This window comes from Scleropages formosus, unplaced genomic scaffold (genome assembly GCF_900964775.1).
Source record: "Scleropages formosus unplaced genomic scaffold, fSclFor1.1, whole genome shotgun sequence".
Taxonomy (NCBI): Eukaryota; Metazoa; Chordata; class Actinopteri; order Osteoglossiformes; family Osteoglossidae; genus Scleropages; species Scleropages formosus.
The window spans coordinates 1-64,806 of record NW_021641041.1 but is presented as its reverse complement, the minus strand read 5'-3'; the positions used below and the strand labels follow the sequence as shown (position 1 = coordinate 64,806).

General features: G+C 43.3%; 3 protein-coding genes and 1 pseudogene across 3 annotated transcripts; 2 read left to right on the top strand and 2 right to left on the bottom strand.

The window, feature by feature from the left end:
* Nucleotides 1-15,744: 15,744 nt before the first annotated feature.
* LOC114909721 (urokinase plasminogen activator surface receptor-like) lies at nucleotides 15,745-17,116 on the top strand. The gene is made up of 3 exons (XM_029249530.1): nucleotides 15,745-15,763; nucleotides 16,109-16,255; nucleotides 16,814-17,116. The coding sequence occupies exons 1-3, from the start codon at nucleotides 15,745-15,747 to the stop codon at nucleotides 16,957-16,959; spliced, it is 312 nt and encodes a 103-aa protein (XP_029105363.1). The 3' UTR covers nucleotides 16,960-17,116.
* An 8,135-nt stretch (nucleotides 17,117-25,251) lies between these two features.
* Nucleotides 25,252-26,075, bottom strand: LOC114909720 (T-cell-specific guanine nucleotide triphosphate-binding protein 1-like; annotated as a pseudogene).
* An 8,612-nt stretch (nucleotides 26,076-34,687) lies between these two features.
* LOC114909739 (urokinase plasminogen activator surface receptor-like) lies at nucleotides 34,688-36,460 on the top strand. Its single transcript, XM_029249544.1, has 4 exons — nucleotides 34,688-34,792; nucleotides 35,183-35,329; nucleotides 35,612-35,722; nucleotides 36,067-36,460. Exons 1-4 carry the CDS (start codon nucleotides 34,771-34,773, stop codon nucleotides 36,273-36,275), a joined length of 489 nt encoding a protein of 162 aa, XP_029105377.1. The 5' UTR covers nucleotides 34,688-34,770; the 3' UTR covers nucleotides 36,276-36,460.
* Nucleotides 36,461-42,161: 5,701 nt separating this feature from the next.
* LOC114909719 (guanylate-binding protein 1-like) lies at nucleotides 42,162-44,988 on the bottom strand. Its single transcript, XM_029249529.1, has 5 exons — nucleotides 44,781-44,988; nucleotides 44,545-44,672; nucleotides 42,872-42,981; nucleotides 42,291-42,495; nucleotides 42,162-42,194 (listed from the first exon to the last, which is right to left on the bottom strand). Exons 1-5 carry the CDS (start codon nucleotides 44,950-44,952, stop codon nucleotides 42,162-42,164), a joined length of 648 nt encoding a protein of 215 aa, XP_029105362.1. The 5' UTR covers nucleotides 44,953-44,988.
* Between the last annotated feature and the right edge of the window lie 19,818 nt (nucleotides 44,989-64,806).

Below are 64,806 nucleotides of genomic sequence, written 5' to 3'. Positions count from 1 at the left end.
TCAGTAGTGACAGTTACCGCTGTTGTCCTTTTCGGTTCAGTACTTATCACTGCACTTTATTATAGCATTGGCACAAAATTCCCCAAATGGGAAACAGTGCTTCAGCTGTGACCTCAGTGGCTGCACATCAGTTATTAACTGCCTGGGAAATGAAAACAGTTGCATCAAGACTACAGGTACACGACTACACGACTTTGAATCTTTTAAGAATCTTTTGAAAAGCAATGCAAGTTAAATGCTTACAAAATGGGGGGAAAATTATGTAGCAATATATGAAGTGTGGCTAAAATCAGACCAAGATTTCAGTTAAGAATAGATGACTCACGTGTAAAAATCACACCTCTGCCATTTTTCCGCATCCTTTCGTATGCAGAGCAAAAAGTCCACCAACTTAAGTCAAATGCTCTGTTAATCCTTTCCAGCTACTTCACAAAATGTTTTAAAGTAGGAGTAAAACTGAAGAAATGCATCTTTTACAGTACATCCAGTTATGCCATCATGTCTGGTATATAGAGTGTAAGGTTTGTAAGGTGCTGCAAACTTTTCACATGAGCAGTATTTTTTGTTAGAAACTTTGCTGCTGAGTTGTGCAAAAATAGTGCGAAGAACAAATGCGGAAAGTAAAAGCACACACACACACACACACACACACACACACACACACACACACACACACACACTTTCTGACCTGCTTGTCCCCTACGGGGTCATGGGGAACCGGAGCCTAACCCGGCAACACAGGGCGTAAGGCTGGAGGGGGAGGGGACACACCCAGGACGGGACACCAGTCCATCGCAAGGCACCCCCAGCGGGACTCAAACCCCAGACCCACCAGAGAGCAGGACCCAGTCCAACCCCCCCCCCCCCCCCCCAAAGTAAAAGCAGATCCTGAAAATCTTAGAGACTACACTGTGATTAAATCTGCTTCAGAAGCCACAGCTGAGATTTAGGCTTTTTTACATTTGAGTAACACTTCTCCCATTCCACATACATGAGGTCAGGGTGTGTAGGGGTTATAACTTTTGCCTTCCACTCGATGGACCCTGGCTATAATCCTGTCCCTACAGTAGCCATAAGCAGGGTACTTAACCTAAATTCTCCAATAAACATTACCCAGCTGTATAAATAGCTGAACAGTTGAAAGTATAGCTTAGTGTACAAATGCAACAATACAAGTTACACTTAATTAGTTGTTCATTAATTGTTGTAGGACTATGTGTCGGACTAAGTGTAGGACTTTTAAATCACTGCAAGTACAATACAATCTGCAAGTACTTGTAGTAAAAAAACTGCTAATCAGTTTAAATCATTTTAGTGTTGACTGAACCCGCTTACTCTTAGTTGCTCCAGTATAACATCACCAAGCTTTATGCCAGTAGTAAGTTGCTTAGTGCAAAGACCAATTAATGTAAGATGCCTTATGTTGATAAGACACAATAACAAAACAATCAGAATCATAACTTTGCCACAATAATGATTTACAGGGATTATAGCACCTTTTAACTGTCTTGGGGCAAAGAAAAACTTACTGACTTTATTCATATATATTCTGATTTAAGTTACCATACAGGGCATGCAGAAGACCCTGAAAGGCTGTGCTTCCTCAAATATTTGTGCTGCTGCTGGTAACGTGTCAGCTCAACGGGGTCTTGGTGGCAACATAAAGTGTTGTGATGGAAACCTGTGCAACAATGCTCAGCGCATCATGGAAAGCATCCTCCTCTTACTGCTGACTCTGGCCTCCACTGTCCTCATCTGTTAAAAATGTGGAGCTCATCTGCATTGTTCTACACCTTCTTTCTTCTCATCAAACCCTGTCCACAGGCCAGGCTGCACAGTGTTTGCATATATTCAGGATCTTGTTCTTTTACACCAACAGAATTAAATTCAGAATGTATATTTTTCAAAACATTTAAATTGTTTCAGGCATTTAACCATATACATTTTTCCACCTCCCCTATGTTAGATATTGCTTAAAATACAGATTGTATTGCTGTAAAACTGCTTCTCATTGTCTATACCTGTATTTTAAATCACTAGTACATGGGATGATTGATTGCATTTTTATCTGTTATTATGTTATTTGACTGTCTCCACAGCAAATAATTTGTACTTTCTCTGTTTTTACTGATCATAGATGTTTGTCTTGAGAATTTTGAACTTCTGGTGAGATTTTTAATTTGCATTGCTGAATATTTTGTCTGAATTTTCCTAAATTAAAATTAGTATCTTTGATGTGTCATAAACCCTGGAAAGAAATAAATTTGCAGTAAAGGCTCAACAGCTCATCTATTTTGAGATGCAATAAGGAAGGAGAAACAAGGTAAACATTGTAGCAGCAGTTACATATTTAATCAGTATATTTGTAACATGATATTCTATCTTGTCTTTAATGTTATATATTCATTCACTCACTTAGCAGACACTTGTCTCCAAAGAAACTGCATTAGCTCAACGGAAGGAGTGAATATATCCACTTGTCCAACACCCAGATATGATGTCACAGTGGCACAGTGTCATGAGCACACCCACTCCTCAGCCACAAGCACATGGCTTCAGTTAGAGCACCTGGCTATATAGAGCACCATTCTACCACTTCCCAGTTGTGGAATCTCACTTGAAACAACTGTACCCTCTGTACTCTTGAACCTACCTCGTCCCATGTCCTGTTCCTCTTCACTCCCTAGTCCAGTTTCATGTCTCCCTGGTCACGACTGCTCGCTTCATCCCTCGACTCCCGACACTGGATCGTTGCTCCAGCCCTGTTTGCCAATTTACAGAGCATCATGGACTTGGGCCTAGCCTCCTCCATGTCCTCTGCTTGCCATGATACACAGCGTATAACACTGTCACCTCGCAGTATTTGAGCATATATTTAGATCTGCTCACTCTGTGTGGAGTTTGCTTGTCTTCATTTCTGTGTGGGTTTCCTGCCACAATTTAAAGACATGCAGTTCAAGTGTTGATAAAATAGCTTGTGCTGTGGGAATGGCTGAGTGAATATGTGTGTGTGTGTGTGTGTGTGTGTGTGTGTGTGTGTGTGGCTTCCCTTCACGGGACTGGCATCTCATCCAGGGTGTACCTGCCCAGTGATTCCGTAAGAGGGTCGCAGTAGTCTGGAGAATGACTTGGACAGTTGTGATGTTTTAAGCACTGCTTAATGCTACTTGAGGAAACGTACAGAGTTTTTCTGTTTTGGGAAAGGGTTACGGTTAGTTAAGACCCTAACCACAAACAGCCACCTCAACTCAACAGCATTTCAACAAGGATCAGAAATCTACAAGCCTTAGTATATCTGAAATTAAAAACTCTTTCACTTCAATTTATTTTAAAGTTGGACTCTTCATAATGACAAGAAGGAACCTCAATAGCAGTTTGTGGTGAAAAAAAACTCCTTTGCCTCAGAACTGTTGAATCCGCCCAGCACCGAAGAAATGTGTCACTGGGCAAACCTCCTGGCAGGAAGTATGTGCCAAGTCGACTGAGGGCTTCCTTGCTGAGTTGGGCCCACGATGCCCCTGAAGCGAGGCATCCGGGCACACTTTCCTTGTTGCAGGGATGATTCTGGTGGCCCTTGATTGCTGATGACGTCAAGGACTACGTGCAGGCATGCTCGACATGTATCCAAACCTGGACACTCTCGGAGAAGCCAGCCGGCCTCCTAGAACCTCTCCCTGTGCTATCCCGACCATGGACCCACGTTGCCATGGACTTCCTGGTCAACCTGCCCACATCGGAGGGTAAGACTGTGGTGTTCACGGTGATTGACCGTTTCTTTAAGGCGTGCCAGTTGATTCCACTACCCAAACTCCCTACTGCCTTGGAGGCTGCTGAGGTCCTCTTTCAGCAGGTCTTTCGACTACGGACTCCCGGAAGACATGGTGTCGGATCGGGGACTGCAGTTCACCTCCCGGGTTTGGAGGGCCTTCTGGGGGTGACTGGGAGTCAAGGTAAGCCTGACGTCGGGAAACCACCCACAGGCTAATGGTCAAGTTAAACGGCTCTAGCAAGATGTTTTGAGATATCTCCATTTGTACTGCTCCCAGAGACAACACCAGTGGGCTAGGTACCTGCCCTGGGCAGAGTATGCACACAACCCTGCTACGCATTCTGCCACCAGACTTTCCCCGTTTCAGTGTGTCTTAGGGTACCAGCTGGTCCTGTTTCCCAGTGAGACTCCCCAGAGCCAGATCCCGGCGGTGGAGGCTTGGCACCAAGAAAGCGAGAGGGTACGGAGGACGGTGAGGAATCACCTGCACCAGAGTTGTACCCGGATAGGTACAAGACACAGGTGGATCGCCACCGTTGCACCTTCTCCTTCCTGCCGGGACGATGTAGCTCTTGACCCAGGACCTCCGCCTTCATCGAAGAAACTGGGGCCCCGATTTATTGGTCTGCCTTGGGCTTTGGTTTCCAGGCAGTAAATATGAGTCAACAGCAGTGCAAAACCTGTTTAGTGTGTTAAAACTATATGCATCACTAAAAGGAAAATTGAACATTTTTGTGTTTGAAGTCACTGAAAATGGCAATCACACACACACACTTTCAGAACCGCTTGTCCCATACGGGGTCACGGGGAACCGGAGCCAACCCGGTAACACAGGGCGTAAGGCCGGAGGGGGAGGGGACACACCCAGGACGGGACGCCAGGCCGTCGCAAGGCACCCCAAGCGGGACTCGAACCCCAGACCCACCGGACAGCAGGACTGTGGTCCAACCCACTGCGCCACTGCACCCCCCAAAATGGCAATCATTTTAGGGTTCTTTTTTCAATCTTTATTTTTCCTAAAAAGTCTGGAACTTGTTGGTGTTCCAAGAATGCCAATGGACAATGTATGTCATTAATGTCAAGATAATGTGTGTAATATGGTTTTATAATAGGGTGTATAGCAATATTTGGATGATTACTCATGGTAAATATATATTTCATTGTAAAATATGTTTGATCCCTTCTTGCTGAAGGTATGCTGCAAATGCACAAGAGTTCTCCTTTACCGTAATGAAATTAAGAACAAGTAATAAAAAAAACCTGACAAGAGCAAAGGGAGACCTTTCTATGTCATGGTTGCGCGTAGCGAGGACGGACTCAAGTGCAGAGTTCTCGTACCGATGTTTAATGAAGCCGAATCAGAATCCAAAAAGCAAAGTCGAGAGGCAGGCGTGGGCCAGGCGATCAGCAAACGTAGTACAAAGGGCCAGGCCAAGAACGTGGTCGGGAAAATACAGGCAAAGGGCCGATGTTGGAGTAGGTTCTCTGAAACACTGCTCGCAGGGAACCAAGGAGGCAAAACAAAGTTCCGCGTCTGGGCTTCCTCGGCTTCCCTCTTTATTGCCGTTCCCATTAGGAAACGGCAGGTGTCGCCGATGTGCCGGCTGCGGGGGACATGACACTATAACTCACCAAATATATAGACATGTGGATTGTTTAAGATGAAGGTCATAGTGGATGCTAAAAGGAATTAGTCAATTTTCGGATTTCTTTTTCGATTTACCTACATGTGGGATTTTGGTCCTGCATAAAGCACAGGGGAGACTGAATTCTAACTGAAATGATTTATTAGGCATTATGCCATGTTCACTTTCAGTGAAAGGAAGCTTTCATTTAGGTTTTTTATTGTGCCACATCACCAAATAGTCTTTTAGTAGACCTTTCTATAACTCACCAAATATAGACACATGGATTGTTCAAGATGAAGGTCAGAGCGGGTACTAAAAGGAATTAGTCGAGATTTATTTTTTGATTTACCGACATATATGTAGTATGTAGGATTTGGGTCCCGCATAAATCAGAGGGGAAACTGAATTCTAGCTGAAATTACTTATTACACATTACGTGTGTTCACTTTTGATTAAAAAAAGCTTTAACTTAGTCCTTTTATCATGCCACATCACCAAATAATCTTTTAGTAGGCGTTACTCAAAGAACTATTGATAAGAACAAGTTTGTAAACGCTACGGTTTCCAGTAAAACGAAACTGAAGATGTGCCGCTTCCTATCACGCCATTTCATTACTCTTCATGCTTTTATTTACATTAACATTAAACGGGATCCGATTCTCCATGTTGCATGTAAAGTTATCTATTTGGTCATTTAAATGTATGTTTGGTATACATATTGTCATGCTGGGGACAGGTAAGTAGTGGACCCAATTGCGGGTTGGTTTTAATCTTTTAATGAGGTTCGTAGGACTGGACACAATCGAAATCAGGGACAGGCAAAGGTCTTTCAAGGCGTGAATGTAGTAGCACAGGCAATCCGGAGTCAGTAGTTGAGGAGAACAGGTGAGAGTCATAAACCAGGAACAAGCAAGACAAAGACACTGAGACTGCAAAACCACGAAAGTATCTGTAAGAATCCACGTCGACGGGTGGACATGGATCTCCTTTTATTTGTGTTCTGTTAATTGGGTGCAGGTGTTGCCGCTCTGCTCGTTCCCGGTGGCGTGACAGTAGCCCGCCCCTCCACAGGTGGCATCTGCCGCCCACCGAGGCCGGGGAGGATGCCCCCTAGGCTGAGGTTCTTTGACCCTGGCCGGTAGGTCACTGTGAATCTGAACCTGGTGAAAAACAAGGCCCAGCATGCCTGCTGAGGGTTCAGACGCCACGCTTTCTGCAGATATTCTAGATTTTGATAGTCAGTTAGAATCAGGAACAGGTGCGCAGTTCCCTCCAGCCAATGTCGCCATTCCTCTAAAGCTAGTTTGATTGCCAGAAGTTCTCGATTTCCAATGTCATAATTCCGCTCAGCAGGTGTTAGTTTTCGTGAAAAGAACATGCAAGGGTGGAGCTTCAGGGGAGTGCCCTGTCTCTGGGACAGGACTGCACTGATCCCGAACTCCGAGGCATCCGCCTCTACCATGAACGGTAATGAGGGGTCGGGGTGTCTCAAGATCAGAGCCGTGGTGAACCTGTCCTTAAAGGTCTGAAACGTTGTCTGGGCCTCCTCGGTCCACTTCAACTTCTTCCCCTCACCCCGTAAGAAGCTTGTAAGCGGAGCCGCCACCGAGCTGAAACTCCTTTTGAATCTTCGGTAAAAGTTAGCAAAGCCCAGAAACCTCTGCAGGGCCTTGACTGACGTGGGCCGGGGCCAGTCTAACACTGCCTGCACCTTCTTCGGGTCCACAGCTCCCCCGTCAGCACTCAGGATGAAGCCAAGGAAGGAGACCCGTGTCTGGTGGAATAAACATTTGTGGAGTTTGCATGTACTCCCTGTGTCTGCGTGGGTTTCCTCCCACAGTCCAAAGACATGCTGTTAAGGTTCATTCATAGTGTGTGAGTGACAAAAGAGAGTGTGTTCCACTGATGTATGGATGAGTGACCCATTGTAAGCACTGTATGTACCAGCATAAGTCACCTTGGTGAATAAGGTGTGTGGGCTGATACTACATACAGTCTAAATACATCAAGGTAATGCTTTATAAACATTTACACTTGCATTTATTCATTTAACACTAGATAAGGTTCACTGGAAGTTGCTTTAGACAACAGCATCTGATAAATAAATGTAAACTAGAACTTCATGGTGCTTTTAACACCTGCGCTTAATTAGTAATACGATTCTTAAGAAGTAGCACCTGTAAAATCTGGCTGATTTTCTCGGTGGACATGTCATCCTCCCTTATTGTCACTCTCTTGCTGCTTTTGAAAAGCACCTAGTGAACCATATTACCTTAAGTATAACTTGGAGCAAAGCCAGCATGTTTGATGAAGCCACTGCTGGTTTATGCGTAGTTTCAATTACTTTACATTCCAGTAGTTCAAGAATACCACAAAACGAAATAACTCAAAGTCAAAAAAATAAGACGGCAAGAAACTATAAATGAGGCATATTTTACATTTTGAGCAAAAATTGCTTTTTAAACACAGTTAATTCATAATTTGTTTTTAATTTTTAAAACAAAAAACGAGCGAAGGGATCGTAATTATCATTTTGCGTTTCAATTTCTGTCATGGTGACCGGGCGGAACAGAGCGGTGGACTCAAGAGCGGTGCTTGTTTTCTTGATGTTTATAAATCAGATGAAAAAAGAGTGGTCAATAAACAGGCAAGGGTTAGGCGATCAGCAAACAGTGTCCAGAGGGAGAAAAAAGAATTGTCAGAACAAACAGGCGAAGGGTCCTGGAATACCAGGGAAGCAGGCACAGGGAATACAGAACATGTTTGAGGGAGGAGCGCAGAGTTTCCGCATTAAAGGTCTTCTGGGGCTACCTTTTATCTGTTGTTCGCCTAAATTAGCAGCACGTGTTGCAGATATGCCAGTCAGTAGGGGTGTGACAGTTACCCCCCCAGGGGCAGCACATGATGCCCTATGCCGAGAGGGAAGACACCACTGGGGCGCAGTGCCGGTCACTCCAGATGGTCCCTGTGGAAAGTAGCAATTAGATCTGGGTCGAGAATGTCACGAGTGTCCACCCAAGACCGTTCCTCTGGGCCGTAGCCCTTCCAATCGACCAGATACTGAAGTCTCCCACGCCGCCTGTGAGAGTCCACCAAGGACCAGAAGGTATATGCTGGACCCCGTCAATCTGTACTGGAGGTGGGGGATTGTTCAGGACGGCTGGCTGATGGAGAGAGGTCCCACAGGGCTTAAGGAGGGAGAGGTGGAAGGTAGGATGTACCTGCATGTCAGGAGGCAATTGTAGTCGGTACGTGAATGGCGTGACTCGCCGCAATACCTTGTACGGGGCGATGTAGCAGGGGCATAACTTTCTTGAGGGCAGTATCAACTGAAGGTCTCAAGCGAAGAGCCAGACGTGTTGTCCAGGTACAAAAGAAAGGGTCCATCAGTGGCAATCTGCCTCTTACTTATATCGCTCCATGTGCGCTCACAGGTGGTCTTGCATGGACTGCCATGTCTCGCGCTGTCCCGGTGCCAGTCCTCCACGGCTGGTACCTGACTGGGAGTGGTCTGCCAAGGGAACACAGCAGGCTGATATCCCAGCACGCACTGAAAAGGAGACAAACCCGGTGATGGTATGGAGTGCTGCGTTGTGTGTATACCCAGCCAGTACCTGACCCACTGATGGTGTTTTTGCGAACAATAGGAATGTAGATACCTGGCAATATCCTGCTGGAGATGTTCCACTTGACCATTGACTTGAGGATGATAGCCAAAGGTAAGGCTCACATTAACTCCCAAACGTCCCCAGAAAGCCTTCCACAACCTCTAAATGAAATGAGATCCCTGGTCTGAAACTATGTCCTCCAGCAGCCTGAACAGCTGAAACACCTGGTTGAACAGGACCTCGGCCATCTCCAAGGTGGTTGGTAGCTTGGGGAGAAGGATCAGACGGCAAGTTTTTGAAAACTGGTCTGATAACATCACAATCACCATCTTACCCTCCGAGGCGGGGGGAATCCACCAGGAAGTCGATGGGTCCAGGGACATGAAGAAGCAGGCAGTGGTTCCAGAAGACCTGCGGGCTTCAGAGCTGAGCTCCAGGCTTGGGAACACGTACCACAGAGCCACCATGTAATCCTGGACATCGTCAGACATGGACGGCCACCAGAACTGTCCCTGCAAAAGGGAGAGTCTGCCGGACGCCGGGGTGTCCTGAGGTAGGAAAATTGTGTGTCCACTGCATTAGAGTGGATCACAGGCAGGTGGGCACGTATTCCTTTCCGTTGTGTTTGTCTGGTGGCGCTGTCTCTGAGGCCTGCGCAGCCTGCAGCTCTTGGTACAACTGGCAGCGCACTGGGGCTACAAAGTTTTAATCCAGCTCTCACTGTACAGTTTGCACATTCTTCTCAGTTTTCAGTGAATTTGCTCCCACAGTGAAAAGACAGGTTTCAGATGAACTAGGGAATTTAAAATTGCCCGTTGTCTGTGTGTGCTGTATAAATGGGGGAATGATTGTAAGTACCTTAGTGTACAGTGTCAGGCACTGTAGCACTCACTGGAGCCAAGTCCAAAGGGTTCTGACATGATCTTACATAAATTCAGCATTGCATAGCTTAAGCTGATATTCACAATGGATGATATAATCATACACGGAAGATCGAAAGAACAATATAATAACAGTTTGAGAAAGGTATTAGAAACATTAATAATGGCAAACTTTCAATAATTAACAAAGGAAAATGTCAGCACGGAGCAACTAAATTGCTGGATACAACATTAGCAGTGAAGGTATTACACGCAAAAACGAGTTCAGTTGTAGAAAACATGTCCAAGCTATGGAGGAAAAAGATGTTCAAAGGTTCAATGGACTGGTGAGCTACAAGATAAAGGTCATATCTGAAAAATCTGAGAAAATAGCTCCACTCTGAAGACAGAATGAAAAGAAAGGAGAATGGAAATGAAACCATAAATATGAGACAGCATAGAATCAACTGAAAAAACAGCTGACAGAAGAACCGGCACAATTTTTTTATCCTGTAAGACCAGTCAAGGCTCCAGAACACATTCCATCAGCTCAAGCAGGCACACCTGCATCAGATCAAGGCATAAAACCAGCTTCACCACCCACATCACTTGTAGAATCTCATTGAGGCTCATGTGATTTCAGAGTTGCCTCACTGATCAAGGCAACCACCTCGGCTTCGACATGGACCTCGACAACAGCTCTTCTTCATCACCTTGCCCAAAGAACCACTGCCCTCATTCTCTTCAATAAAACCTGCCCTTGGGTCCAATCTCTCATCTTCCTGTGTCCTCAGACTATTAAAGAAGGTTTCATCATATGTGTTAGAATGGATTCCTATGCATATATCTTTTGAAGCTATATGGTGGAAACTCACACCTATGAAAGACTTCATCAGTTTGTGCTAGGATCGGAAAAGTACTATATATATATATATATATATATATATATATATATACACACACACACACACACACACACACACACACACACACACACACACACACATATATTGTGATGAAAAATAAAGGTGGACATACGAAGTATTGAAAAAAATTAAACATTTGAATCTCAGTAATGAAAATTGTAGCGACTTCTGTTGCATTGAGTTCCTACTGTGGGGCCTGTATTTAAGATAGTAAATCTAAACTGTTTTTATTTCTACATAAGAGCAAATACCTTACTTAACTTAGAAATGATTAATTCTTGTCTGGTGAACGTTCGGTGTATCAGTAATGCCTTACTTTCAGATGGGTGCAGAGAAAGGGGACAGCTTTTGACTGCTGCATTAAGCTGTAATGTCTCAAAGTCCTTTTAAAAAATTATATTCCTCTACAGTCCTTGAAATTTTTGACCCAAGAATGGAGTAATTTTATGCCAAGCTGGATAGACGGGCGTTTCTCAGTTGGCCGGTGCAATTTTGACGGACCGAGCAGACTGAAAAGTTGCAGGCCGCTACAATCAACAGACCTGCGCAAGACTTGCTGGTTTTCACACACAGCCTCTGTACTGAGAGACACAGATACACACGAGCTCTTCACAACCAAAAGTTATCCCCTGTATATATGAAAGGTATAATACTTTTTATATGATTAAAGCAAAAATTAGTTTACAGTAAACTCAACAAAAGAATATGTAAATACACTTGAGAAATAACAAAACATTTTAATGAAATAAATCACAATACTTTCTACACGAGTTATTTATCATATCAAAACTAGTTGCACAGTGGTGGGGAGAGTAACGTAAACAGTACTCAAGTAAAAGTACAGTACTGTTACGTGAAAACATAGTAAACAAGTCGTCGTTGTTAATTAGAGGAAAAAAGTCAGGTCATACATTTATTCTACGTACGTGTTGCTTTGTGCGGCGTAAATAAGAATTTTGTGCGTGTTGTCTGTAAGATATGAGCAGCAGTTTCTTTCCCCCAGACCATGACGGCACCAGCCCCCCTGCAGCGACACTGGCGCTGGAATTCGGGCGCGTGCTGTTGCGTTTATACAGGTAAAACCAGGATACTTTATCTTGTACTTTTCCAAAAGTGAACGGCCGTTCATGCCTCTCATAACCCCACACCCTACCCCACAAAGGTGGCGACACCGGGACTGGGCGCATTTGATTTAGTGCTGTGTGTGCTCGTTCCGTTGAAAGCATATCTTTTTTAGCTTTTTAGATATTACCGATTATTTGACACATGACGTCACCCAGTCCGCGAAGCTGGTTCCCCTTCAAAGAGAAAAAACAAAGAAATCCCTCATGCTTTATTAGTGCTGCGTTTGTGCTGTTTCAAAAACCCTTCTCTGTCCGGTCCCTGTTCGAGATACTTATTTTTATTATGATTTCTATACTGGTTTCACAGCTCTCTTTCTCACTTGACTAGACACTCAACTGTGTCTAATGATGATGGTCTGTACACATAATTTTTTGTCCATTCATAAACCCTGAAATTAGCTACTGGCACTTGGACCCCCAGAGCAGAGGTGTTTTTTTTTCTCCCTTTACTTAGTTTCAGTTGGGAGTTTTTTGATTCCTTTCCTCCGTCCGTGGCCGGTAGGAATACTTTAGCTTTAATAAATGCATTGGTAGTGTTTAACGCTCGTCTGTAACCGAGTTTTATTTTCCATGCATATGTATTTCTTTCTTTGCCCTTTTGCCTTTGTTCAGCGCCCTGTGTCACATTAATTGTAAGAAGTAGCCCCCCTCCGGCCTTACGCCCTATGTTGCCGGGTAGGCTCCGGTTCCCCGCGACCCCGTATGGGACAAGCGGTTCTGAAAATGTGTGTGTGTGTGTGTGTGTGTATATAGTAGCATGATAAAATTATAAATTTACGCTGACAAAACTGAAACTACCGCTGTTAAACTGATGGTATTTGCCTACAAACAGCACAAACAACAAACCTCAGCTCATGATCCCAGTCCAGATTAATTCAGTTCAATTTATAAGGCGCTCATATGCTTTATCATATATGCTACTATATATTATATGCTAATTTTATCATATATGCTTTATCATATGTCTTATATAAGTCTGTTAATTACGCTATATTAATATCAATGAAATTAACTTCTCTATATATTTTATTTTATACTATTGATTTTGGTTTAAACAATATCGCATACAATTATTTCTTTCCACTTCACAGCAAATTGGAGAGAGAGGTATGAACGTCCCACAAAATTTAAATAGTTTTTTTAAACATTAACATTTACTTTCCATTATTTTTTAACTGATCAGTTACAAGAAATTAGACCTTGATTAACTTAAGTTAGTCTGTCAGAAAACGCGCCCCTTCTGCGTCACTCCTCGGATAGGTATAAAAACGGGAAAACGACTCACTTATGCACCACACGAACAACTCAAGATGAAGCTTCTCCTCCAGCTCATCCTCACCTGTGCGACCTTCTCTAAAGGTACAGTACCATAGTACAGTTTGCTTCCGATTGTATACAAAGTAATGCGCGTTTTGTAACTAAACTTAAAGTTACACGGAAGATGCAACAAAGCAGGCTACATTAAACAGTTGCAAGTTTATTATTAATTATTATGAAAATGCTTGTTTTCACTTCACTCGGTACTTAAAATTGAATACAATTAACTGCAGTAACCCAAAAAGAAACTAAATTTAAAAACAAGGGCTCACAGCGACGACGTTTTCATGACTGTTGCCCTTTTAACTTGCTCAACCTGGATAGCTTCAGTAACAAAAATCACAAATCACTGATTTATTACCCGTATCCTGTCTTACCCCGAATGCTGTGCTCGATTTTAAATTTACATTTATTTATTTAACATATGCTTTTCTCAAAGAAACTTCCAAAAAACTCTTCTTGTGTAGTGTTACCAACCCACACACCTTATAATAAGTGATAAGGGTTATTCACCAAGGTGACTTACCCCGCTACACTACTAATGGGTCACTCATCCATAGATCAGTGGAACACACTCTCTCTGTCACTCACGCACACTATGGGGGACCTGAACAGCATTATCTTTGGATTGTGCGTTGTGGGAGGAAACTGGAGGACCCGGAGGAAACCCACGCAGATACGGGGAGACCATTCAAACTCCACACACACTGAGCAGGGATCGAACCCACATCCTTCAGGCGTTGCTGTCTCACAGCGTGTTTGCAGTGTTGTGAAAACCTGAGCCTACAGAACATCATAGATGATGTAAAAATATAAATCATGACTCTGAGTCACACTTACATCCACACGGACAAGTTTAAGAATATTTCCACACACATTTTCTGAACCGCTTGTCCCATACGGGGTCGCGGAGCCTACCCGGGAACTCAGGGGGAGGGGACACACCCAGGACAGGACACCAGTCCGCCGCAAGGCACCCCTGGCGGGACTCGAACCCCAGACCCACTACAGGAAAACCCGGTCCAACCCACTGCGCCACCGTTTTACAGAACCCTTTGACCCACAATAGAAGTACCTATTAGCGGGCGAAAGCTGAGCTCCTTGTCTCTTGTGAGGTGTATCGGCTCAGCACATACTTACCGACCAAATGCAGCAGCAACTACAAATTAATGCAGTATCTCTCCCGCATTAAATTCAAATCATAAATACTTTTCCATCTCATGCCAATATGAACTCCAGCACAACCTATGGAGCAGCTTTACCATAGCTTGGCACCCTTGACCCCCCCCACAACCCCATTATAAAATAATCGCTGACTGTTGAACGATCTACCGATCATAAGCCATATTCAAAGATTTTGGAGCCCTTAACCATGAAATGGCAAAAGGTATACCGCCGGACTGCCAGGACTGCCGCCTTCCTTAGAATAAACAATTATATTTAGTCTAGTCAGCCTTGTCTGTTAGGAAAGGCACCTTAAAACATGATTTCCATTCCAACAAACAGTCACAGTGTTTTTCATATATTTTGCTTTAATATTGATTGATTGTACTTCATTTATTAATCATTAATAAATTAATTTTGTAGCGTCAGGACGAGAGTCCGACGCGGATGCGCGTTGCTGTTAGGTCCGAACACGGACGAAAAGAAGACTGATACCACGTGCAGAGTGATATTAGAAGTGCACTGTGCAGACTGTAATTAAGCACTCGATGGAGGTGAAACAAGAAGCACAGGACAAGGAAACACAATGTGTTCGAAAAAGGTGAACAGTGAAACGCGAATCTGTGCGTATAACTTGATCCCAGAAGCGTCACGAAATACCGGACTGGAACATTGGACCAGGACTGAGGTTGACGAGACGGGCACTCGGGACTGGAACTGGAACATAAACACACACAATTTTCAGAACCGCTTGTCCCATACGGGGTCGCGGGGAACCGGAGCCAACCCAGTAACACAGGGCGTAAGGCCGGAGGGGGAGGGGACACACCCAGGAGGGGAAGCCAGTCCGTCACAAGGCACCCCAAGCAGGACTCGAACCCTAGACTCACCGAAGAGCAGGACTGTGGTCCAACCCACTGCGCCACCGCACCCCCCACTGGAACATAAACACCTATGGAACAAACTGAGGAAACGGGAGACTGCTAATCGCAAGGAAATCACAATGAAAATGCTGATTAAGAAAGAATCCGCAATCGGTCATCCACCGCTTGCTCCTTTTGTACCTCGGCAGACTATGAGATTGTGAACAGATACATGGGTCTGGGCCAGGGGCACTGAGTGGCGCCTCCTCTGGCCAGGAGCGGTATTATCACTGTGAGTCGTGACAATATAATTTCTATTAATAACAGATATTTATTTTAGGTTATCCACTGAATTGCTACCAATGCACATCTGACTCCAATGGACAATGCACACAGACTACAGTGTGTTCATCCTATGCAAACACTTGTCAAAGTTCAACAATTACTACTGTCTTCCAAGGTAGGACTGCAATGTGACACTGTCCATGAGGGTGAAACAGAGGAGTAAATAAAGGAAATACTCAAGTAAAGAAAATACAATTGGTAACTGCTTGGAAACATTATGTGACAAGTTTATAAAATATATGTTTATCTTTGTAAATATATATTTGTATGTTGCCTAGACTTTGTAAACAGTAGCTAGGAAAATCAAAGACATGTTTTTGTTTTTTCAACCTTTCAACATGGTTACTCCAAATAATAATTAATAGCATGTAGCAATTTATTGTATTCCTTCATTATTTAATGTCAGCCCTTACAGTAACTTAATATTAGTATGATTTTTTTTTCATGTAATTTAGCATTTTTAAATCTAACAAACACAATTGTAGTGATTTTCTTGGTTTCTAGGAAGTTCTGTGCTGAATGAAACATCGGTAAAGTCCTGCACAATACCTCAACGATGTATCTCTGGTTCCATTAATTTTGGAATCCTCAGGGCAACAGTGAACACCAAGTGCTGTAGCACTGATCTCTGCAACAATCAAAGCACTCCTGGTATTTGTTATTCAAATATTAATCTGCGATATACATTTATAGTGTACGTCTGACACATAAATGGCTTGATCATGTCTACAGTCAGTATTAAAATTGCAGCTGATAATTAATCCTCCCCATAGACTTAAAGCCAAGGGAACATTATTGTGTAGTAAATGTTAGGTAAAACATGTAGAGCTTGTGGAGCTTTATTACAGCGGGTGACTTCAAAGTGACAGTTTAAAGAGAACTAGTCTCATGAGATAAGCTCATATAACATTGTATTTTATAAAATCGAAAGATACGGCACAGGAAAAACAACTTTTGGTTGTCCCTGTGTTAGGTAACATGTAGGATAGTGTTCCCGCAACTTCACATGCTTTGAGGACACAAATTATAGGCAAACTGTAATAACAAATATAACCCATGAAGGACAGAAAAAAAGAATGGTAAAATTTAATGTAATCTTTGCCTTACGTTTCTGGTGTTTATGCCATGTCAGTATTTCAGTAGTGGCAGTTACTACTGTTATCTTTTTGTTTCAGTACTTGTTACTTATTATTGCACTTGCCTACTAAGCATTGGCACAAAATTCCCCAAATGGGAAACAGTGCTTCAGCTGTGACCTCAATAATGACTGCACGTCAGTTATTAACTGTCTGGGAAATGAAAACAATTGCATCACGGCTACAGGTAAGAATCTTTTGAGTAGCAAAGCAAGTTAAATGCATACAAAATAGGGGGAAATGGGGAAAAAAATGATGTAGCAATGTATGAAGTGGAACTAAAATCAGACCAAGACTTCTGTTAAGAATAGATGATTCATTGGTAAAAATCACATCTCTGCTATTTTTCCACATCTTTTCATATGCAGAGCAAAAGGTCCACCAACTTAAGTCAAATGCTCTGTTAATTCACACTAATTCTTTTCAGCTAATTCACAAAATGTTTTAAAGTAGGAGTAAAACTGAAGAAATGCATCTTCTACGGTACTTCCAGTTATGCCATTATGTCCGGTATATAGAGTGTAAGGTTTGTGCTGCAAATTTTTCACGAGTAGTGTTTTTTTGTTATAAACTTTGCTGGCGAGTTGTGCAGAAATTGTGTGAAGAACAAATGCGGAAAGTAAAAGCCGAGTCTGAATATCGTAGAGGCTAAACTGTGATTAAACCTCATTCAAAAGCCACAGCTGAGATTTAGGCTTTTTTACATCTGAGTAACACTTCTCCCATTCCACATACATGGGGTCAGGGAGTGTAGGGGTTACAACTTTTGCTTTCCACTCAACAGACCCTGACTAGAATCCTGTCCCTGTAGAGCCATAAGCAGGGTACTTAACCTGAATTCTCCAGTAAAAATTACCCAGCTGTATAAATAGCTGGACAGTTGAAAGTATAGCTTAGTGTACAAATGTAACAATGCAAGTTACATTTAATTAATTGTTTGTTAATTGTTGTAAGACTATGTGTTTCCCTTTTAAATCACTGCAAATACAGTACAATCTGCAAGTAAAAAACTGCTAATCAGTTTAAATCATTTTAGTGTTGACTGAACCCACTTGTGATTCTTGCCAAAAACTTATCGAAAGCCTTTCACATTTAAAAATTCTTTACTTGAGTAAATACACATTTTGTCCTCGGCTGCAGTGAAACTAGTTTCACTCGGTACTAGCTTATTATTATTAAGCACTCACTCATTATATTTCTGAAATATTTGCTTGACGTGCTGTGTTTAACTTATTGAAACAAGTAGTGGCATAGTGGTCACGTTTATTGTCTTGATATTGGAAAGTGCTGCTCTCACTGTAACACCCAGGAGAAAGGTACTTACTCTTAGTTGCTCCAGTATAACATGCAACAACAAGCTTTATGCCAATAGTAAGTTGCTTAGAGTACAGACCAATTAATGTAAGCTGCCTTACGTTGACAGTACACAATAAAAGAACAATCAGAATCATAACTTTGCCACAATAATGATTTACAGGCATTATAGCACCTTTTCACTGTCTCGGGGCAAACGAAATCTTCTTGTTTTTATTAATACATATTGTGATTTGTTTAAGTTGCACAGCAGACCATGAAAGGCTGCGTTTCTTCAAATATTTGTGCTGCTGCTGCTGACGCCTCAGCTCAACTTAGCCTGAATCTTGTCAACATAAGCTGCTGTTATGGAAACCTGTGCAACAATGCTCAGCGCATCATGGAAAGCATCTTCCTCCTACTGGTGCCTCTGGCCTCCGCTTTCCTCCTCTATTGAAAATGTAGAGCTAGTCCAGACTGTTCTGCACCTTCTTTCTTCTTTTCAAACCCTGTCCACAGGCCGTGCTGTGCAGTGATTTTACATACAATTCCCATTGTCTATACTTTCATTTAAAATCACTTATATATATGGGATGATTGTATTTTTATTTATTACATTCTCCAATGGTATTGAGAGAAAATATGGTGTACTTTTTTTCTTAGTGATAATAGGTTTTAGTCTTGAGTATATTGAACTTTTGGTGAGATTTTTAATTTGCATAATTTGCATTGCTGACTACTTTGTGTCTGAATTTTCTCAAATGGAAAATTGTTTTAATAAAACTGCTTCACATTGTCTGTACCTTCATTTTAAATCACATATCTGGGATGATCGTTTGTATTTTTAGCTTTTTATCATTACATTATTTGAGGGTCTTGACAAAAAATATGGTGTACTTCCAATTTTCTTACTCATCATACATGTTAGTCTTGAGTATTTTGAATTTCTGGTGAGATTTTTAATTTCCATTGCTGACCATTTTGTGTCTGAATTCTCCTAATTCTAAAATTATTTTAGAATCTGATTTGTCATGCATCCTGGAATTAAATAAATTTGCAATTAACGCTCAAAATCTCAATTATTGTGAGATGCAGTAAGGAAGGAGAGACAAAGCAAACACTGTAGCAATTATCAATTTAATCACAATATTTGTAAGATACATAACAATATTTGTAACATTTTTATCTTGTCTTTAATGTCATATATTCAGTCAGTCACTTAGCAGACACTTTTCTCCAAAGCGACATACATCTCAGAAAATACAAAAATTGCATTACATCAACAAATGTTTGGATTTGCTCACTCTGTGTGGAGTTTGCTTGTCTTCGTGTCTGTGTGAGTTTCCTGCCATGATTTAAATAGATGCAGTTCAGGTGCTGATAAAAAAAGCTTGTGGTGTGTGTATGGCTTCCCTCCACGGAACTGGCGTCTCATCCAGGGTGTACCTGCCCAGTGATTCCGTGACAGGGTGAGGGTCGCAGACTATCTGGAGAATGACTAGGACAGGCGCTTAGTTAAAAGTGATCTCTGTGATGTTTTAAGCACTGTTTGATTACTAGTTGAGGAAGCGTACAGAGCTTTTCTGTGTTGGGAAAGGGTTCGGGTAGGGGAAGGGGTTGTGACTAGTACTGATAACATCATAGCCTGACTGTGCATGGCAGTTACTTTGGGCTTTGGTTTCCAGGCAGTAAATATGAGTCAACAGCAGTGCAAAACCTGCTTAGCATGTTAAAGCTAAATGCCGCAGTAAGAGGAAAACTGAACATTTTTCTGTTTCAAGTCACTGATAATGGCAATCATATTAGGGTTCTTTTTTGAATCTTTAATTTAAAAAAAAAAAAGTCTGGAACTTGTTGGTATTCCATCCAAAATGCATGAAAGATGGTCAAGTGTGGAAAGACCTATCACATCTGTCTGTACTTCAAGCTTGCTTGCCCATGCCAGGTTGGTGGGAGCCTGGGCACCTGCTTGACACCCCCATATTACAGAGAAATGAGTCACATCCAGCTCAGGAAGCTCTGTCTCACTAAATGCCCCCAAACAACCCAAAGCTTCCAAAACCGCACGAGATGTCTTCTGTCCTATGTATACATCTTGTAATTCCAACATTAAAGTTGGCCTACTTGTTAAAAAATTCAAAAGTCAGACATTTTTACATTTCTGAAATAAGTTACATCTAGCAGGGCAGCTCAGACAATTTTGGTAGACTTTGGTGAAATGTTGTTAGTGTGGTCATCACTGTGTGCTTAGAGAACCACTGCTGCTTGCTGACATTTTCTTATAGGCAAATAACATGAGGCATGAAAGGTAAAGCACAGAGGTTCTCGGTTCTGGCTCCGTTGTGGTGGAACGACCTTCCCCTCTCATTCAGAACTGCAGAAACTGTCTACATTCCAGAAGGGTCTGAAAACTCACCTTTTTCCAGAACCATTTTGCCCAAGATCTCTCCAGCTCATGTACAGTGTAAATGTTAATGCACCGTAACTTCACGACCATCACCAGATAAAGCCTTTTATCAGCCACTACTCTGGCACTGTTTTTGCTTGCTTGCGTATCTTAATATAAAAAAAAATAAAAAAAATGGTAGGAGGGTATCAGGATTTGTCTATCCTGTGTTTTATGCACCTACTTGAACGATGAACCTCAGTTCAGCAAGCGGTAGGTAAAAAACTAGGTTTGCTTGAGTCACACATGTCTGCAGCTGCTATGTCTCTTTTTCTTAATGTAATGAATAAACTGTGCCGTTGTTGAGATGACGTACGTCGCTTTGGACAAAAAGCATCTGCTAAATGAATAAATGCGAATGTAAATGTAAACATCATGGTTGCAGTTGCCGGGATTGAGCGCAAAGAGCGCAGCGCTGACTGACTTCAAGTCAAACTACTTTGCCAGTTTGGTTTCGTTTCACGAACACGCTTCACACCCCTTCAGGAAAATAAAAAAAAAAAAAGAGAGAAAAGTTTTCAAAAAGTTAATTTATTGTACCACACGCATTGTCTCTTTCATCATGAGTATGATGAAGATCATCTAAGAAATACCATTTCTTATAGGAAACATTTAAGAGTACTAATCATAGTTTATGGTCAGACTCGCGCGGAGACTAGTAGGAGGAAAAGATGATACTATAGTTACGGATTTTCGATTTACCGGCACAATGAATGACTAGGTCCCGCATAATGATGAGACTGAATTCTAACTGAAACTATATAACCGAGCGTTCGTGTAAGGTTCACCTAGACACTTACAGATAAAGAAAATGACACTCGATACCCGTCGAGGCTGATTTCAAACATTTTCCAAGTTTTCTTACTGGAGCCAACACAAGTGAAACTTATAAGCAGACTGATGCACTCCAGTGCGCATGTACAAAATCCAGCCTGCGGCAAGCCCCGAGGGGAGAAAATATCCAGCACATTGTAATGATGACGTATCATGGTGGAGACTAAGGGGTTGCTCCTCCCCCTCGGTCCTCGCTCCCGCGCGCGCAGGCTGATATACTTGGCCGTGTACACATTTTGTGCCTCGCACGTTTTGGAGATTGCTTTAATGTTGTTTATTTTATTGTAAGGACAGCTGTGTGAAATATGTCATGCATAGTTGCCTACAAGATATTAAAAAGAAGAGCTTCCTTTTGTCCGTGTCCGTCTGGATTTATATAATTATACGCCTTTCTGGAATCCACGTGAGGATCTGGGCTAACTCATTAGCCGGATCGTTCCAACATACACACACACACACACACAGACACGTTCAGAATTAGTGTATAGTCGCCGAGTGTTATAATATTCAAACAATATCTAAAATTAAATGTTTTACAATTATTACACGTGTTCACTTTCAAAAAGTCTTAACTTCGTTCTTTTATCGAGCCACATCATCAAATAATCTTTTAGTAGTAGGCATCATTCGGGGAGGGACGGTGGCCCAGCTGCTTTGGCCGGGTCCCTCTTCCTGGTGGCGTTGGGCTCAAGTCCTGCTTGGGATGCCTTGCGATGGACTAGCGCTCTGCCCGGGGTGTGTCCCCTGCGCCTCCGGGTTAGGCTCCGGCTTGCCATGACTTTGCTTGGGATAAGTGGTTTTAGTGTGTGTAGGCGTGACTCAGCTATTTGTAAGAACAAGTTTCAACACTACAGTTTTGGTTTACAGTAAAACGACACTGAAGATGCGCTGCTTCCGATATTGCGCCATTTCATTACTCTTTATTTACTGGCAAATGGGCATATGTAGCGTGTGTTATGTTGAACACAGGAATCCAGCAAACTGACTAAATCACAGGTGCTTCTTTATTCAAAGGGACAGGCAGGGGTCAGTCAATTTGCAAATATCATTCCAAGGTATAGGCAGAGGAAGAAACCAGGTGGACAGAAGCACACACACACACTTTCTGAACCGCTTGTCCCATACGGGGTCACGGGGAACCAGAGCCTACCCAGCAACTCAGGGCGTAAGGCCAGAGTGGGAGGGGACACACCCAGGATGGGACGCCAGTCTGCCGCAAGGCACCCCAAGCAGGACTCAAACCCCAGACCCACCAGAGAGGAGGACCCAGTCCAACCCACTGCGCCACTGCGCCACTGCACCCCCCTGGACAGAAGCAGACTGTCAAAAAGCCAAACAGGAGGCACACAAAGGACCTGCCTCAAGCTGGCCATGGCCCACTGCCATTTACTCAGACAATGAAGTATGCTATGTGTGAAAAAGAAACGCATATTTTTTTAACAGCTTCACGCACATCTGAAGGAATGCTTCATCCAATTGTCATCAGCTCTGTTTACCACCTTACTGCTTAAGGCAGCTGTGCTGCATAAAGTTTTATTGGAGAGCATTTTTTGCCATTTTGTAATATGAAAAATATAATTTTTCTGGTACTCAGTGACAGTTAAGCAGCATCTCAATTGGTTCATTAAAAACAATGTTCATGTTATTTTAGACAAGATATAGTGTAAACAAAGACACGCATATTACTGTGAACCATGACACTTTCAAAGTTATGTATTTGGGCATTTACATGTATGTTTGATATACATATAGGGCACATCATTCAATTATAGTTGTAGTTGCAGTCCCCGAATTACAAACGAGTTCCGTGTCCTCACTCTGTCTGGATTTTGACAAAAGTCCGAACAGTTAGGTATGTCAGTTTGTCAGATGTTTCTCTAAGTATATTGTGTACCTTTCTATGCATAAGAAACATTTCGAATACACTAAAACATCTTTAATATAAAAATGAAGTAATAATAATAGAATGTAATGATAATATAATAGTACATGTAACTACAGTACTTTTAATAGAGAGAAACATAGAAAGAGATAATAAATGTTACTACTGTCATGATGAACAGAGGACACAGAGGAGGCTGGACCCAAGTGCAGGTTCGATTATTCAGAATCAAAGGACTAGATGTTTTCTCGTGGTCAGGGACAGGCGAACGGTCGGTTGATCAATAAAGCAACAGAGGCGAGGATCTGAAATCGTGGTCGATGGAAAAGGCGGGCAGTCGATAACAAAGAGATGTGGAAGGGGACTGGGGAACAATGAGAGACAGGACTTGGAAGTGCAGAGAGTGGGGGAGGTTGTCTGGAGTGAGATTCCACAACTGGGAAAAAATGTCTTTTGTAACCGAGTGCTCTCTCAGAGAGAGAAAGGGACAAACATTAAAGAAACTTTAACATTTGCTTTTCCAATGTTCATTGGCATTTCATCTTTCGCTTCATTATTTACTCTTTAGTTTCAATCGTGACTGTTTAATTTTTCTCAGATGCATCACCAGCACTTGCATCACATTTACGCTTTGGTGTCATGGTTAGGAGGGTAAAAACAAAAAAATTAAAGCCAAATACAGTAACACGAGACACTGTTAACAGGAAAAGAAGGAAATCTGTCCTACCCTGGCCTCATGCGGGCCACCCATGAGCCGACAAACCGCTGTAGATGCGCAATGTTTTCATGTGCTTGGCAAAGTGACGCCCGTTTATTATTACGAATATAGAGTAACTCAAGTTTTTAATATAATAAACTTAACAATGAAGTTTCATTTGATTGTTACTGAAGGGTGACAAAGAAATCAACTTCCAGTCAGTAAGAGGGTGGTTCGTAAGTACGGCTTGAACGTAAGTCGGACGTTCGTAACTCGAGGACTGTTTGTAGTATAATATTGATTTGTGTCAAATATGCATCTGTATACCTCCTGCCATTTTCCCACAGCCTAAATTAAGATACCATAAAATCCCTATTTAACGTCCTCGGGGGTGTTACATTTTCCAAAAGGGGGGCGTTTATTAGAGGTCATGTAGTGTAATCGATCATCATTTCTCTCCCTAAAAAGTTCATGCAAATGCCACAAGTACAAGTAAATGTGTTAATACAGTTATACAGTTGTCAATATCAGTGTTTTTCACGGAAGTTTGACGTGCTCATATAGTTATTAATGTGTTTGTGGATTGTTTCATGTTACGGACTATGGAAGAGAATGGGATTTAAAACTTGGTACCGGTAAGCTTTTTTTCATTCTTTTCTGATTACTCAAAAAAAAATATACCGGGTATTTTCAAAAATGGGTAGGGGCGTTAAATAGGGATTTTACAGTAGATTTCCACTTAAACATGGACATATTTACATTGCACCAAACCCAAATTATTTGGACAGGTATCAGCATTGAATTTAACTCAACCAGTCTTCGAAGAATTCTCCTGGATCTGAAATATCTTCCTGGTATCCTGGATACTCCAGGTCAGATTCATTCGGGACTCTATGCATCACCCTCTCAGCATCAGATCACCTCTCAGGTCATTAAATGCAAATTGCAAGTAGGAGGCAATGAAGACCTGTCCTGAAGCGATGGTGCCTTGAACTGGGATCCAATTTTCCAATATCCCTGCACCTGTAAACCCCTGGCAGTCTGCAAAAGCATTCTTTCTACATCATCCATAGACAGTTCTTGACCTGTGGAGGAGCACACCTCTCTTTTAGGAGTAGAGATTGTTCTGGTGCCTACAGGCTTAAATAATTATTCAATAGAAACCATAAAAATTTCAGAGAAAATTTAATTTTAAAGCAGATACTGTCAAAATGAAACACATTAAAGACTTTACAAGACCTTAGAAGGCCGCGTGGAAGAAAAAATATCACATCAATCTTCCAAATGACTTGTTACCTCATATGACTTTCCTGTAAGGCCCCCCAGTCGATGCAAGGAATTGGTGTCTAGGCCAAAGTTCTACTGGTAGGACCCCAGTGTATCCATAAGCAGAGGGACACTACCACATATAGCACCTCCTGGTGTCATGGCTCCTAGACATGCTGCCATGGCTGCTCTCCCCAAGCTCCCAGACAGTGCCTACCTTTTGTCCTTCACAGTGGAGGTGAGGTTGGGTAGCACACCAATCGCGTACTAATATTTTCTGCAGCTGAGGGAAGTCAAAGCACTGTGACTTAAACCATGAGATTAAGAAAACTCGAGGATGGTCAACCCCACACTGTCTGAGACCTGCCTCATAGTTGGTTCTGATCTGATTCAATACAGTAGAGGAGTCCTAACCTCTGCACCTTTGTTGCCTTTATGTTGTTATCAACTTTTTTGCATACAAAGTAGAAATTTTTCCCTACTTGCTCTACACATTTTGGCAGGATTACACAACATTCTTTGAATTGCTCAGATGTCACAATGATGAAGTCATACTGGTATAGACCCACAGCATCCAGATCATCCTGGGGCTGAAAAGAAGGTGTTCCAATGCCTGGCAGATCCCAAAGCTGGACAGTGAGAACGCTAGGGTGGGCATAGACCTTAGCCTCTCCGGTTGTCTCTGTGACACCAGTTGTTGCTGCTTCTGGGTCTTTATCTCAAATCCCCCGAAAAGCGTTGATGAATGAGGACTTCCCTGACCCAGACTCTCCTGTGACTGCAGTCTCTAGAGTGGTGGACATCAGCTGTCCAAGCATGTTCTGAATCTGTGCCACCACTTCTGCGACCACTTGTGACTTCACCGTGCTGCTTATCTCCTGAATCTTTGCTTCGCTGATTTTTTGCAGCTTTGTCATGGGAACAGGTTGATTCTGGAAACTGTAGGTTTAACACATTGAGGTTGAATCCATTTCAGCTAATGAAAAGCACACTAAGACTCAGACTAAGAAAGAACAGTAGCTCAGAGGGTAGCGCTCGTGTCTCATAGTGTGACATGGGTTTTAATCTGGCTCAATATGTGCAGTTTGCAGGTTCCCCTCAGTTTTCAGGGGGTTTCCTCTCACAGTGAAAAGACATGTTTCAGATGACCTGGGGAATTTAAAAGTGCCCATTTTCTGTGTGTGTTACATTGTGAATGGGGGAATGATTGTAAGTACTTTAGTGTACTGTGTCTGGCATTGTTCCACACAGTCAAACTAAGTCCTGAGGGTTCTGACATGATTCTTTATGAATTCAGCATTGTACAGCTTAATCTGATATTTTCAATTGATGATATAATCATACGGGGAAGATCAAAAGAACAACATGATTACAGTTTGAGTGTCATGCCATGCCCTCATCAGCAAATTACCGCACCTGCTGCTAGTCAGCATGACCAGGTATAAAAGGAGTGCCGTCACTACACAGGGTTGCAGAATCTTACAACGCCCGCCTGCCTGCCTGCCTTCTGACCCTTGCTTGCTCGCTCACCTGGTTACCGAGATCTGTTTCACCCTGGAAAATGACGTCTGCGCCTCAGAAGACCCACGCCTGTCCTTGACCTATGTTCTCTGTTTCATTCAATGAGTGCCCCAAAATAAACATACCTGCACTGGGGTCCAAACCCCTACCTCCTGTTTCCCATCCCTGTTCATGACATGGAGAAAGGCATTAGCAACATTAATAATGGCAAACCTGAAATAATGAATAAAGGAAAATGTCAACAGAACAACTTAATTGCTGGATACATCATTAGCAGTAAAGGTATTTGCCATGTTCCATTCCAGAAATGAGTAGACAGACCCAAGTGCAGCGCAATCTGACTTTTATTTTGGGAAATCCAAGAAGCGTGGTCACAAGTTTGTCTTTTCAAGGGAAATCCAAAAGGCATAGTCAAGTAACAGGCAATAGGTCAAAGAACACAGGGAGTTAAATCAGGTCAGGAGGAGACTAAAGAGCAAGGTAGAGAACAGGGAAACCAAGAAGGTTGAGTCACTAGGTTTGTTAGGCACAAGGCAAACAAGATTCCACATCAGCATTAGTTCTGCTGCAGCCTATTATGCGTCTGTCTTTGCCGAGCCCCAGGTGTGCCTCGTTGCTCTGGTGGCATGGGCATGGCAGTATTAGACCCAAAAAAGATTTCAGTTGTAGAAAACATGTTCAATGGAGGAAAAAAAGATGTTCAAAGGGTCTCTGGAATGGTGAGCTACATGGCAAAGTTCATAACTGACCAATCCAAGTAAATAGCTCCACTCTGAAGACTGAAAAGAAAGCATAATGGAAACGAAACCATAAACGTGAGACAGCATGAAATCAACTGAAAAAACAGCCGACAGAAGAACCAATACTTAATTTTCATGTTAAGGTGTCACACCCCAGAACACTTTCCAGCAGCTCAAGCAGGCACACCTGCACCAAATCAAATGGAGGCATTAATCCAGATCCACCACCCACGCCATCTGCAGAATGTCACTGTGGCTCCTGCAAATTTTGAAATTGCCCCACGGATCAAGACCACCAACTCAGCTTCAACATGGACCTCAACAATGGCTTTTCTTTATCACCTTGCCGCAGGAACCACTGCCCCGATTCTCTTCAATAAAACCTGCCCTTGGGATCAATCTCTCATGCTCCCGTGTCCTCAGATTACTAAGCAAGGTTTCATCAGATGTGTCACAGAGTGGATTTTTTAAAAAAATTTTTTTAACGCTGGAAAATGACTTACACCTGTGAAAAATCATCATTTTATGTTAGGGTAGGAAAATAGTGTAGAGACCAACCAGTCATCTTTAACTGTATTGTTCCAAAAGCCACTGAATGACTGCTCATGGAGAATAGAGAAAATGATGATTAAGCTGTAATGGACACAGTGGTGCAGCGGGCTTGACCAGGTCCTGCTCTCTGATGGGTCTGGGGTTTGAGTCCTGCTTGAGGTGCCTTGTAACAGACTAGCATCCTGTCCAGGGTGTGTCTCCTCCCCCTCCAGCCTTGCACCCTGAGTTGCTGGGTTAGGTCTGGTTTGCCGTGACCCCACTCAGGATGAGAGGTTTCAGCCAGTGTGTGCGTGTGTTATGCACTGAAAGTGACATATTCACCAGGCAAAATAATATACACAGCAGGCACACTTTTCCAAGCAGTTCCACCAAAAGTGCCAGTGAGTGAAAAAAGAAATGTGAAAGCCTATATCGTGTTGTATCTTTCATTGTTTGGGTTGGTGCTGTTTGATGTTGTGTGGAACGGTGTTTGTCTTTGGTTGCCAACTTGTGATTGCTGATAAGTGGTTGGCGATGATCATGGGGTTGCGGTGGCGCAGTGGGTTGGACCACAGTCCTGCTCTCAGGTGGGTCTGGGGTTCGGGTCCCGCTTGGGGTGCCTTGCGACGGACTGGCGTCCTGTCCTGGGTGTGTCCTCTTCCCCTCTGGCCTTATGCCCTATGTTGCTGGGTAGGCTCCGGCTCCCCACGACCCCGTATGGGACGAGTGGTTCTGAAAATGTGTGTGTGTGGTTGGCGGTGAGTTAAAATTGTACAATTTGGAATGCAACCTATAGAACTGCCACTAGATGGCCATATGTTAATAACATTCTTTATTTTAGCAAAGGGGGTGCGGTGGCGCAGTGGGTTGGACCACAGTCCTCCTCTCCGGTGGGTCTGGGGTTCGAATCCCGCTTGGGGTGCCTTGCGACGGACTGGCGTCCCGTCCTGGGTGTGTCCCCTCCCCCTCTGGCCTTACGCCCTGTGTTACCGGGTTGGCTCCGGTTCCCCGTGACCCCGAATGGGACAAGCGGTTCTGAAAATGTGTGTGTGTGGTTGGCGGTGAGTTAAAATTGTACAATTTGGAATGCAACCTATAGAACTGCCACTAGATGGCCATATGTTAATAACATTCTTTATTTTAGCAAAAATGCGATATAGCAGAGAAGAAGAGTTTGCCTCGTAGAGTGTACGAGTTGAGCGATAGATGTTTTTTGTTGGTGTTTTAATGAAATGTAATGTTGTTATTGGAAAACCCAGAAGTCGGTCTCGTCATTTGTGAACTCAAGAGGCTGAAAAAGGGTTAGTGACAACATAGGTATAATAACAAAATCATTTTGAATTTCGGGTTCGAAGATGGATATTGAATCAAAGATGGAGCTGAGACAGGAAGAATGTAACATTACTCAGAGAAAACAGCGAAATGATGGGCAAATGACAAACAGGATTGTTCACCAAACAAAATGGAATACTGGAACTAAAGGGTTGAAAGCTGGAGGAGGAGGGGACACACCCAGGATGGGACGCCAGTCCATCGCAAGGTACCCCCAGCAGGACTTGAATCCCAGACCCACCACAGAGCAGGACCTGGCCAAACCTGCTGTGCCACCATGCCCTCCTCTCAATCAATAAATCATATATTTCGGTGGCACAGCGAGTAGTGCTGCTGTCTCACAGTGCCTGGGTGGTGTGAGAGAACGTGGGTTCGATGCTGCTCAGTCTGTGTGGAGTTTGCATGTTCTCCCCGTGTCTGCGTGGGTTTCCTCCCACAGTCCAAAGACATGTTGTTCAGGTTCCCCCATAGTGTGTAAGTGTCATGGAGTGAGTGTGCTTCACTGATGAATGGATGAGTAACCCCTTGTAAGTAGTGTATCTACAATGTAGTCACCTTGGTGAATAAGGTGTGTGGGCTAGTAACACTACATAGTATCCCTTGTAAGTCGCTTTGGACTAAAGCATCTGCTAAGTGAATAAATGTAAATGTATATCAAATTGTGCCCAAGTGTAAGAATTAGCAGAGTGTGGAACAGCCCTTTCTGAACTGATACAGCAGAAAACAAATGGTGATTGATCATTTGGTCAGTAGTCACTTGGTGACAGTAAAAAGTCAAATTTTAATATTTTAAGAACGTGTTTCTCATTCAGCACTGCATTAAAGATCGAGAGATATCAGCCATGTGGGTCAGAGTCTACAGCATACTTTGTTCATCTCTTTGAATCTGTTTCCATGAAACTCTGAGACATTTCTGCAGTTCAAGTACTCAGTACAACGTGTAGCTGAAAACAATACTCATAATGTAAAAAAATAAAAACAGATTGATGACAACAGTGGCATGAATAGAAAAGCAGCACCAAAATTTCAGGATTAAAAAGAAAAAGTGCTCTAAAATAAGATGAGCCAGAGACAGTAGACTGTAAAACATTAAGGTAACTTGCACTGTGCTGTTTGTTGGACATAATAGTCCATAGAAAATCATTTTACCAATTTACCTAGGTAATTTAGTGGTGACCGATACAATGTGCTAGCTTGTTATTTTTGTAGAAAAGATCCAAAAATCATGCAGCAAATAAGGACAGTGCCTCAAAACTCCTGAGCTGCTTTCAAGGTTCTGAATTCAGATCCAACTCTAGATACTGGGTGTGCGGAGTTTAATTGCTGTCACAGTGTATGCGGAACAGTGACACAAGGAGTAGTGGGGCAAGAGGATGCGAGTTCGATTTCTGCTCAGTCTGTGTGGCGTTTACATGTTCTCTCCATGTCTGTGTTGCATTTGCATGTTATTTGCATGTTCTCTCCATGTCTGTGTTGCATTTGCATGTTATTTGCATGTTCTCTCCATGTCTGTGTTGCATTTGCATGTTATTTGCATGTTCTCTCCATGTCTGTGTGGGTTTCCTCCCACAGTCCAAAGGCATTCTGTTCCGGTGGACTCGTGACCAAGTCACCCATAGTGTGTGAGTGACAGAGAGAGTGTGTTCCACTGATGTATGGATGAGTGACCCATTGTAAGTAGTGTATCTAGCAGTGTAAGTCATCTCACCTTGAGTGAAAACGGTGTGGGTTCAGGCCAGGCCGCACAGTGATTTGCATACATTCAGGATCTTGTTCCCTTACACAAACAGAATTCAGTTCAGAAAGTGTATATTTAAAAACATTTAAATTTGTTAATTGTTTCAGGCATTTAACCATATGCAAAATATTTCCACCTCTCCAATGTTAGATATTGTTTAAAAAGTACAAATTGTATCATTGTATACTGCTTCACATTGTCTATACCTTCATTTAAAATCACTTATATATGGGATGATTGTACTTTTACTTATTACATTATTCTATAGTCTTGAGAGAAGATATCACACACACACACACACTTTCAGAACCGCTTGTCCCATACGGGGTCACGGAGCCTAACCCGGCAACTCAGGGCATAAGGCTGGAGAGAGAGGGGACACACCCAGGACGGGACGCCAGTCTGTTGCAAGGCACCCCAAGCGGGACTCGAACCCCAGACCCACTGGAGAGCAGGACCCGGTCCAACCCACTGCACCACCGCACCCCCTTGAGAAAATATCATGTACTTCTTTTTTCTTACTGGTCATAGGCCTTAGTCTTGAGTATATTGAACTTTTGGCGAGATTTTTAATTTGCATCGCTGACTATTTTGTGTCTGAATTTTCTCAAATGGAAAATTTTTTTAGTACCTCTGATCCATCATATATCATGTAAATTACAAAACAGGCTCAATCTCAAGCTCAGCTATTGTGAAATGCTGTAAGGAAGGAGAGAGAAAGCAAACATTGTAGCACCAGTTATAAATTTAATCAGTATATTTGTAACTATATTTGAAACATTATATCTTGTCTTCAATGTCACATTTTCATCCACTCATTTATCAGGTGCTTGTCCCCAAATCAACGTACATTTCAGAAAACAGTACAAAAAGTGCATTACATCAATGGAAGGACTGAGTTTATCCGCTTGTCTAGTATCCATTGATAATATTCGGCACAGTTTTATAATATGGTGTCACAGTGGCACAGCTTGTAACACAGTGTTTGGGCATGTGTTTGAATCTGCTTAGTCTGTTTGGAGTTTGCTTGTCCTCGTGTCGGTGTAGGTTTCCTGCCACAAGCAGAAGACATGCTGTTCAGGTGAATTGGTGATGAAAAAATTGCCTGTGGTGTGGGAAAGCCGAGTGGGTGTGTGCATGAGTGAGACAGTGAAAGGGACCAGAGAGTGAAAGTGAGTTTTATATTTCAAGCACTGTTTAAATACCACTTGAGGAAACACATACAGAGCTTTTCTGTGTTGGGAAAATACCATGCCAACAGCCACCTTAACTCAACAGCATTTAAACAACTATCAGACATCTACAAACCTTAATATATTTGAAATGAAAAATCTTTCACTTCTCTTTATTTAAAAGCAGACTCTAAATAATGAAAAGTAGGAACCTCAATAATAGTTTGTGGTGAAACAAACTCCCTCTCTGCTTCAGAACTGTTGAATCCTCCCCAGCACTGAAGAAATGTCCCAAAAGTGCTCTTAATGTTAGGTTAATTTCTCTCTCAGTCTCCTGACACATGGGTAAATTAGGCCAATATGCTCCTTTATTTCTTACTGATGACTGATGACCCATGACTCACTGATGCCGTGGGTGGAAAATCCATTAGATCAGCGGCAAAAGACAGAAATATTGACCGGTCATCCTTGCAAAGGTACATTAAAAAGAAGGAAGTAAAAACTGTAGGGTACAGCGGAACAGCGGAAGCAAAGAGGGTCTTCACAGAGGAGACAGAGAGGGAGCTTGTAAGCCATATCAAGAAGCTTGCTGACCAGTTCCATGGCCTTCACACATTTCATTGAGAGCACTAGATACTGCAAAAACATAAGATATTGTCATGCTCACAATTGCAACCCATACTTCACATCGCTTGCAGCCTCTGGGCAAGTGTGTTTATGGTCCATTTAAGACCTATTACAACAGAGCTCTTGATGGTTGGATGAGATAAAACCCAGGCAAAACAGCCAGTGTATAGCAAATCCCTGGATGTGTGAGTGAGGCTTTCATGTCAGCAATGACACCATGGACTATCTCTTCTGGATTCAAGTCCACAGAGATTTTCGCTTATAACAGAGATATTTTCTGTGATGGCGCAGTGGGTTGGATCAGGTCCTGCACTCCCGTGGGTCTGGGGTTCGAGTCCCGTTTGGGGTGTCTTGCGACGGACTGGCGTCCCGTCCTGGGTGTGTCCCCTCCCCCTCCGGCCTTACGCCCTGAGTTGCCGGGTTAGGCTCCGGTTCCCAGCGACCCCATATGGGAGAAGCGGTTCTGAAAATGTGTGTGTGTGTGTGTCCCTTGGGGTCACTGCCCTTCCTGGTCAGCGGCGGCGCCACTCAGTGCTGCTAGGTAACACTCACGTATCACCTCACAGTCTCATAGGACACGGAGGTATAAAAGGAGCCAGCGGAGCAGAACCAATTGAGGATTCTTAATCAGCGGTTCCATTGTGTCCTCTTGGCGATTAGTAGTCTCTTGTTCCCTCAGTCTGTTTCCTAGCTGTTCATGTTCCACTCCCGAGTGCCCGTCCTGTCACTTCCTGCTTCTTGTGCTCCAGTCCTGGTCCAGTGTACCAGTCCGGTATTTCGTCACATCTCGGGGTTACGGTCATACTCACAGAGTAGCGTTTCACTGTTCGCCGTAGTTCAAACACCGTGTGTTTCCTGTTTCACTTCCACCGAGTGTCTTACAATACGCACAGTGCACTTTTAACATCACCCTGCACGTGAGGTCATTCTACGTTTCCTCCGTGTTCGGACGTAATAGCAACCCGCGTCCGTGTCGGATTCCCATCCGGACGCTACAATAAGTAGATGTTTTCATTTACTTCTTTCTCATTTGTCCTTGCCAAGAGGAAAAGATAAGTAAAAACTGGCTCATCTTACTTTACTATTTTAGTGCATATTTTATTGGCATAAACCAAAGGTTTCAGTTACAGGAATGCAACCTTTTCTTTATCCCCATCAACACAGGATCAGGATACAGGATATCATAAGGATAGGATATCATAAATTCAGTTTCGTTTATCAGGAAACGCACCCCTTCTCTTCTGCGTCACTTCTCGGATGGGTATAAAAAAGTGAAATAAAACGACTCACACACTTGTGCACCACAAAGAACTGAAGATGAAACTTCTCCTCCAGGTCATCCTCACTTGTGCAACCTTCTCTAAAGGTACAGTACTAAAGTAGAGTTTGCTGAACACATCCTCCTTGTTCTTAAACATTCAGATGGTGGCTGGATTTTTAACTGCTTGTTCTTTCACACTGTGTAAACTTCAGATATTTCTCTTTAGGCTTATTCACATGAAACATAAACCTCCGCTTGCTGATATTACTCCGATCATTGTGGTTATTTTTGTAACACTGAAGTATCATATCTTTATCCAAATGCCGTTAAGTCATTAGATACATCTAATTGCAATTGTTGTGCCTCTGCTGTAGAACAGAAACCTCAACACCAGGGTAGCCACAATGCAGAGTGTGTATAACGGCACCAAAATGTGCATAAACAGGATTACTGCTACAATCCAGTAATTATAATTTTAAAGCAGTCTCCACTGCTGCACACTGTAACTTTTATTTTTCTCTTATGTTGAATATATGGTTCATTGTGTTCTTGTGCTATAATTTTGACTAATGATACGAAAATATATTTTTAGGTTATCCACTTAATTGCTACGAATGTATACCTGGCTCAAATGGAAAATGCACAGAGACCACCAAAACTTGTCCGTCTGATGAAACCAAATGTGGAAGTATGACTACGACTGTGTATATAGGTGAGAATGAATTTTGGTACTGTCTGTGAGGTTACTGTAACATATGAAAAATGAAAGCTACTAAAATTGTTTTGATCTCCCAGTAATACTGGCAGTTGTGCATAAATTGGTGTTAAATTATATCTTTGAAATGCTTACAAGTATACTACCTAGATTACAAAACAAACAGTTAAGAAATCGTATAAAGCCATCAGATTTTAAGGTAAATTCTTATGCTTTTATTCTGGTAACTGTAAATAATATTACGTGATATGAAACTAATTATGCTATTACTTGATTCATTTTTTACATCTTTTCTTCAGGTAAAAATATTAGTGCAAGTACATCTTATTTTGCCTTGTTCAATGTAGTTGAAGTGCAGCTGCAATAACCTGTACATTTGGTTTCCAGGAAATTCTGTGTTGACTGAAGCATCAGCAAAGTCCTGTGCAAAACCTCAAGAATGTACCTCTGGTTCCATCAATTTTGGAGTCACCAGGACAGCAGTGAACACTGAGTGCTGTAACACTGGCCTTTGCAACTCTCAAAACATCCCTGGTATTATGCAAATATCGACGTTACCTGCATATATTTAATCTCACCTGTCACATATGTAGTTTAATCGTGTCTACATAGAAATAAAATAGTGCAAGAGTACAATAGTGTTCCCTCAATTTCACACCAGCATTCAAAGCAAAACTTGCAGTCGAACTGTAAAAGGTGGCATAGATCACAGAGATGTATAGCAATCAACCCACCATGGTATTTATGTGGTAGCTGCCTTCTCTGTCGTCCTTTTGATATTCGTAAATTACTTGTTACTACTGTTTTATATTACAGCATGGTCAAAAAATGCCCCAAATGGAAAGCGGTGCTTCACCTGTAATGGCAATGACTGCACATCAATTCTTAACTGTGTTGGAGATGAAAATAGTTGCCTCAAGACCACTGGTAGGAATCGTCTGCCTGACAACTTCAGTTTGATGCATACCAAATGGGGAGAAATATGCAGTGATATAGTAGCTAGAACTAAAACCAAATTTGATAATGAATTCTGATAAAAACAAATGATTCACATGAATGAAAATTACTGGTTCTATTTTCCACACTTCTTCCACCTCTCAGTACACTGAACAGCAGTTACCCCTGAAAACCTCACTAAAACTGTAAGACTTTTATAATAGGAAGTTATTTCTTTAATAGTAAAAAAAGGCATTGAAGCATATTTCAACTATTTCATAGGAAAAAAAAAAAATCACTGTTTTTCAAGTCCCTCTATTCATTTTCTTTTTCAGTTTCTGCACAGGGTGGGGTGGTGACCATGAAAGGCTGTGTGTCCTCAAATATTTGTGCTGCTGCCGGTGACTTGTCAGCACAACTTGGCCTAGGCGTTGGTGTCAGCATGAACTGCTGTGAAGGAAACCTGTGCAATGATGCTCGGCGCACCATGCAGAGCATCCTCCTCCTGCTAGTGCCTCTGGTCTCTACTGTCCTCATCCAGTGACAGTGTTTCCACTGAAATCTGGTCACTGGTATTTTTCCATACACATAACGCATACAAATCTCCTATGTTCAACACTGTTACAAAGTACAGGTCATGTCATTGCAAAACAGCTTTGAATTTCTATATATTCTTATATTTTATTTGGTCTATATGGGAAAATTCTACTTTTTTTGTAGCTGTCACAATACGGTATACTTCCTTTTTTTTTACTGCTCGTATATTTTATCTTAAATGCAGATTTTCAGGTTGTTTCAAGTTTTGACAAAATATTTGTTGTTGGCTGCTTACTATTTTTGAGAGTTAAGTGGAATAAAATTTCCCTCCTGAAAAGTCATTTTGGTATTGTTGTTTGTCTAATATCCTAGTGGGAAGTACAGTGGCCCCCCATAATCTGCCGGGGATATGTTCCAAGTCTCCCAACGGATGCCTGAAAGCATGGATATAAGTACACCCACCATCCATCCATCGTCGACAACCGCTTGTCCCTAGTGGGGTCACAGCGAACAGGCATCGCAAGCGAGGCTCAAACCCCAGACTCACAAAGAGGGCATTTACATTTACATTGCTTTATTTAGCAGATGCTTTTCTCCAAAGCGACTTCAGTCCACACACCAAGGTGACTTACACTGCTAGATACACACCGGCAGAACTTGCCGCATCACCATGCCTCCCATTTATACTTTTTTTAAAAAATTTCTTTTAATAAATAAGAAAAAGGTTACTTGAACACAAGCACTGTGATATTGTGACGGTCAATGTGATAATCGAGATGTTACTAAGTAACTAACGGGAGGGTAGCGTATACAGCGTGGATACGCTGTGCAAATGGATGATTCACGTCCCGGGCAAAACAGCGCAAGATTTCATCATGCTACTCGGAATGACATGCAATTTAAAACTTATGAATTTATTTCAGGAATTTTCCATTTAACATTTCTGGACTGCAGGTAACTGAAACTGCGGATAAGGGGGGACCACTGTAAATTGAATATACCACTACTCAAAAAAATTAAAGGAACACTTTGAAAACACATCAGATCTCAATGGGGAAAAAAAATCATGCTGGATGTCTATACTGATATGGACTGGGTAATGTGTTAGGAACGAAAGGATGCCACATCGTTTGATGGAAATGAAAATTATCAACCTACAGAGGGCTGAATTCAAGGACACCCCGAAAATCAAAGTGAAAAAATGATGCGGCAGGCTAGTCCATTTTGCTGAAATTTCATTGCAGCAACTCAAAATGGTACTCAGTAGTTTGTATGGCCCCCACGTGCTTGTATGCATGCCTGACAACGTCGGGGCATGCTCCTAATGAGACGACGGATGGTGTCCTGGGGTATTCCCTCCCAGATCTGGAACAGGGCATCACTGAGCTCCTGGACAGTCTGAGGTGCAACCTGGCGGCGTCGGATGGACCGAAACATAATGTCCCAGAGATGTTCTATTGGATTTAGGTGAGGCGAGCGTGGGGGCCATTCAATGGTATCAATTCCTTCATCCTCCAGGAACTGCCTGCATACTCTCGCCACATGAGACGGGGCATTGTCGTGCACCAGGAGGAACCCAGGACCCACTGCACCAGCATAGGGTCTGACAATGGGTCCAAGGATTTCATTCCGATACCTAATGGCAGTCAGGGTGCCATTGTCTAGCCTGCAGAGGTCTGTGTGTCCCTCCATGGATATGCCTCCCCAGACCATCACTGACCCACCACCAAACCGGTCATGCTGAACGATGTTACAGGCAGCATAACATTCTCCACGGCTTCTCTAGACCCTTTCATGTCTGTCATAGGCGGGAGCGGCCAGGAACTGCTGGACACTCTGATGGGTGACACAGCCGCGCGAACGGTACAGAGCATTATAGAAAAATTGGATGAACACTGTATTCTCAGTATAAACGAGACTGTTGAACGTTATCGATTCTTTACGAGAAACCAGCGAGTTGGACAATCAATTGAGAATTACATCACGGAGTTGAAAACTCTCGCTAAAACCTGCAATTTCGGAGAAATTAAAAACTTGCTCATAAGGGACAGGATTGTTTGTGGGATTAACGCCGCAGCACTGAGAGAGAGATTGCTTCGCGAGAAAAACCTGACATTAGAGACGTGCGTACAAATGTGCAGAGCAGCAGAACTGTCCAGAGAGAACAGTATAACCACTGCGGGGGCGGCGGTGGAAGAAGTGCACACAGTGAGGGGAGCAGCGCATCCTGGTCAGGAGGAAACCAGCGATACAATTTCATGCAAATTCTGCGGGAAAGTGCACGAAAGGAATAAAACTAAATGCCCAGCTTTTGGGAAGAAATGTAAAAAGTGTGGAAAGGGCAACCACTTTGCAGCCAAATGTAAATCTCAGTTAGACCAGAGGAAGAAGAAAGCTGTACACAGTGTTTCAGAGACTCACCTCAGTGATGGATGAGGACATTCTCGCCGTCAGTGCAGTGGACACACAGACCGTAAACAAACGAGAGACAGACGGAAGAAAGAAAACACGGCTGTTTGCAGGCATGCTTGTAGGAAAAGAACTTGTGAAATTTCAGATTGACTGCGGTGCTAGCTGTAACGTAATTCCTATCAATCTGCTGAGTCCAGACGCAGAACTAGAAGATACAGGGACTGTGCTAGTAATGTACAACCAAAGCAAAGTGAGACCAATTGCAAAATGCAAGCTGAAACTGAGAAATCCAAGAAACCAGAAATTGTATAGACTGGAATTCCAGGTGGTGGATAAGAACTGTATTGTTCCGCTGTTGGGCAAGAGGGCGAGTGAAGCCATGAAACTAATTGAAGTACATTATGAGAACATCTTAGCAATAGACAGCATAGTCACCACTGAGGAACCCATTGGCAGCCCACTGTCAGTGCAACAAATAAAGACAGCGTATGCTGATGTATTCACAGGTAATGGCTGCCTGGAAGGAGATTACAAAATTGAGATTGACAGCACAGTGAAACCTGTACAACTTCCAAAAAGAAGAGTACCAGTAGCCATGATGAAACCGCTGAAGGAAGAACTGCAAGATCTTCAACAGAGAGGGATCATTGCGCCAGTGGACAGGAGTACAGATTGGATCAGCAATATGGTAGTGGTACAGAAACCCAACTGTAAACTGAGAGTATGCATTGATCCAAGACCTTTGAACAAAGCTTTAAAACGCAGCCATTTTCCTCTACCAACCACTGAGGACATACTCCCTGACCTATTCAAAGCCAGAGTGTTCACTGTATGTGATGTCAAAAGTGGGTTTTGGCATGTCAAGCTGGAGGAGGAGTCCAGCTATCTCACCACTTTCGCTACTCCTTTTGGAAGGTACAGATGGCTCAGGATGTCGATAGGCATAAGCCCAGCTCCTGAGATCTTTCAAAGAAAGCTGACACTTGCATTGGAGGGTTTGCCAGGCATATACATTATAGCTGATGATGTGCTTATTACGAGACAGGGAGAGACCCCGGAAACAGCAGAGCGAGACCACGATGAGAAATTGAAAGCATGTCTGACGCAATGCAGGGCGAAAGGCATTAAACTTAACATTGACAAATTCAAACTGTGACAAAAGGAAGTCTCCTACATTGGACACCTCTTGACATCGGATGGCCTGAAGATAGATCCAGACAAGGTTCGAGCCATAACACACATGCCTAAACCAACAGGTGTGAAAGGCATCCAGAGACTGTTGGGGATGGTGAATTACCTTCCGAGGTTTTGTGCACACCTCTCAGACCATTGCGAGGTTCTGAGACAATTGACCCACAAAGACAGAGAATGGTGTTGGACAGCACGGCACGAAGAGGCACTAAGCAAAATAAAAGAAATCATCGCAAACGCATCAGTGCTGAAATACTACAACCCAGATGAGGAACTTACAATCCAGTGTGATGCCTCTGACACAGGTCTTGGTGCGGCTCTCCTGCAGGGAGGTATGCCAGTAGCATTTGCAAGCAGAGCATTAACACAAACAGAACGGGGTTACGCCCAAATAGAGAAAGAATTCTTGGCTCTAGTTTTCAGTATGGAAAAGTTTCATCAATACACGTATGGACGGAGAGTAACTGTACAAAGTGATCACAAACTGTTAGAGAACATAATGCGAAAGCCACTGCTCAGCGCTCCAAAAAGACTTCAAAGAATGATGTTAAGAATTCAGAAGTATGATGTGGACATCGTCTATGTTCCAGGCCGAGATATGGTGTTAGCAGACCCTCTGAGCAGAGCCTACTTGACTGAGAGTCCGCCCGCTGGATCTGTAGAAACTGAGATAGAGACGGTCAACATGGTACAGCATCTCCCATTCTCAGAGGACGGACTTGGCAGGATCCGTTTCGCCACGAAAGAGGACAGAACATTACAGACACTGATCAAAACCATTCAACATGGATGGCCAAAGGAAAAGGCAGACACGCCAAATGAGATCAGACATTATTTCCTGTTTCAGGAGGAATTGAGTTACCAGGATGGAATTGTCTTCAGGGGCGAAGGGGTTGTCATTCCGGATGTACTAAGGAAAGAAATAACCCAGCGCATCCATTCATTTCATTTAGGTGTGGAAGGATCCCTCAGGAGGGCCAGAGAGTGTGTCTATTGGCAGAGAATGAATGACCAAATCAAGACGTATATACAAAAATGTGACACCTGCCGGTCGGTGGACTGTAACCAACAGAAGGAAACGTTGAAGCCGCACGAAATGCCAAACAGGCCATGGGCCAAGGTAGGCATCGATTTGTTTACCTTTGATAATAAGGATTACCTTATTACAGTAGATTACTACTCAAATTTCTGGGAACTAGATTTTTTGCCTGACACCAAAGCGGCTACTGTGATCAGGAAGCTGAAGGCTCATTTTGCGCGACAGGGCATCCCAGACATTGCCATTTCAGATAACGGCCCACAGTTCACATCCCAGGAATTTCAGAAATTCAGTCTTCGCTGGGAATATCAACATAAGACTTCATCACCGGGCTATCCGCAGAGCAACGGCAAGGCGGAATCAGCTGTGAAAACGGCCAAGAGACTGCTGTTTAAAGCACAGGAGACAAAACAGGATCCTTATTTAGCCATTCTGGACCACAGAAACACGCTGACGCAAGGACTATCAGCTAGCCCAGCCAAGAGACTGCTTAGCCGTCGGACTAGAACATTGTTACCTACAAAAGAGAGTCTTCTACAACCGAAAGTTCAATGTTCACTGGGAGAGTTGAAGGCCAACCAACGTCGACAACAGACCTACTTTAACAAATCAGCTAAGGACATGGACATATTACGACAAGGTGACGCAGTGAGAATACAACCATTTGAGCCTCATACCACCTGGCGGACGGGCACCGTGGTGCAGCCACTCGACGCAAGGTCATATAGAGTTCAGTTAGACTCTGGAAGTGTTATCAGGAGAAACCGCAGGCACCTCAGAAAGGCTCATGATGCAAACCCTACAGTGACTATGAGCACAGATGCTGTCAGTTCGGATGGTACTGAACATACGGATGTTCCGGTCAGCACACCAACGGTCACTACATCCATAGCCAAACAGATCCAGGGAGCCATGCGGATGGACGCATAGTCGACTGTTGTCACGAGAGCTGGTCGAGTTGTAAAGGCACCTCAGTACTTAGACTATGTACGGTGATATTTTGGATAATGTTAATTATTGTGGGGGGAAAAGAAACAAAAATGTATGTTTGTGATATAGTTAAGAATACCCAGTAAAGTTTTCGAGTGTTGTTACTTAGGAAAAAGAAAAAAAAAAAAAAAAAAGAGAAAGGATGTAACAATAGGAACTATTCTTATATATGCTGTTGCAGCAGGTGCCACTTTTAGAGTGTGCACCAGGAGAAAGCTAGCCCACGCAATCTGAGTTTGTAAGTGCAGTGTTTGAAGTTTATTAAACAGTTACTTTAGACCTGGGATTGTCTGTCTTTATTAAGAAAAAGAGACAGAATAAAACACAACCCATTGGACTAGTTTAGCACTAACATCACTGATATATAATCACTTGTGGCATGATTCTTACCTTTTTAAGAGTCAGTGCATGTTCAAGATACTGATCTTCATTCACCTGCCTCCGATCTATCTGTAGTTGCAAAGTGAAGTCCCTCACAGCCCACACAAAACTGGGGAAGAACTGAACAAACTGGGCGTCTTCTGCATCATCATCCTCGGCAGATGAAGCACTGGGGGCTTTGACCTTAATCCGTTCTGTCAACTCTGTGACGTATCTGCAGAGGTTGAGGAACAATGGCCTGCTGGAGATTTTGGGTTTAACTTACAGCCACTAAAATGTCTTCACGCTTCCTGGTTGTGACTCAAAACACAGTATGTTGTTCCACACATAGCGCTAAACAGTATCACCCACTCTTGTTCTATTTCAGCGTTTTAACGCAAAGGATCAAAGTAAATTATTACATCACAATGAGCAAATCCCACATTCTTTAAAGCCCTTTTACACAAACTACAACCAGAAACTGTGACTAGTGACCTATAAAGGCAGTTTTTTTGAAGTAAGCTTGTCTGGGATGGATACAGCTGTCATCAGCCAACCCTTCTTTGAGTTGAGCACACATTTTATTGTACTATAACTCAACAAAAGGATACTGGAGGTTTTCCACAGCTTGGTTGTCTATAGTGCCTCGACTTTTGTACACAAGAGTGCTGCTCAGCAAGATGGCAAGAGAGAAGATCCAGGCATTATTCTTCTGGTCATCCTGAAGAAGTCAGCCCACATCACCAGGTTAAATATAACTTTATTAATTACAGTTAGAGTCCAGTCTGTTCATCTTTTGGTGTTCCCTGGAAACATGCAGATGACAATGTAAAAGAATAAAAAACAAAGTTCTTAAATGACACCAAAAACACTGGTTGCAAATAATACAAAATATAGAAAAATATGCAAGTTAAATTTTGGTAATACTTTGAATTCAAAACTGTTTCATTGCTTCTTGGAACAGTGTCTTGAAAGTGTTGAACTACTTGCAGGTGGATACTGCAGCACTGGTCAAGCAAAGACTCTAGTTTATAAAGAAACTGAGGTGTTGAAGGTCTATGTGAAAGGCAGATTTTCAACACCTTGTCCAAATGATCAACGATATTCACATTTGGCAACTTGCCGTGACATGGAAGGTATGCAACTTCATGCTGGTATTCATGAGAAATAAATTCTGAACCACCTGAAGTGCATGTATGGAGCCACTGTTGCTTTGGTATGAAAACGCAGTAAAGAAACAATGTTTGCACTTATACAAAGATAAACTCTTTGACATACACAGATTCCCATAGGATGGACACACAAACAAATACAGAAGACAAACTATATATAGGAAGTTTGCAACAGATGTTGTGGCATTAAGAAACTCTCTGGTTTCAATCCAAAAACTAACTTGTCCTGATCTCTGCAAGTGTAGAATACAACTCATTACACCATACTGCTTTGTTCTCCTGCTTGGACCTCCAATTCTCATGTGTTTGCTTCAGAATGGGTTTTATAAATTTATCAGAAGTTCAAGAAATTTCCAAATGACAGCCCTGCCTAGATTTTGGGAAGTGCGTGACATCTGCCTTCCGTTTTTCTACTGCGACATTTCCTCATTTGAAATAGACAGTCATCGTTTTCATCATTGCTTCCCTGGCAAAATTCAAACAGTAATCAGCCACCCATTAATTTTGAAACTTGTACAGTTATTGCCACCATGTTACTGAGTACAGAGATTAGTGACACCATGTGATCTTTACAGTTACACTTTGGCTGATGCTACATTATGTTCTGAACCTCCACTGCCCCTTGTTTGCTAAAGCCACTTGTTTCCTGATACTGTAACATGGCTCCATTAGTATAAATAGGTGTCAGCTTTGAGGCTACGGAATGTATCATATTTAACCATTGAAACGAATGGTAATGTCCTAGACTGATGAGAAGTCAATTTACAAATGGAACGTATTATTCTCGCAAGATGACGAAAGACTACAAAAAGGTGTTGTTTGTCAGACCTCTTTCACAGCTGACACACTGATAAGTGTCCTTCATCTTAAATGTGACATGCATGTAGGTGGATTTGTAATCAATACTCCCCCCCTATTATTTTTGTAGCTTCTGTGCTTTTGTTTTTATTTCTTTTGTTCGGTATTTCACGACTGCCCATGTGTCAGAAAAGTGTTTCTTGGAGATTTCGAGCAGAAACTGGTTGTGTGTAGTCTGACATGTATAGATTACTAACTTATTTTTATTTTTGATTTAATGTTTACTAAAAAATATATTATGATCAGTTCCTCACCTTCTCCACATCTCCTAGTCCCTCAGTGTCCAACAGCACCAGAGTGTGGCCCTCTTTCACTGGGTGAGGCACACACCACATCCAGATGCCTTTGGTCTTGGACTGTACGGTGGCTCCCAGGGCAAATCCTGCTGGGAACAAAGAGACTCTTCAGAACAGAGGAATAATCACTGTAGAACAAGAAAAGGCATGGGTATACCCATGTTCATAGTTTTACGAGTGGAAATCAGTCCCACCTTTCCTCTTGACAGCCAGCTTGTTCATAAGGTAAGACTTGCCAGTGCGGTACAGTCCTACCACTGCCACAACCACCACTGGCTGATTGATCCTCATGAGATACTCTGTTGCTTCTTGAACCACTCTCAGGGTCCCATCAATGTTTTCAATCAGACACACTGGGGACTCCATGACTGTCACTATTGGCGCCCGCTATCTTGACCTGCAGTGACTGAACCATAAAATGGCATCTTTATTTTTAAGAATCAAGGGAACAATGCAATAGATGATGTGATGGACTATCATTTGGAAGACCTTTGGATAAATTCTTATTTCCTCAGTATAAAACATTTCCCACACCCCTTCCAAGTTTTGTCATTTAACCACTAAATGTGGATTTTAGAATTGCATAGCAGGACACACTAATACAGTCTAGTCCAAGTCATCAAGTTTGTCCACCAGTCTTTATTCCGCAAGACAAAAACTACCACTTGACCTACATTCCACCCGCTCTTACTCTATAAATTACACTATCCACTTCCTATCACTGAACCCCAAAATTAAGAAAAGTTCCTCTTTGTTCAATGACATGAGCCATAAGGTGGTTTGACTTAAATTGTACATTGCATATATTTTTAATTGCTTAAGATAGGCCTAGATTAAAATAAGCTGTCCTTTTCCTTTCACTTGGATTTAGGACTTTTTCTGAAGCTCAGTTTCCACCATTTTAACTGAGATGTGGAAGGAAGAATGTTTCTTATTTAACAGCAGCAGATGTTAAAGTTCTTCAAAATCCAGTAATAGCTGATATAAATCACTGCCAAGTAATTTAGTAAAAAAGCTGTCGTGTTGATGTAATGGGGAAAATGGAGAAAAATGTGTCTGCTTAAGAAATAAATGTAAACTAATATCATGTCTTAGTGAAACTGAAAGTACTTGGCGCATCCAAAACATGACACAATGGAGGGCTATTAAATTATTTACACGGTCCATAGATTTTTACATATATATATATGTATATACATATACTCGTATTTTTTTGAAGATCTATTGCCAATATTTCAGAGACGCTCCGTTTTGTGTGTGTGTGTGTGTGTTGATAGGTACTTTATGCTTCAGCAGTTCCGATAGTAGAAATAAAATTACATTAATAAAAGATGTTGCTTCTTACTAAGCTGAAATTCAATGCCAGCGGCAATTTTCCAAACATGTTGTGGAGACTGAGTCAGTAAATTATACGCATACAACATGTTCATGTTCATATTCGTTTAGTGCACACTGGAGAGATGTCCGAGTCCGGCCACAGTCAGCCTGGCATGTACGGCCCGGGACGGAGGAGGAGGCGACGCCAGAATCGAGAGCCGGGCCCCCCTGGACAGAACCTGTCTGGGCCGGGCAGGGAGCGGGAATATGTGCCTCGGGAGCGGAGGGTGCGTGTTAACACATAGCACTGCACTCACGGAGCAATAGTGAAAAACAGCCCAGTAGTATATTAGTAGTACTCCCAACACCGACTTCAGAGTCATCTTTAACGTCCACGTGCTCAGTGGCTTGGTGCCTAGCTGGATACATAGAGTGTGTATTGTTTAGATGATATTCTCTTCATGCTTGCTTTGGCTATATAGAATAAAAATTATCATCATTATTATTATCATCATCATCACTGTTACACTGCATAAGATGGAATTCTTGTAATCGATCATTTAATCACTTGTAACACTTTGCAACCCCTCTTTCTGTCGAACTAATAAATTGTCTTGTGTTATTTACATTTACACTTCATTTAGTAGATGCTTTTCTCCAAAGCGATGTACATCTCAGAAATTATTATATTATTAAATTGTTATTATTAATGTGTACTCACTGAAATCACGGAAAAGTCGTGAAATAATACTGTCTTTCAGTAGAGTGCTGTGTGATTTGTCACTTGAAGTTTTACACGTATAGGTAAGGAAAATTTTTAGCACTGTCATTAAAGCTTTCTTTCAGGACTTGTGAGAGATGAAGGTTTTACACTGTGATAAAAAATCACAAGGATTTTAGAGGGATGCTTGTAGGTGTCAACATTTAGACGACTGAGAAGCCACAGCACATGTGGGGATGGGGGCTGCTCATGTTTTGTCATGCATGGCATCAGCAGTGCTCATATTTTAGCTTGAAATCTTTGTTTTTATTAGGTGTTTATAGTAATTGTCAGTGGTGCCTCACAGTTAGATTACATACATTTACGTTTGTTTATTTATTTAGCAGACACTTGTCATGGATTGTTCCGAAAGGAAGCGGCAGACCCAAGTGCAGAACGGGATTCGGGGCTTATTCAGGAAAATTCAAGAGAGACGGTCAAAGGACAGGCAATCAGTCTTCGAGGTGTGAACGTTGTTACGGGGAGAATCCAAAAGGCAAGGTCGATACACAGTCAAGCGGTCGATGATCATAAGGAGGTACAGGAAAATAGAAGCAGGGGACGGATCAGGAAGGAGTAGAGCAAGAGGCTAGGAGGTCGCTAACAACAAGGCTGAACAAGGTTCTGCATCAGCTCCTGGTCTGACGCAGCCTTTTATGCCCCAGTCTGCGCCGCGCCCCCGGTGTTCCGCGTCGGCTCAAGGATGTGGGCGTGGCAACACTTTTCTCCAAAGCAACTACTCTGTGTAGTGTTATCAGCCCACACACCTTATTCACCAAGGTGACTTACACTGCTAGATACACTACTTACACTGGGTCAGTCATCCATACATCAGTGGAACACACACACTCTCTCTGTCACTCACACACACACTATGGGGGACCTGAGCAGCATGTCTTTGGACTGTGGGATGAAATCGGAGCACCCCGAGGAAACCCACACGGACACGGGGAGAACATGCAAACTCCACACAGACTGAGCAGAGACTGAACTCATGTCCTCTCGCACCATTGGGGCTCTGTGAGACAACAGCGCTACTCACTGTGCCATCGTGCCACCTGCTTTATGCTTGTTCATGCATCGGTTTGAATCCAGCTCATGGTGTATGGAGTTTGCATGTTCTCCATGTTCTTGGGGTTATTCGCACCCAAATACATGCAGACGCACGCACGCACACACACACACCGTCTGCAACTGCTTGTCCCACATGAGGTCGCGGCGACACAGGGTGAAAGGCTGGAGGGGGAAGGGACACACAAAGGACAGGATGCCAGTCCATCGCAAGGCACCCCAAGCAGGACTCGGTCCAACCCACTGTGCCATCGTGCCCCCCCAAATGCATGCATTTAGTAAGAAAATAGCAAATGACATTTTTTTTTACCCTCCCTTAGCAAAGGACAGAACTTACCTTTTCCTTCCTACAAATTACATGTACTCATAAGTCTGAATTCTTGTAATGTGTGTTGTTTATGTAAGGCAAGCCTGTATTTGGTTCTTTGTTGATGGGTGCCCGCTGGTAAGTTCCTGTTGTATTTGCTAAGCAATGGAATAGACCAACTTTTCACTTTGTCAACAGGATGCCAGTGAGGAGCCACTGGGGCCTGTCTTGCAGAAGACCCCAATCACCTTAGCAAAGCTCCCAGCAGAAAGGGTAAGGTACGCAGTTTGTAGACAGTTGTGGAAATGATCTTAATGATTTTACACGCACACTGAGTGAAACAGCTTGTCCCAAGTGTGGTCGTGGCAAACCAGAGCCTAACCCAGCAACACAGGGCGCAAGGCTAGAGGGAGAGGGAACACACCCAGGATGGGATGTCAGTCCGTCACAAGGCACCCCAAACAGACTCAAACTCCAGACCCACCAGAGAGCAGGACCTGCCCCCCCCCCCCCCCCCCCCCACTGTGCTACCAACTTAGCAGAATTCATAATTATGCTGAAAAGAACTGAAACGGCAGGGAAAAAGATATGAGAACCAGTGGACTGCCAGGTGACAGCTGAAACTACATCATATGACACATTATGTGCAACATCCAGGCAGTTTTTTTCTTTGAAATCCATTCTGTTCTTATTTGTATTTCTGTATAGCATCGTACAATTTTAAGGTTGTGTTCAAGCTCAGAACTGGCAGCTCTGAAAACACGGAAGGATGCATGTACAAACTTGCTGTGTTCACCTTGTGTTTTTCCAGTGTTCCTGCAGAACACAGCAAAGATGGAGTTGTCAACAAAACCTGAAGAAAATGCACTTCGTGGTAGACAAACTAATGGCTCACTCTCACCTAACATACAAAGGTGAGGCAGAAAGCTATTCCCAGACTCAACATTGTCCTGTGTTTGACTCGGCCCTGTAGGAGTTCTTCACGTTATGAGCAAGGTTGTGAAGTGCTTCAGTGAATTGCAGTGTTCAGTAGGTATGATACAACATATTTTCTCAGGCACGTTATCAATGCTCGACTGTAACATCTTCCCTGGCCTGGGAAGGGATTACTTGGAAACAGAAGTCAACTTGTTTCTGCTGCCGGTGCTAGAGACGGAGGCAGAGGATGGCTTAACAAGAGCAGGTCAGAAAAGTTCTGTTGTCTGGGGGCCTGGAAGTGGCTAACAGTGTAACAACACTTCCGTGTGTGGTAAGTATATTTTTGCATGTGCTCAGTGGGTTATGTCCCCTATGTATATAACATGGTTCTGCTTTGGTCACCAGGGTCAGGTGTGGTCCCACTCTTCTCTCTGCTTCCTGGGTACAGGGGGCATCCCAGCTTCTCCTCAATCATTGCCAAACTGCGCAGCCAAGTCTTAGCAGTGTCCCACCTGCTGCCAGCTTTCCCACACCATCCTCACAGAGAAAAACTGGTAAGATCAAAAAAATGAGATTTATATTGCTTTTTCATAAAAATGTGAATAATAAAGTCATGAATTAACTAATTTTAAAAAATTCTTTGGCAGTCTCCCAATCTGCATTGTGTAGCTGTAAAAAGTAATACTGACATGTTTGAATTAAAATTGTGATAAGATATTGTGTCTTGCTTAAAATTTTCATAGTTCCTTGTTTTGGATCTGGCAAGGTTCCACTATGCAGCTTGGAGCCAGGATGGGGTTGAGAAGTCTGTGGTGAAAGACATAGTTACACTTTAAAAATTAGTTTAATTCTTAGATCTTTGGAAGCACCTGTCCCAGTTGTACCTGGACACAGGAACAAGTTTAGTACAGTGGGATAGTGTTATAAAGCAGAGCATAAGAAAAAGCTAGAAGCCTCTCTCAACCAGCCAAGAAACACACACATGAAATGTTATTAGTGTGGTCATCACTATTTGCTTATAAAATCAGTGCTGCTTGCTCACGTTTTCCTATAGGCAAGTGATGTGGTCATCATGTCCGCAGTCACAACATTGAAGCAGGAAGTTGTCTTTCAGGGTCTAGTCATGTCATGAAGAAAAAAAGGAAGTACTTGCAGGAGCATACAGCTTTTGTAGATAATATCCATGAGACATTCACATACTGATCAGGAAAACAAACCCCTTCATCTGTCCAAAAAATAAAGTATTACTCATTTCTCTTACAGTTCTTTGCTGGATTTCAGGAGTGAATATAATAGGATGACTTGTACTGGAGTAACAAGCTTTTACTTGAACAATGTTTTAATTTGTGGATTAGTTTTGAGAGTATCCTTCAGTTGTAGTTGGAGGACGTAACAGCATGTCTTTTAAAGGATCTAATTAGAAGAATGAAATCCTTTATTACATCAGTAGTAGTTCCTCTTAATGCAGCTTTCCTTTTGGAAGACTAAGTGAAAGAATCAGATATTGTATTCCATGTAATTGTACTGCATTTGTCTTGTGGTGGAACAGGAATGTGTTTCATTAAAGGCTAAAATGTATATAAAATTATTAAATGCATGGTCAAAACCTTTGAATATTTTCCATTTAGTAAATTTTTATCAGTTTTATATTTTGTAACTAGCATGGGTTCCAATGGCCATGCAATCTTTTCTGAAGGCTATGCAAATTAGCACAGAATCTTTCCTCCCTATAATTCCAGGAAAAAAAATTGAACTTTTCACTCTACTTTTGTTTCTGGGTGGTTCAAGCTCTGATTTGAAGAACTATGTTCCAGAGTGCAAAAATGTGCCTATGCTTGTTATGAGTCTGTATGTCTATCCACAGGCATGTACAAATTGTTGCGTTTCTGTAGGGCATCGCTTTTGTGGATAAGACTGAACAAAACGGTAGGTGGTGGCAAATTTGCTACTGGCATTGTGAACCAGTGTGGACAAACAGGCATGTGCTTATGCTTTGGGTATTGGCTTGTGGGAGCACAAAGGAATCTGAGACAAAAAAGATTTGGCCGTGCTGTAGAAAGATCCAGATTAAGATACACCTGGCATGATCGGCATTGTCTACAACTGCTTGTCCCAAGCAGGCTGCAGCAAGCTGGAGCCTACCCAGTAACACAGGGCAGGGGGACACACCCTGGACAGGACACCAGTCCATTGCAAGACACTCCAAGCAGGGCTCGAACCCTCGACCCACCATACACCAGGCACAGGCCAAATCTGCCATGCCATACTGTACCCTGCCACTCCACACCACTGTCCCTCAGGCATGATATAAATATATTCAATTTGTTCAAGAATTAACACATTAATAATAAATGGTATGTTTGGAAATATTATGCTCAATATTAAGAGTGCAGTAATATAATCCTGAATAACTCCAGCCAGATGTGCAACCATACTTCAGGTAAAAATGGAGATTTGGAAAGGCAGAAGATAAGGATTGCAATAAATTCTGTGGTTACAAAGAAAAGCATCTTGGAGGTCAGTGCAGTAGGCTAATGTGCGCTTTTGGCTAGACAGCTGATGAAAATACAGTACACAAAATCAGTTAGAACTTTGTCAGATAGCACTTTGTAAATTTGTGTTGTCACATTGCATAATATTTAGTTCTCTGAAGTCCCTGACCAAGTGGTCAGGTGTTAGTCGCATTTCTAAACAGATCTAACAAGTACTGCAGGTGCTCAAGAAACCTCAGAGCTCTACATATACGAATTAAATGCGCCATCATTTGCACTCTTTCAGAAAGACAATGTCAAGACAGAAGAGTTCTGTCTCAAATTCTGACAATCATTTTGGAGACGCTAGTGGTAAACACACACACACACACACACACTTCAGAACCGCTTGTCCCAAACGGGGTTGCGGGAAACCGGAGCCTAACCCGGCAACTCAGGGCGGAAGGCTGGAGGGGACACACCCAGGACAGGACACCAGTCCGTCGTAAGGCACCCCAAGTGGGACTCGAACCCCAGACCCACTGGAGAGCAGGACTGCGGCCCAACCTGCTAGTGGTAAACTTTCACATCAAATACAAACATGGGGGGTAAGACAAACAGCAGACTTACTGTACAGTGCCAAACTGTCATGCCATTATTTGTTTTCTGAGACTTTGCAAAATTTGCCCCTTATGACTTAAAGTGTAAAATCATAAGTGTGATAAACCAATGGAAATACAATACAAGTTATGGCATAGCTTCTGAGGCATGTTATTTAGGCTGGACACAGACCTGGTGAATGAATGCACCCATCCCTTGCCTAACCTCCTGCTATGGTACCCTTGAGCAAGATATTTACTATGAATTGGAGAGATGTGGGCACACATGAACAGGTCAACCTACTGCTGTTGCCAGAGCTATAAATGAAGGGAGAGGATAGACTGGACAAATCAGGAAATTGTAGTTCTGTAGCTTCTTGGGGTCTAACAGCCTTAGTGCCTGATGTGCCAGTTAGCAATGTTACTGTATATACTATGTTCACATGTGCCTTTTGGGTTATGTGGCTGTATGTTGATGGCAAGGGTCAGGTGTGGTTGCTCTCTTCTCTGTGCTCCCTCGATAGTGTGTGTACCCCAGCCTCTCTTCACTGGCTGTCAAACTGCACAACATTCCACATTAAAACTACCAGTTCTGCCACATCATCATCATCATCACTAAGCACTAAGAGGCCTGGTCATTTGAAAAATCTAATATCAGCATGAATGATAAAATTATCTTTGACAGTAAGCACAAACACATCACCTTTGTAGTGGTGTGTTTTGTGTCTTACTGGGTTCCACCATCTTGCTCAGATCTGGGATGGGGTTACGTTGTCCTCTGAACCCTTGGAATAGAACCACATAATTATTTAGTCATAAAGTTGAGGTGCTCTCAGATTTAAGAAAAGTAAATTTTGCCTCTGGATTAATTGGGAGGTTGGGCTGCTTTACCATTATCTCTTAATGGAAAAGAAATACATAATCATCTCCCAGATTAAAAAATATCACCTGAAATAAAAAATGAACCAAAGTAAGTTGTATTTTATGAAGGACTAAGTTTTACAGAGGTACTTTAAAATCATTCAGTATACAGATTTTAACATGTATAATATTTGCATGAAAAATTACTGAATTCTATCACATTATCCAAATTATTTTTACTCTACCATGAATTCTATAGGTGAATGAATAGCTTTTGGACCATTCATGTCACCTTCAAAGTTTGACTTGGAAAACCACAAGAGAAACTTTATGTAAGGGTATTCATATCAAAGGTTTTATGATTTGAATAATATGTGCATGCTTAGAGTTCATTTCTAAAAGCTGGTATTGAATCTATTTTAACTGCAGTTTACCAGAATGTGATTGACCAAGATTGTGAATGTAAGCAGGAAGAATGTACAGTAGTTTTAGTGACGGAAGCATAGGGTCTACGTGCTTTGCACAGTGAAACATGTTAGATTGTGAATAAAATACCTGTTAACAAAATGAGTGTGAAGAAAAAAGCCATTGTATTGCCACGTCAGCACTACCGACACAAGCCGCACCTGGGAACCAGTCAGGACGGGGTCATAAAAGGCAACGCCAGAACCAAGTTTGACACGGAACCTTGTTCGCCTTAGTTCTCGTGAGACACCTGCATGACTGCCCTGCTCCTTGCCCGGTTTCCCCGTTCCGAGCCCAGTTCCCATCTACCTACATGGCTTCCCAGTTTAGCGACTCCTTGCATCCCTACCGACTTTGCTTCCTGGATCACCCCTCTAAATGACGTATGCCCAGCCAAACAGGAATGTATCCGGCAAGCCCTCTCCGCTCAGGGAGCGCGATTGAACACTCGCTTGGGGGGGCTCACTGAGGGTTTCCAGGCTTTGGTAAGCGCCTGACAGGAACAGGGACTACTCGCCTCCGACAAGAAGCCGCGTCCGCCTGCGTGCACAGCACCTGTTCAATGTGACGTCACTCAATCCTCTTCCACCGTCACAACAGGACCCATGACCGTTACCTCCAACACGCTATGACAGTAACCTCACCCGCTGCGCCGGATTTATCATGCAATGTGAACTCGTGTTTGCTAGCTTGCTGCAGGTGTACGGTTCGGATCACAGCTGTATAACTTCTCATATCACTGCTCACGGACCAGGCACTGGATTGGGCGACGGCAGCGTGGGAGTCATGTGTGCACAGTACGTATGATGATTTTAAGACACGGTTTCTTGCTGTTTTTGGATTGCCCCTGGCCGATGAACAGGCCAGCGATAAACTTTTAGACGTCAGACAAGGAGACCGCTCCGTGGAGGATTACGCCATCGAATTCTGCACGCTAGCGCAACGCAGTGGTTGGGGCAGCCCTGCGTTACTAGCCTGTTTTAGGCGGGGGCTGAATATGCGCATCCGCAGTTGGCGTTCGAGGAAAAAAGTGGACCTTGGACCGGTTTATCGAGATAGCTGTTGCACTAGACAATGCAGCGCGAGACCAGCACACCCGGACCAGACAGCCCCCTGACAGAGACAGCCCCAGCCGTGGGGATCCGGAGCCGATGCAGTTAGGACATGGCCGGCTTACCCCAGCGGAACACCAGAGGAGGATACAGGGACAGCTCTGCCTGTACTGCGGGACCCCGGGTCATTGCCGACTTCAATGCCCTGTGCAACCAGGTCACCAGGTGAGTGGAACTCTCCACTGTAACTGTCTCAGTACCCATTGTATTATCCTGGGGCACAGGGGAGGTGGTGGCACAGGCTATGGTTGACTCTGGAGCGGCAGGCAGTTTTATGGACACCACATCCGCTAAATTGCATAAGATCCCACAAGTGAAGTGGGAGATGTGTCTGAGAATTAATGCCCTGGATGGACAGCCATTAGGAGGGGGATATGTGGATACCCAGACCGGACCATTGCAAGTCACTGTGGGTGCATGTCACCAGGAGACTACCCAATTGTACCCAATAACCTCACCAGATGTCCCTGTCATTCTTGGCTTTCCCTGGTTATCCCGTCGTGACCCAGTGTTTCTCTGGAGTTCTGGGGACTTGGTTTCCTGGGGATCCCAGTGTGAGGAAACCTGCCTGAAGCTGCCATGCAGGGCCACTTCCATCAAAGGGGCCAACAACCAGCAACAGACTCTCGTCCCTCCGGAATATCTCGACCTGGCAGGAGTGTTCAGTCAGACGTGGGCAGCAGAGCTCCCGCCTCATCGACCTCCTTCCAGGTACCACACCACCGCGCAGCCGAATCTATCCCTTGTCACGCCCTGAACTAAAGGCTTTACAGCAGTACATTTCTGAAGCCCTTGCATCTGGTATAATACATCCTTCCACTTCACCTGCATCTGCCGGGTTTTTTATTGCAAAAAAAAAAAAATGGGGGGGCTCCATCCCTGTATAGACTACCAAGGCTTAAACATAATAAAGTATCTGCACCCCATGCCCTTGATCACTGTAGCCTTAAAACAAGTCTGTCATGCCCAATGGTTCACTAAACTAGATCTGTGCAGTGTGTATAATCTTATAGGGATAAGTGGAAGATGGCTTTCAGCACTACCATGGGGCATTTCGAGTATCGAGTCATGCCTTTTGGGCTCGCAAATGCACCCAGCGTCTTCCAGGCATTCGTCAACCATGTCCTAGGGGACCTGGTGCAGAACGGGGTCCTTGTCTAATTAGACAACATCTTGATCTACTCCGCATCCCTGTGATCCCACATCCAACTGGTCAGGAGAGTGCTGCAGAAGTTGCTCCAGCATCGCTTGTTTGCGAAGCTAGAGAAGTGCGAGTTTCATCAGAAACGGGTCTCCTTCCTTGGCTTCATACTCTCCAGCGATGGCATAGCTATGGATCCCCGGAAGGTACAGGCCATCCTAAAATGGCCTTATCCCACTAACACTCTCCAGCGCTTTGCTAACTTTTATTGCCGATTCATTAGAAACTTTAGCACGATTGCTGCCCCGTTAACAGCCCTGACTGCCACCAAGACACCCCGACTACCGTGGACCCAAGAAGCCCAACGTGCTTTCGACGACCTCAAGCAACGATTCTCCACAGTGCCCATTCTACGTCAGCCGAACCCGGAGCTGCCCTTTGTCGTGGAGGTAGATGCCTCGGAGACCGGAGTGGGTGCGGTGCTATCACAACGTCAAGACCAACCCAGTAAGATGTATCCATGTGCCTTTTTCTCTAGAAAGCCAACTGCCGCTGAGAGGAATTATGATATCGGAAACCGGGAACTGCTTGCTGTGAAATTAGCATTAGAACAATGGCAGCACTGGTTGGAGGGTGCCAAACACCCCTTTGTAGTTTTAAAGGATCATAAGAACCTTGAATACTTAGGCTGCACGTCGCCTAAACCCCCAGCAGGCTCAGTGTGCCCTCTTTTTGTCTTCACAGTAACCTACAGACCTGGCTCCAAGAACACTAAAGCAGATGCTTTATCTCAACTGCATGAAGAATGGCCCGAACCCCAGGAACCTGACTACATTCTCCCCAGAACCTGCCTGATTGAATTGGCGCAATGGGAAGTTACTCAGGACCTAAACCAAGCATTAGCCTCCAAGCCAGAACCCCCAAGGTAAACCCGCTGGCAAACAATATGTTCCCCCGAGCTTGGGGGCCACCATCCTCCAGTGGGCGCACAGCCACCCAGCTGCCGGGCACCCTGGGTTTGGTAAGACTCAGGCAATTTTACAACAAAAAATTATGGTGGCCGTCTCTGAAGGAGGATGTGTTGGATTATGTGAGGGCTTGGCAAATTTGTGCTCAAACGAAGGCCACTACCCAGAAACCAGCCGGTCTCCTTAAACCTTTACCAGTTCCCAACCGCCCATGGTCTCACATAGCTCTAGACTTCTTAGGGGACCTCCCGAGATCAGAGGGCAATACTACAATCGTGTCGGTTCTAGAACGATTTTCTAAAGGATGCCGCCCGGTACCACTTCCGAAACTCCCCACTGCCCTAGAGACGGCTGAATTGCCGTTTCAACATGCATTTTGCCTCTATGGTCTCTCCGAAGAGATTGGGGCCCCCAATGGGAGACAATTCACCTCCAGACTGCAGAAGACCTTCTGGAAGAAGCTAGGGGTTATAGTAAGTCTGACCTCAGGATACCATCCTCAAGCAAACAGGCAAGTAGAAAGGCTACAACAAGATATCGGCAGGTTCCTTCGCAGCTACTGCCACGACCAGCCCCACCAATGGGTCCGATACCCCCCGTGGTAGGAGTATGCTCATGACACACTGACCCATACTTCCACAGGGTGCTTTCCTTTTCAGCATATCCTGGGATACCAAGCTCCGCTGTTCCTGTGGCACCCTGGCTCCAGTGACCTGCCAGCTGTCGATGACTAGTACTGATTTCTAATGAAATCTTAGCGTGCAAATCCAACTTTCTGAAGTTATTCGTCTGCTCTGACATTTGGTGTTCCAATTCCAGGTAAGTCCCACACTTGAACATCTGGATATTTGGGATGAAGATAACACTTTGGCTCCATTGTAGTCTCCACTATACCAGTGGGTGCCAAGTCAGTTTCATCATGGCCCACGCCTTGGAAGGAGTTGACAAAGGTGGACTTACCAGATCCTGACTCTCCAGTGACAGCAATGTTAAGTGTAACATGGTCCAACTGGTTAATGTAACCTTGAATCTTTTCAGATGATTCTGAATTACTTTTCTAGTACCTCTCTAATCTTTCATTTCTTCCTCAATTAGATCAGTGTCCTCCATAATTGCCTAACAAAATAAAAAAATCAAATTGTTATAGAATGCCATACTTTGAAGGTTTTTGAAAAGATTTCGGCAATAGGCCTATAGAAACACACTTTCGGAACCGCTTGTCCCATACGGGGGTCGCGGGGAACCGGAGCCTACCCGGAAACAAGGCGTATGGCCGGAGGGGGAGGGGACACACCCAGGATGGGACGCCAGTCCGCCGCAAGGCACCCCAAGCAGGACTCGAACCCCAGACCCACCAGGGAGGAGGACCTGGTCCAACCCACTGCACCACCACACCCCGCCTATAGAAATATATTTAAATTACTTATCACTGCCCTGTTACATGATGATCATTTCATTTGCTTTTAAAGCTGAAATTTCAGGAGTCCCCTCATGTCAAACTTAGTATTAAATGCTAACTTGGTTGTAATATGCAAATTTTAACAGCAACTCAATATCTGACATGCATGTCACTAAATGTGGTTGTGTAGTCAAAATTCCTAGTTTTTAAAAGGAGATAGTGACTGTCTTGTAAACAAATACTTAGGTAATAGTGATTGCATTTGACAGTGAAACAGCCTCATTTGTGTTGCAAACACTAAATGTAGAGCTATATTTTGGTTCATTTGTGTACCCCCCTGTGCACTGCAGTTTAGTAAAGTTTCTACTCCAATTTAGTCTTAATTTATTTCCTTCCTTCTTTAAGAGCTTACCATTTTATTATTGCTTGACACTGTTTGGAGAGTGGAAATATTTGGGCCTGTCCATGAAGTCCCGAATGCATCCCCATCTTAAAAAAGAACCCCCCTGCTTTACAAACTCTTGGTATAGGAACTGTTTTCATTATGGCAGTACTCTGGCAGCTGTATAGCTTTCATTTCCAAGGGGTTTTAGTTTATTAAACGTCTTTTTTAAGAAATTCTGCACTTGAGTCCGTCCTCGTGAAGCGCAACCATTACAGCATGGGCTTTAAGGGGTGACAAAAGTGACAGTTTAAAGAGAACTAGTCACATGAGATAAGCTCATATGACATTGTATTTCATAAAATCTACAGATACGGCACGAAAAAAATTTTTGGTTCACCCTGTTAGGTGACGATAGTGTTCCCTCAACTTCCCAGAAGCCTTGAAGACACAGATTATTATAGCCAAACTGTAACGACAAACCCACCAGGAACAGAAAAAAGAATGGTAAAATTTCACGTAATCTTTGCCTTACTTCTGGTATTTTTGCCATGTCACAGTTTCAGTAGTGACAGTTACCGCTGTTGTCCTTTTCGGTTCAGTACTTATCACTGCACTTTATTATAGCATTGGCACAAAATTCCCCAAATGGGAAACAGTGCTTCAGCTGTGACCTCAGTGGCTGCACATCAGTTATTAACTGCCTGGGAAATGAAAACAGTTGCATCAAGACTACAGGTACACGACTACACGACTTTGAATCTTTTAAGAATCTTTTGAAAAGCAATGCAAGTTAAATGCTTACAAAATGGGGGGAAAATTATGTAGCAATATATGAAGTGTGGCTAAAATCAGACCAAGATTTCAGTTAAGAATAGATGACTCACGTGTAAAAATCACACCTCTGCCATTTTTCCGCATCCTTTCGTATGCAGAGCAAAAAGTCCACCAACTTAAGTCAAATGCTCTGTTAATCCTTTCCAGCTACTTCACAAAATGTTTTAAAGTAGGAGTAAAACTGAAGAAATGCATCTTTTACAGTACATCCAGTTATGCCATCATGTCTGGTATATAGAGTGTAAGGTTTGTAAGGTGCTGCAAACTTTTCACATGAGCAGTATTTTTTGTTAGAAACTTTGCTGCTGAGTTGTGCAAAAATAGTGCGAAGAACAAATGCGGAAAGTAAAAGCACACACACACACACACACACACACACTTTCTGACCTGCTTGTCCCCTACGGGGTCATGGGGAACCGGAGCCTAACCCGGCAACACAGGGCGTAAGGCTGGAGGGGGAGGGGACACACCCAGGACGGGACACCAGTCCATCGCAAGGCACCCCCAGCGGGACTCAAACCCCAGACCCACCAGAGAGCAGGACCCAGTCCAACCCCCCCCCCCCCCCCCCCCAAAGTAAAAGCAGATCCTGAAAATCTTAGAGACTACACTGTGATTAAATCTGCTTCAGAAGCCACAGCTGAGATTTAGGCTTTTTTACATTTGAGTAACACTTCTCCCATTCCACATACATGAGGTCAGGGTGTGTAGGGGTTATAACTTTTGCCTTCCACTCGATGGACCCTGGCTATAATCCTGTCCCTACAGTAGCCATAAGCAGGGTACTTAACCTAAATTCTCCAATAAACATTACCCAGCTGTATAAATAGCTGAACAGTTGAAAGTATAGTTTAGTGTACAAATGCAACAATACAAGTTACACTTAATTAGTTGTTCATTAATTGTTGTAGGACTATGTGTCGGACTAAGTGTAGGACTTTTAAATCACTGCAAGTACAATACAATCTGCAAGTACTTGTAGTAAAAGAACTGCTAATCAGTTTAAATCATTTTAGTGTTGACTGAACCCGCTTACTCTTAGTTGCTCCAGTATAACATCACCAAGCTTTATGCCAGTAGTAAGTTGCTTAGTGCAAAGACCAATTAATGTAAGACGCCTTATGTTGATAAGACACAATAACAGAACAATCAGAATCATAACTTTGCCACAATAATGATTTACAGGGATTATAGCACCTTTTAACTGTCTTGGGGCAAAGAAAAACTTACTGACTTTATTCATATATATTCTGATTTAAGTTACCATACAGGGCATGCAGAAGACCCTGAAAGGCTGTGCTTCCTCAAATATTTGTGCTGCTGCTGGTAACGTGTCAGCTCAACGGGGTCTTGGTGGCAACATAAAGTGTTGTGATGGAAACCTGTGCAACAATGCTCAGCGCATCATGGAAAGCATCCTCCTCTTACTGCTGACTCTGGCCTCCACTGTCCTCATCTGTTAAAAATGTGGAGCTCATCTGCATTGTTCTACACCTTCTTTCTTCTCATCAAACCCTGTCCACAGGCCAGGCTGCACAGTGTTTGCATACATTCAGGATCTTGTTCTTTTACACCAACAGAATTAAATTCAGAATGTATATTTTTCAAAACATTTAAATTGTTTCAGGCATTTAACCATATACATTTTTCCACCTCCCCTATGTTAGATATTGCTTAAAATACAGATTGTATTGCTGTAAAACTGCTTCTCATTGTCTATACCTGTATTTTAAATCACTAGTACATGGGATGATTGATTGCATTTTTATCTGTTATTATGTTATTTGACTGTCTCCACAGCAAATAATTTGTACTTTCTCTGTTTTTACTGATCATAGATGTTTGTCTTGAGAATTTTGAACTTCTGGTGAGATTTTTAATTTGCATTGCTGAATATTTTGTCTGAATTTTCCTAAATTAAAATTAGTATCTTTGATGTGTCATAAACCCTGGAAAGAAATAAATTTGCAGTAAAGGCTCAACAGCTCATCTATTTTGAGATGCAATAAGGAAGGAGAAACAAGGTAAACATTGTAGCAGCAGTTACATATTTAATCAGTATATTTGTAACATGATATTTTATCTTGTCTTCAATGTTATATATTCATTCACTCACTTAGCAGACACTTGTCTCCAAAGAAACTGCATTAGCTCAACGGAAGGAGTGAATATATCCACTTGTCCAATACCCAGATATGATGTCACAGTGGCACAGTGTCATGAGCACACCCACTCCTCAGCCACAAGCACATGGCTTCAGTTAGAGCACCTGGCTATATAGAGCACCATTCTACCACTTCCCAGTTGTGGAATCTCACTTGAAACAACTGTACCCTCTGTACTCTTGAACCTACCTCGTCCCATGTCCTGTTCCTCTTCACTCCCTAGTCCAGTTTCATGTCTCCCTGGTCACGACTGCTCGCTTCCTCCCTCGACTCCGACACTGGATCGTTGCTCCAGCCCTGTTTGCCAATTTACAGAGCATCATGGACTTGGGCCTAGCCTCCTCCATGTCCTCTGCTTGCCATGATACACAGCGTATAACACTGTCACCTCGCAGTATTTGAGCATATATTTAGATCTGCTCACTCTGTGTGGAGTTTGCTTGTCTTCATTTCTGTGTGGGTTTCCTGCCACAATTTAAAGACATGCAGTTCAAGTGTTGGTAAAATAGCTTGTGCTGTGGGAATGGCTGAGTGAATATGTGTGTGTGTGTGTGTGTGTGTGTGTGTGTGTGTGTGTGTGTGTGTGTGTGTGAGTGTGTGTGTGTGTGTGGCTTCCCTTCACGGGACTGGCATCTCATCCAGGGTGTACCTGCCCAGTGATTCCGTAAGAGGGTCGCAGTAGTCTGGAGAATGACTTGGACAGTTGGATGTTTTAAGCACTGTTTGAATGCTACTTGAGGAAATGTACAGAGTTTTTCTGTTTTGGGAAAGGGTTAGGGTTAGTTAAGACCCTAACCACAAACAGCCACCTCAACTCAACAGCATTTCAACAAGGATCAGAAATCTACAAGCCTTAGTATATTTGAAATTAAAAACTCTTTCACTTCAATTTATTTTAAAGTTGGACTCTTCATAATGACAAGAAGGAACCTCAATAGCAGTTTGTGGTGAAAAAAACTCCTTTGCCTCAGAACTGTTGAATCCGCCCAGCACCGAAGAAATGTGTCACTGGGCAAACCTCCTGGCAGGGAGTATGTGCCAAGTCGACTGAGGGCTTCCTTGCTGAGTTGGGCCCACGATGCCCCTGAAGCGAGGCATCCGGGCACACTTTCCTTGTTGCAGGGATGATTCTGGTGGCCCTTGATTGCTGATGACGTCAAGGACTACGTGCAGGCATGCTCGACATGTATCCAAACCTGGACACTCTCGGAGAAGCCAGCCGGCCTCCTAGAACCTCTCCCTGTGCTATCCTGACCATGGACCCACGTTGCCATGGACTTCCTGGTCAACCTGCCCACATCGGAGGGTAAGACTGTGGTGTTCACGGTGATTGACCCTTTCTTTAAGGCGTGCCAGTTGATTCCACTACCCAAACTCCCTACTGCCTTGGAGGCTGCTGAGGTCCTCTTTCAGCAGGTCTTTCGACTACGGACTCCCGGAAGACATGGTGTCGGATCGGGGACTGCAGTTCACCTCCCGGGTTTGGAGGGCCTTCTGGGGGTGACTGGGAGTCAAGGTAAGCCTGACGTCGGGAAACCACCCACAGGCTAATGGTCAAGTTAAACGGCTCTAGCAAGATGTTTTGAGGTATCTCCATTTGTACTGCTCCCAGAGACAACACCAGTGGGCTAGGTACCTGCCCTGGGCAGAGTATGCACACAACCCTGCTACGCATTCTGCCACCGGACTTTCCCCGTTTCAGTGTGTCTTAGGGTACCAGCTGGTCCTGTTTCCCAGTGAGACTCCCCAGAGCCAGATCCCGGCGGTGGAGGCTTGGCACCAAGAAAGCGAGAGGGTACGGAGGACGGTGAGGAATCACCTGCACCAGAGTTGTACCCGGATAGGTACAAGACACAGGTGGATCGCCACCGTTGCACCTTCTCCTTCCTGCCGGGACGATGTAGCTCTTGACCCGGGACCTCCGCCTTCATCGAAGAAACTGGGGCCCCGATTTATTGGTCTGCCTTTGGGCTTTGGTTTCCAGGCAGTAAATATGAGTCAACAGCAGTGCAAAACCTGTTTAGTGTGTTAAAACTATATGCATCACTAAAAGGAAAATTGAACATTTTTGTGTTTGAAGTCACTGAAAATGGCAATCACACACACACACACACACACACACACACACTTTCAGAACCGCTTGTCCCATACGGGGTCACGGGGAACCGGAGCCAACCCGGTAACACAGGGCGTAAGGCCAGAGGGGGAGGGGACACACCCAGGACGGGACGCCAGTCCGTCGCAAGGCACCCCAAGCGGGACTCGAACCCCAGACCCACCGGACAGCAGGACTGTGGTCCAACCCACTGCGCCACTGCACCCCCCAAAATGGCAATCATTTTAGGGTTCTTTTTTTGAATCTTTATTTTTCCTAAAAAGTCTGGAACTTGTTGGTGTTCCAAGAATGCCAATGGACAATGTATGTCATTAATGTCAAGATAATGTGTGTAATATGGTTTTATAATAAGGTGTATAGCAATATTTGGATGATTACTCATGGTAAATATATATTTCATTGTAAAATATGTTTGATCCCTTCTTGCTGAAGGTATGCTGCAAATGCACAAGAGTTCTCCTTTACCGTAATGAAATTAAGAACAAGTAATAAAAAAAACCTGACAAGAGCAAAGGGAGACCTTTCTATGTCATGGTTGCGCGTAGCGAGGACGGACTCAAGTGCAGAGTTCTCGTACCGATGTTTAATGAAGCCGAATCAGAATCCAAAAAGCAAAGTCGAGAGGCAGGCGTGGGCCAGGCGATCAGCAAACGTAGTACAAAGGGCCAGGCCAAGAACGTGGTGAGGAAAATACAGGCAAAGGGCCGATGTTGGAGTAGGTTCTCTGAAACACTGCTCGCAGGGAACCAAGGAGGCAAAAACAAAGTTCCGCGTCTGGGCTTCCTCGGCTTCCCTCTTTATTGCCGTTCCCATTAGGAAACGGCAGGTGTCGCCGATGTGCCGGCTGCGGGGGACATGACACTATAACTCACCAAATATATAGACATGTGGATTGTTTAAGATGAAGGTCATAGTGGATGCTAAAAGGAATTAGTCAATTTTCGGATTTCTTTTTCGATTTACCTACATGTGGGATTTTGGTCCTGCATAAAGCACAGGGGAGACTGAATTCTAACTGAAATGATTTATTAGGCATTATGCCATGTTCACTTTCAGTGAAAGGAAGCTTTCATTTAGGTTTTTTATTGTGCCACATCACCAAATAGTCTTTTAGTAGACCTTTCTATAACTCACCAAATATAGACACATGGATTATTTAAGATGAAGGTCAGAGCGGGTACTAAAAGGAATTAGTCGAGATTTATTTTTTGATTTACCGACATGTATGTAGTATGTAGGATTTGGGTCCTGCATAAATCAGAGGGGAGCCTGAATTCTAGCTGAAATTACTTATTACACATTACATGTGTTCACTTTTGATTAAAAAAAGC

Excerpts from the sequence above, each read along its gene's own strand:
- LOC114909721 (XM_029249530.1), top strand. Across the intron at positions 16,256-16,813 it reads CAACAATCAAAGCACTCCTG|CATTGGCACAAAATTCCCCA; the intron begins GTATTTGTTATT and ends TTGCCTACTAAG.
- LOC114909739 (XM_029249544.1), top strand. The coding sequence starts at position 34,771 with ATGACTACGACTGTGTATATAG. Across the intron at positions 34,793-35,182 it reads GACTACGACTGTGTATATAG|GAAATTCTGTGTTGACTGAA; the intron begins GTGAGAATGAAT and ends TTTGGTTTCCAG. Across the intron at positions 35,723-36,066 it reads TAGTTGCCTCAAGACCACTG|TTTCTGCACAGGGTGGGGTG; the intron begins GTAGGAATCGTC and ends TTTCTTTTTCAG.
- LOC114909719 (XM_029249529.1), bottom strand. The coding sequence starts at position 44,952 with ATGGAGTCCCCAGTGTGTCTGATTGAAAACATTGATGGGACCCTGAGA. Across the intron at positions 42,982-44,544 it reads GACTAGGAGATGTGGAGAAG|GATGACCAGAAGAATAATGC; the intron begins GTGAGGAACTGA and ends TGACTTCTTCAG. Across the intron at positions 42,195-42,290 it reads ATGCACTGACTCTTAAAAAG|ACAGACAATCCCAGGTCTAA; the intron begins GTAAGAATCATG and ends TTCTTAATAAAG.